This window comes from Pinus tabuliformis, chromosome 3_2, assembly GCF_031772625.1.
Source record: "Pinus tabuliformis cultivar Carrire ecotype Pingquan chromosome 3_2, CPIR1, whole genome shotgun sequence".
NCBI lineage: Eukaryota > Viridiplantae > Streptophyta > Pinopsida > Pinales > Pinaceae > Pinus > Pinus tabuliformis.
In genome coordinates this window covers 605,020,140-605,092,228 of record NC_142302.1, presented here as the reverse complement: position 1 = coordinate 605,092,228, position 72,089 = coordinate 605,020,140, and positions in this window count along the sequence as shown.

Here is a 72,089-nt window from a genome sequence, read left to right as displayed (position 1 = left end):
TCGCTTGAAGGAACACAAAGGTGACCGAGGTGGCATAATAGGGCGTCCTGGAGGTGAAAATCTGCAACATGCTGACCCTCCAAGAGTGTCTAGTATGTGTGGCCGAATTCTAGGTTGCTTTTGTAGAGAAGTGGCCAATCAGAAGTCTCGTGCCCACAAGAGTTGAGCACGGTGGTTAGCGCCATGATCGGTGGTCGACTGAGGCAATCTGCAACATTATTGGTGCTGCCCTTTTTATACTTGATATTCAAGTGAAACTGTTGCAGGTATGTAGACCACTTCTGATGGTGATCATTCTGCAATTTCCCTTGGGTCTGTATGAACTGCAGAGGTCGGTGGTCTGTGTGGATGACCGTTTCCTTCCCCAAAATGTAATGCTTCCATTGTCGGCAGGCCTGTACAATGGAATACATCTCTTTATCATAAGTGGGGTACTTCCGGACTGTGTCTGAAAGTGTTTCACTGTGATATGCCACTGGATGTCCATGTTGAGTAAGGACTGCCCCAATAGCATAGTCAGAGGCATCTGTCTCGACCTCAAATGGTTGTTGTAAATCTGGTAACGCGAGCACTGGTGCCGTGCAGAGGCGATCCTTCAACTCCCTGAATGCCTTCTGTTGAGATTCAGACCAAAAGAATTTTGCTTTCGCCCCGCCCTTGGTGACTTGACTCAAGGGCCAAGAAATATGAGAAAACCCCAACACAAACCTGCGGTAGAAGTTGGCAAGACCTAGAAAGCTGCGGAGCTCTGTTAGAGTGGTTGGAGAGGGCCAATCCCAAATGACTTGGATCTTGGCTGGATCAACATGCACCCCCTGTTCATCAATGATGTATCCCAGATACTGAACCTGGGTCATGCCAAAAGTGCATTTCTCCAAATTGGCACATAGCTTGTGTTGCCGCAGTGTTTGGAGAACTTGTCGGATGTGGTGGAGGTGCTCTTCCCAACTCTGGCTGAAGATCAGAATGTCATCCAAGTATACTACTACAAAGGAGTTGGTGAATGGCCGCAAGATGTCATCCATTAGCCTCATAAAGGTTGTAGGAGCATTCGTCAATCCGAAAGGCATGACCAACCATTCGAAGAGGCCCTCCTTGGATTTGAAGGCAGTCTTCCACACATCGGAGGGTTCGATTGGTACCTGGTGATATCCTGACTTCATATCGATCTTGCTGAAATATTTCGCCCCCTTTAGTTGGTCTAGGAGGTCATCAATCCGCGGGATCGGGTACCTATTACGGACAGTGATCTTGTTCAGCGCCCGATAGTCAATACAGAGTCTCCACGTCCCATCCTTCTTCTGTACCAACACGATCGGGCTTCCACAGGGCGATGAACTCGGACGGATGTGACCTTTCTGCAGGAGCTCCTGAATCTGCCTCTTGATTTCATTGTTCTCCAGAACGGAGCACCGATAAATTGGTCCATTGGGTAGCGGCGCACCTGGGGTCAGATCGATGGAGTGCTTGACTTGATAGTGCAGAGGAACCCCTGCCGGGGAGGTGAAGATGTCCTCGTACTCCTCCACAACCTTGTCCATCTGTAGTTGTCGTGCAGAGGGACCCCGTTTGGAGGCCGCGGCCACTGTCTTCTTCTTTCCTTGAGGGCGTATCATCAAGAAAACAAATTTCCTGGTTTTGGAAATGATCTTACTGCATTGTTTTGCAGTAATCAAAGAGATGGTGGCAGGTGGTGCTACCTCTGGTATCCTGAACAACTTATTTCCCAATGTAACAATAACAGCACGAGGCCTTGATTCATACACAACATGTCGCTTCCACAAGTATGGTTGTCCTAGTAATACATCACAAACTTCAAGGGGAGCAATGTCACACAATACCTCATCCGTGAAGGGCTTGATGTTGTATGGAAGGCGACACTGCTGGCTCATGTGAAGATCTCGTCCTTGGTGAAGCCACCCAATGGTGTATGGTTGTGGATGTGCTGTGGTCGGTAAGCCCAACCGCTTCACGACCTCTGCCGAAATAAGGTTCTTTTGACTCCCGCTATCAACAATGCACTGTATCGGGGAGCCCTTTACCCACATCTGGGAGTGGAAGAGACGCTCCTCCTCCTATGGATCTTCGGGTTCATTTTTCTGGATCTTTGCGGTAGCAACAGTGGCGCTGGGATCCGCATCAATGATCTGCTTCCCTTTTTCATACCCCTTATCGGGTTCTGACTCAGAGTCGGAACATGCATCTGATTCTGAAACCTTTAGCTCAGCCACCAGTGACTGCTTGGCCCGACACTCACTTGTGTTGTGAGTGGAGCTCTTATGGAACTCGCACCATTTTCCAGTGTCCTTTCTCGGCTTCGCGGCGCTGTTCTTTGCTTGCAACTTCGGCTGGTTGTCTTGGGCTGTCCCGCCTTGGCTTTGTCCTTTGTTCTGTGGTTTAGGGGCACCTTTCCCCTGCTTTGGATTCGCAGACCCAAAGTCTCGCTTCTTTTGTTTAAACTTCTGCTCGACCTTGACGACATATCGATATGCTGCGCCGAGCGAGGGGATGTTTAGGAATTGTATTTCTTCCTGGATGTACTTGTGTAGGCAGCCATGGTATTTGAGTATCAAATGTTGCTCCGAATCCTTGATACCCAACTTTGTGCGAAGGGTATGGAAAAGATTGGTGAACTCCAGCACGTCTTGGTCCCTTCCCTGCCGCAGCGTGGTCCACTTTATGTATTCATCCTCATAGCTTCCGACAGGGTAGTACTGCTCCTTGATGGCATCCCGGAACGAATCCCAGGTGGGTGCGGCTGAAAATAGTGAGCCAGTACTTTCATCCTTCTGCTCGCAGTAGGTTTCCCACCAGTCCTTGACGTGGGGGGCTGCTTTGAGAAGAGCAAAAACAATCTTTTCCCGACTCGAAAATTCATGAACAGAAAAATAACCCTCTAGCAGATTTAACCATTTATCTACGGCATCTGCGTCTATCTGACCCTCGAATATGGGGATTTCAAAATTAACTTGTACCTTAAAGGGTGTGGCGTTTCCAGAGTAGCTGCTGGAAGCCGATGCGTTGCTTCTGGGTAGCCGCTGAAGGATCTGGGCAAAGCTGTCCATCATCGCGTTCCGTTGTCGCTCGAGGGCTTCTTCGAGCAAGATTTTGATGGGATCTCCTGCCCCCTCGTCTTTCTTCTCGTCCGCCGTGGGAGGCCGTCGGGATTTGCGAGGCTGGTCTTGCAAAGGTTCAACCAGTTCAAGCCCTAACTCCTTATATCCCGACCTTGTTGGGGACATGCAAAGAAAAACAGAGAAAAAGCAGACCGCTCTGATACCACTGATCTGGATTTAAACAGGAACGCAACAAATTACAGAGGTAACCATATACACAAGGATGCAGCGGAAATAATAATTCATTTCATTAATGGAAAATACTGAAATATGCTTACAACCAGAAATGGAAATAAACCAGCTAGGGCGATGGTAGCTTATCTCTGAGAAGAGATGTGATGGCTACATGCCTCTGAACTGTGTTACAATGAGGCTCGAAGGTCTATTTATTGTTGAGAAACAATGGAAAACCCTTAACATTCCAAAACCTAACCCTAGGAGATGAAACGCCAAACTGTGGGCCCCGTTTGGGGGTAAATTGGTATATCAACTTCCCGGGGTCGTAACTTTGGCATATGATCTCCATTTGACGCATACAATAGCTCGTTAGAAAGATCTATCCGAGTACTACCACTTTGGGAGGCAACATCGATCCATGGACCCATGTTGCCCTAGATTCCCAAAAAAACGTCGTTTAGGGCCTCAAAACGACTCCGGAAGTTCAGGACCCGAAAAACTGCTAAAAATAGTAAATTGTGCTACAATTAAGGAAACTGAAAATGCTGAGAAAGACAATGGTGGGGGTCCAGGTGGACTTGGCAGGTGGCCACCAATATCCACCTGGATCATTATATGATTTACCTGTATCTGCCTGCTAAGGGCATCTGTGACCCTGTTCTCCTTTCATTTGATGTATGTAATCTCAAAACCAAACTCACTTATCATGGCCAACCATCTAGCTTGCCTGGCATTTAGATTCAACTGGTCAAATAGATACCTCAATCCACTATGATCGCTCATCAATACAAAACTCCTGCCAAGAAGATAGTGCCTCCACATCTTCAATGCATGTATGATCACTACTAGCTCAAGATGATGCATCAGATAGTTATGCTTATGTTCATTTAGTTGTCGTGATTCATAGCATACCACCTGTCCTCCTTGCATAAGGACACCACCAAGTCCTCTTTTACAAGATCTTTACATACCACAAATTCTTTGTCTGGATCTATATCTTTAACACTAGAGCGTGTGTCAACTACTGCTTCAACTGCTAAAAATTGGTCGCACATTCCTCTGTCCATTCAAAATTCTTACCTTTCCTTTGGAATGATGTAATAGGATAAGAAATATATGAGGAGTTCCTAATGAAGCTCCTATAATATCCTGCCAACCCCATGAAGGACCTCACCTCATCCACATTTCTAGGATATTCCCACTCCATGATAACCCTTATCATTTCTAGATCCATTGCTACACCCTCCTTGGAGACAACATGTCCCAAGTAATGTACCTAAATCTGAAAGAAACTACACTTGTTGAGCTTAACATACAACTAGTGCTCTCTCGACAACCTCAACACTACTACCAAATGCTCGGCATGCTCTTCCTCATTATTAGAATATACCAATATGTCATCAATGAACACAATAAAAAGCTTTTCCAAATAGGGCCACAACACGCTATTCATAAAACACATAAGGGTAGTTGGAGCATTAGTCAAACTGAATGGAACTACAAAAAACTCATAATGCCCATACCTGGTCTAAAAATATATCTTGTAAATTTCCTACTCTTTAATGCGTACTTGATGATATCCAGATCATAGTTCAATCTTCAAGAACACCGCTGCTTCATTCAGTTTATCAAATACGTCATCAATCCTCAGCAATGGTTACCTGTTCTTGATGTTCACTTTGTTTAACTGCCTATAGTCAATGCACAATTTGAGAGTACCATCCTTCTTCTTTACGAACAATACCAGTGCACCCCAAGGTGATACACTTGGCCTAATGTATCCCTTGTCAAGCATTTCCTTTAACTATAAATTTAACTCTACCAATTATGGAGTGCTTATCCTATATGGTGCTTTTGATGCTGGTATTGCCCCTAGTACAAACTCAATAGAAAAGTCTACTTCCCTGTGATGTGGAAACTCTAAAAACTTTGTGGAAAACACATCTTGAAACTGCTATAGAACTAGGTAACTACTCAAAAAATCTGCATCTTGAACTTCCTTACCTTTGTCACTAGAACTATGAACTGTAAATAACTCACACCCTTTCCTGTGACTATGTTTGGCATGCATAACTACCACCATTCTAACTCATGTTGCTTTCTTCTCACCCTGTAAGATTTTCAACTCCCCATTGTCATCCAAGCACTCAATGGATTTATCATAACAATTCACCTTGGTCATATGTAGATATAACCAATCCATATCCATGACCATAATGTATGATCCCAACTGAAATACATTCAGATGTGCTAATGTAGACATGCCATTCAAATTAAATGCACAAGCTCTTACCCAATGATGAAATATTTTCTTTGTACCTATACCCAACCGCACTTACCAAGATTTTGCATGCACTTATTTATTCAAACCACACTTATCCACCAAGTCAGAACTAGCATAGCTATAATTAGATCTAGGTTCAATCAAAATAGAAACAACTCGATCACAAAGCTTACCGTCCATTTCAATGGTAGATGCTTGATGGTCTTCCTACCTATTATCTAGTGCTGCATAGATTTGAGGAACTCTTTGACCAACATCCCTAACAGTGTGCTGCACGATATATCTAAGGCCTACCACCCTGATTTTGTGAAAAGTCTCTATTGAGATGCTCCTTAATACATATCCCACACTCCAACTACCCAGTATCGTCACCTCTATTTTGTTGTTGTGACCCATGTCCTTGTCTAGCTGTATTGAACTTTTTTGTGGTGCCACGTTTTCTTTCTCTTCTGCATTCAGAGGCCTTATTCTTTTTGGCTGCCATTTACCTTTACCTTTATCTTTCCCTTTCCATCCTTGTTGAGATTCATTCTTACACTTTGAATACTCATAACAATGCTTCAATTTCCCAATAATTTCCTCAAGTGACCAAGGTTCATCATACTCAATCCAAACCCTAAATGCTAATTGAAAACCACTGACAAATCATTGAACTTTAGCCTTCTCATCTTTAAGATATGGTACATACCTCAATAGCTCCAAGAACTTAGTTGTGTACTCTTCATCTATCATTTATCCCATCTTTAGCTCACAAAATTCTTTGGGTCATAGTGCCTTTTTGACAAGTACTTCTTCCTGAAAATCCTCTTGAACTCATGCCACCTCAAATTGATGCAGGAGCATCAAGGACCTCCAAAAAAATTGCCATAAAAACATGAAACCCAATCCACAACTATACAAAGACGTGATTGTTGCATTGTGATAAGCATGAATCGAGATCTTCATGAGATCTTAGGGAGTCGTTGATAAGATTTAGGAGCGTATTGTGGATCTAAGATAATCCACAACGCTGTTGCATTCCTTATAAAATGTAGTCTTCGTGCATTTGTAAAGAGAGTAGGAGAACGCAATGTAAATCTAGCAAGGACATGGCCAAGGCCTGAGCACCTTTGTATGTAATTCGAGCTCGAATATAATGAAAAAAATGTGTGTTTTGTAGACTGTTGTTTTATGTTATAATCGTTGTGTGTGCATGAATTCGTGAATATATGTGAGAGTGAGGTCGAAGCTATAAACCAGGTTTGCAGATCGGAAGCATTGTAGGAACGTGCATTCCAACAAGAATAGGCCATAGAAAACACGACAAAAATCGTGGGAATATGGAGGAACCATCATAGCCGTCCAATGGAAGAAGATCCACGGTGATCGCACGGGAACTTGCAAGCAAGTTACCTCGGCTAGCGGACCCGATAAAATCATTAAAAAGAGTTTAAACTTTAGGATGATCAGACTGTTTATTCGGTGACGATCCGATGATAATCACATCACAACATGCGTATAGGTTAACATTTCTCGCGGATGCGAAATAAACATAAAGGAGATTAAATTTATTTGGGTTCCAGTCATAAACGTCAAAGAAATCATGTTCATTCTGGCTAAGATAAATAAATTAATCAAATATTGTGGGACCATAACCCGCAAGTCCATTTGTTTGAGAAAGGATGCATCTTTTCTCCATCAAAGTGGTATCAGAGCAGAAGAATATTCTGCGTGCAAAAGGAGGTATAGTTATGTCAAATATTGGCGAGCTTGTGGTCTTTATATTGTATTATAGGTAGTGGTAGAAGAAGGTGAGAAGATTGTAGCAACCTAGAGCCAGGAGTGCTGAAATGGTTCCAAAGAAGAGAGAACCAGAGAGATGCCAAAAGACTGAGCTCAGAGGAGAGAAGCTTGGTGAGATATCGGTTAGCAGGGAGGACTTGTTACTGCAGAGGCTGATTAAAGTTCACAAGTTAAAGTTGTTAGGAAGACCAGAAGCATATGACTAGTAGGTCATAAATTTTTGTGCCTTGGGAGTTTGATGTAGGAGCATCAAGGACCTCTAACAAACTCGCCATAAAAACATGAAACCTGATCTACAACTATACAAAGATGTGATCATTGCATTGTGATAAGCATGAATCGAGATCTTCACGAGATCTTCAGGAGTCGTTGATAAGATTTAGGAGCATATTGTGGATCTAAGATAATCCACAATGCTATTGCATTCCTTATAAAATGTAGTCTTTGTGCATTTGTGAAGAGGGTAGGAGAATGCAATGTAAATCTAGTGAGGACATGGCCAAGGCCTGAGTGCCTTTGTATGTAATTCGAGCTCGAATATAATGAAAAAAATGTGTGTTTTGTAGACTGTCGTTTTATGTTATAATTGCTATGTGTGCATGAATTCGTGAATATATGTGAGAGTGAGGTTGAAGCTATAAACTAGGTTTACAGATCAGAAGCATTGCAGGAACGTGCATTCCAACGAGAATAGGCTACAGAAAACATGAAAAAAATCGTGGGAATCCGGAGGAACCATCATAGACGTCCGATGGAAGAAGATCCATGGTGATTGCATGGGAACTTGCAAGAAAGTTACCTCGACTAGCGGACCCGATAAGATCATTTAAAAGAGTTTAAACTTCAGGATGATCAGACCGTTTATTCGGTGACGATCCAATAATAATTGTATCACAACATGCGTATATGTTAACATTTCTGGCGGATATGAAATGAACATAAAGGAGATTAAATTTATTTGGGTTCTAGTCATAAATGTCAAAGAAATCATGTTCATTCTGGCTGTAATAAATAAATTAATCAAATGTTGTGGGCCCATAACCCATAGGTCCACGTGTTTGAGAAAGGATGCAACTTTGCTGCATCACAAGTCCTCTGTCGTGATGTCTCTGACAAGCTCCAAATCTTCCCACCAAATATTTGTTTTACCTCTCAAGCTGAAGATAGCTACTCTGGCCTTCATATTATCAGTGTAATTATGCAACTCAAAGAACTTCTTCATCCCAAGTATCCAAGCCTCTACATCTTCCGGCTTCTTCAAATCTCCATCAAAAGTAGGTGGCCTTTCTTTCTTAAATTCATTTGGAAAGTATCCTCTGTCACTCCTTCTGTAAGGATCATAACAATGGTGATCATAATGCCTATCAGAACCAGAACTAGAGTAGTACTTGTGTCCATCACTTCTCCTATCCAGAGTATCCAACAAATTACCATCTTTCACTGTTTCCAAACTGAATTATTGATCTAATGAATGTATCTAATGGATAGATACACTATATTTTTAGTATATCTATCCATTAGATACTAGATTTTGTGCATGGTGGGTCGACGAATGGTTGTGATGGTATCACTCACATAGTTGTGACACATATTCTTTTGTAGACCTCTTCATCTTGGCACTGATATACAATAGTATATACCTCAAGCACATGGGCAAGTTGAATATGCATGGGCTAGGGCCTTTTCTAGTCATGGATATCTATGATTTGGGAGTGGTTTAGTTGGCTTGGCTCAATGGAGCACTCTAGGAGGGAATGGTTTGGGCACTCGACCATAGGTTTATGCTTTATTCTTTTCATGTCTATCCAATCTGTGACCACCATGAGACCTACTGCCATATGCCCCATTAGTTTTGTCCTCCTTCCCATGGCTGATTTAAAGTGGCCCTTGTCGCTGCAATTATGACAAACTCTGAAGGAGTATTGCATTAACCTCTGATTGTTTCTCTTGTGTCTGCATGATTTTGTATTTTTCCGCCTTAAAATTCCTTCTTTCAAGCTTCTCAATGTGTCTGCTAAAACAAAAGAGTGCCCAACACCATGATTCTCATTTGATTAACAGGAAGAATCATTGTACTTTATCATATTTATTGTCATTTTGATCTCTTTCCTACAAGGCATACAATGTCAGCTAAACCAAATCACAATAAACCAATGTACCTTAGCATATTTTAGGGATGATATCTCATTTGCAAGATCAAACAAATCAACGTAATATATGTAAAAACATAATCATAACAACATATAAACATATAACAAATAGGTGTATCAACACATAAACATCATTATAGCAAGAGTCCAGTCATCAATAAATGACTATATAAACCTCATACCATGAAATCATGCATGACAACAACAACTATACCAATGTACATTGATAATACGCAAGCATAAACAACATGTAACCAATCATACACTCATGATGACAAATTCCACAACAACACCCTCACTTTCACATGGAAACATCACTACAATCATGAATATCACCATACATATGTAAAAAGCATATAGACCATAAGGATTAGTAACACTTGTGCAACCCATATGAATGCATGACCAACACACACTGCCCATCTAGTCTAAGGGTGAACCAAGCTCTGATACCACTCTATAACACCCTCATCCCACATCTACCCAAGTAACCAACTAACCAGGGTAGATATGCGATGAGAGGCCACTATAATGGGATTTGACCTCCTAGGTAACCTTAAGGAAGTGGAATCAATGGAAGCCCACAACATAAGCCTTCTATACCTACTACAAGACTCCCATAAACCTTCCCAATCATCCCCATGACCAGTCCCTGGGTCCCACTAAGTTTTTAGACCATTAAACCAATGGACACTTGCTTGAGATAGACAAGGGTGCATCTAGGAGGCTCCATGCACTCCCACAGCAAGGAATGGGTGCATTTGGGGATTTTTCTCCTCAGTCCTATGCCTGCAACTTCAAGATTTGTGCCACTTTTTTAGGCCCAGAGACGAAGTCACTCCTCAGAACTCAATGACCAGTTTAGAAATGAAATTTCATAATGGAACAAAGATACATTTGCAAAAACCTCAACAAGCACTAAACTTAACCCCTACTAGCCATGACAAGAATTTTTTCAAACATGTCACAAAAATGTAATCTATGGGTTTAAACAACATATTTAAGCATATGGGTTTCATAATTATCTAAGAATCGCTAAGAAGCATTGATGCCTCAACACATTAGCTACAATTTCATCTATTAGGTCATAGATACATTGTTCATTCATTTACAAATAAAAACATGAGGAGAGTCATACATCATCACTGTTATAATACATGCTTATAACCAACATAATAACAACAAAAAAATATGAAGGATACATCATCCATAGAATCCACATATAAACTAGTACATGTTACACGTAAGATACCAAGGAAAGAACCTCTTATTAATGAATGCAAAAATCCAACCTGGTATGGGACTACCACATTCCGCCCTACCATAGACTAGTTGAGCTAAATCTCTCTTCAGCCAATCACCCCCATGCCATATTGCAAGTGTTATCACAAAATCTGACCCTGATAGGCTGTTGATCAAGTAGACTCTGAGTAACTCTTTCAAACCAATCTTTTGGTTGAGGCTTAGCCTCCTCAACCTGAGAGGGCTCTCTCAATAGGTTTAAGATTTTTTATAAATGATTAGATGGTTAACTCTAGAAACAAACATGGACAAATGTATAACTGATTAACTGGTTGAATCAAAGATTAGCAAACATCTATTGGGCTATGGAGTTAAGATAGTCTTCAACAAAACAACATGATCAGAAAAACATGGAAGTCAAGGCACTTAGAGTTTAGGTTTATAAGTAAAATAGTAACATAGTGAATCAACATAGTTTACAAGCATGTGAAGGAAGGTCTTTAATTTGTCTCTTCAATCTCTTGTTAGTAGCTCTCAGTTGAGCATTAATCCTCCTTACAAATTTGGCTTCTTTGATTATAGGAATAGTCTAGGTAAAGTACTGAGTTTCACTGCTGACTGTTTCTGGTTTGGAAACTTTTTCAACTTCCCAGAGAGCGTTTATCCTTTTGAAATCTATCTTCTCAGCAGCATGCCTTCTTGCTCCCACCCTTAGTCTAGCAATTTCATTATTAGCTGCTCTTAACCTTTCTTCCATTCCTTCGTAACTGGATTTTTCTATTTGAGTGAAAAAAACTCTGTTTTTGTCACCTTCAGGTCGTGGTGATGAAGAGTCTATCAACTCTTCCTGAACATCAAAGGCTTCTTCTATTTTCCTTAACTCAATATTGGATTCTTGCATCTTTTTGGATTGCCTAGTTAAGGGCTTTCTAGGCTTGAACACAAATTCTATAACATCATCCTCAAATTCCAGTTTCTTAGAGAATTTCATCTTCTTCGACTTTCCTTTATCAAACTCTATGACATCTGCCTATACCAAAGGGTATTCTGCAATATCAATGGCTTTTGACATATCATTTAAATTACCCTTCAAGCTTGGACTTTCTCCCAAGATCACTGATTTACCCTTCTCCTTAGCAATTTGACTTCTAGTCAATCTCCTTTGAACTGGTTTGGTAGCTAACTGTCCTTGTGTCCTTTCTTTAACTTCAGCTATATTTTCCTTTGTGGATTTAGGAGTCTCAGGAACAACCACTGATGTTTTCCTCACTTGCTCTTTCACCTGCTTTCTAGGTTTTAGCTTAACAAATCTCTTTGCCCTGGACATTACAGACTTGCTAGTTTTGCTGATGGAGTTTCTTTAACCTTAGGGCTAGTACTTGAATCTTGATTTTCCACTCCAAAATCACATAAAAACATAAATGAAGACCATTCTTTCTTGATCCTTTTGAGTTCATGTAAAACTATCAGTTTAATTAGACCATGATGAAAAAGGGATGTTTCATATCCTTGAGATTTCAACTGCACTTTATCTTCCATCTTAGCTACACTTCGATACAGGAAGTAAGGCATATCTAAAGAAATCATACCAGTAAAATGAAATAGGAGTTTAAAATGATATGAATAAACCTTTTGATATCTGCCTTCACAGGTAAAATAATGTTGAATGTTGAAGAGCAAGTTGGCATAGATGTCCTTGATGTAATTCCTGGGAACTGCCTTGGTTAAGTCTGTTTCTGCAAACTCTGGCTTTAGAAGAACTTTACATGGTTCCATGTCGAATCTGAAGTTTTTGAACCATATATCTTATCCCCTAGGAATCTCTGTCACCAACACTATGATCTTTGGAGAAATTTGCAAGTTTAGGATTCCAACCTTTGTGCTTGAGCTAGTGAAATGTAGTGCAAACTCCTTTGTCACCTGAGTATGTCCTCCCTGCAATTTTTTACAAAACTTCCAACATCCTGCTTTCTTGAAGGCTTCCACAACTGATTTATCTCTGGCTAAGACCTTGGTGCTTTCAGGCTCAGTTCTTAAACAATGACTAGACTTGTGACTTTTCCTTTCTTCTGTCATCCTTGCCTCTGAATTCCTGTAACGAAAAAGCCTCACTTGCCTATGGTGGTTAGCCTTGCTTGAATTATGGATGAAAGAAACATTGGTAAGAAATTACCAAAAGCTTACCGTTTGAAAAACGATTCTGTTTGAGGGTTTGCATGCAAACTACAATGAGAGACTAGCCAGCCCTTTTTGAATATGAAATTACCTATCATGATGAGCCCTAAATTCGAAATGATGAGTTTTGGATGGCGGCATGCTTAAGAACTAGCTCCTAGCTGACACCTAATAATGAAAATTTAACGGAATGTTAACAGATTGATGTGTTGACAAGACCGTTCTACAAATCTACGCTTTCGTAGCACACAGGGAAAAGTGCTACGAAAAGAGCAGCGTTTTCATAGTGCAAAACAGGCATTTTACACTATCTGCACTACGAAAGCATGGTTTTGGGGCTAATTCCAAAAATTTTCAAAATGGTTTAAGCTATGAGTTTCTAAAAAGAATACAAGACTCATGAAACATGGAATAAGGTTGTTAGACTTTATTTGGATATGAAAAATGAGACCTTTGAGACTCCTAACCTATCACCTACCCATTAAAACATAGGGTGACTTGACACTTATCTAAGACCATGACTAGGAACAATGTAAACTCCTATTTTTGTGATAACACCAAGCATGAATGTGGGACTAAAACCAAAAGAACCAACCAAGGCATCTTGAGGCTAAACCACCTCACCCTTATTAATAGAAACTACACTTTACCACAATCCTCACCGGATCACTAGGCCAAAACAATAAAAATCTAATAACATGCTTTACCATGATCTCCACCAAATCACTAGGCCAAAACAATAAAAATGTAATAACATGCTTTACCATGATCTTCACCAGATCACTAGGCCAAAACAAACATGTATGCCATTGGATTTCTCCACCTACACCGTGAGTAATTTTCCTGTCTCCTAGTCTCTAGGATTTACCGTAATCCATATCGAATCACTAGGGCCTAACCAAGACTCCACTCTGCAGGCTTTACCGTATATCCCATCCCAGGATTACTAGGCTTGATGGAGAGCACCCACCTCTAGGCTTTACTGTATATCACACCATTAACCGATTGAGGATCCCTAGGCCCATCGAGGCAAAAAAAATATGGCTTTACTGCAAGACAGAATTTGGTTCGGGCATTTCTAGGGAATGTGTTATTTTATTCAGAGATCCACCTCACTCAACTTCGAATTCATCCAACAATCTAGATCAACCAAAAAACGAGAATTCCATCGCACCATGGCTATCCGAAAATGGAAAGTCTAGGCTAAAAAACATTGTCACGCCTAAAAAGACCCATGCCAATGACGGAAAGAGAACCAAGAACACACATGCAACACCATGCATGAAAAATATAGCAAGGGAACCACACATGCAAACCGATACCTGAAAGAATCTTGTTGTAGCTACTTGATCTCGCTCTTCCTTGTTGGATCTCTACTTCCTCTTTGACTCTTTTTCATTTCTTGATCCAATGCTAAAATGCTCCAAGAAAACTCTAGGTGTGCAACAGTCTGAGAGAGAGAATAGAGAGAGAGCTCCAAAACTGAGCTGAAAAAGGTAACACTTACAAGAAGGTATCAACTGATCCTCATAAGCCTTTTTATCAATTGGGCTTCTATTTTCTTCATTTTCGATTATTTTCCTTCATTTTCCTCCTCACATGCAACCTGTGACCTTTCACCTTCCTTTTCTCCTAATTTCCATTATTTTCATAAATAAAATGCCAATTAATGCCTCTTTTCCTTTCCAAATGCCTCTTCCATTTCCTTTTCCAATTTCCTTTGCCATAATAAACCAAATGAACACCAAAACTAGGATTTTTTACCCAACATTCTCGTTGGAATAAGTGTTCCATAATCAATGGTTATTATTTTTCCTTTATTATCTTTTATTACATGGAATTTTCACCAGGGTTGTTACAATTCAATTTAGGAATAAGAGTAATGAAGGTGAAATTGAGGATGAGGCTTACCTTTGTCATCATTCTCGACTCCTCCACCATGTTCAGGATGTATTGGCTGATGAATTTCCGTGCTTCTTGGAAAAAAACAACAGTGAATCCATCCAATCCTAGAGCCTTATTTCTAGCCATACCCTTGATAATCTCTTCCACCTCTTCTAAGGAAATCACCCTCATGAAATCCAAGTTATGCTCTGTATTTACTAGCTAAGGAATGTGTCCAGTGATTCTTTGTATTACTTCTAATCTAATGGGGACAAGTTTTGAGAGAAGGGATTGAAAATGGTATACTAGAAGGTCCTCTATCTTCTCATGCTGAGTAATACAATTCCTTACTCCATCCTTTAGGTAGAAAATTCAATTTTTGTTTTTATTTTTTGTGCTTAATCATTTATTTGTGGAACTAGTGTTCTTTTAACCTTCCCATAACCACTGGACCCTTACCTTCTTCTTCCATAATATTTCCTCTTGTTTCCTTCTTTCCTTTGATTGGTTCAAAACCTATCCCTCTTCAATTGTTAGCTCCTCTGACATGCCCAACATTATCATATGTTGTTGGATTTCCTGCATTCAACCTTGCAACTACCATTTTGTAGCCATGATATGCCCAAATTTATATTTGTTCCATCATTTTATTTTTTGTTTGAGGTTTTTCAATTTTTTGAAAATTAAGCATATAATTTCTTCCCTGTATTATGCATGCTTTCCACCAAGTTTTTATTTTCACAACAAAGCTAGGATCTCGAAGCCAAAATTATTCAAATCAAAATGGTCTATTACTAGGGGCTAATTTGAGGTCTATTTCCAGTCTGATTGACCAATGGTATGATCCAGAACAAGGGAGGATAGAGGCTTAAAAACATGTCTCTACTTACCAATTGCTCTGACACAAGGAATTTGTCTAGTCTTGACACCACTTGATGCTTACCTCCACAGTGTTTGTTCCTTGTGAATGTCCCATTGTTTTTGGTATGTCCACCAATTTCGAATTTAAAATTGGGTCCATGAATGTTTCCATCTCTGGATCTGGGTGAATGATGCCTCCCTTATTCTCCTCCATGGAAGTAATGAGGTTAAAATCACCTCCTATAATCCATAAATCTTTTGCTTGATATCTTCTAACCTTTCCTATATTTTGTAGGAAAGATGCTTTTTCTCCTCGAATATGGGGGTCATAAAAAGCTAACAGGATGGCCCAATCATGGGTTCTGAGGTGTTTGAATCTCCTTTTAAGAATTCTTGCTATGATAACCCATTTGTAAAAAATATTTCCATTTGGTTCCGGAGGATTTCTAAGCTGTCAAAACTTCCTCTTGCATCTAGTTCCATAACTTCATACTGAATTTTGGGTCTTCTTATGATTTCTTTCAAGCATGTTTCTGATACCTTGGTTTCTAGGATCATTGTGATACCCATTTCCTCTTGCTTGATTCTTTCCTTGAGATATCATTGTTTACCTCGGTTTTTGAAGCCCCTCACATTCTAGTATACTATTTTCATTCGGAAGATTTATTAATTTAGTGGAATACTAGTGAAAATGGTATCACTCTCCCTGAGTTCAATAACAGATCTCCTACCATCTTAATTTATTCATGCAACTTCTTTAATTCCCTTTTCTTTCCAAATTTACCTTGTAAACTCATATCTGGACCATTGCTTGATTGGGGTCCATCCTCTCCTGAAGGATTCGAAAGGTCCTATACTTTGTTGGTTTGGAACTTCTGAAATGTGTCCCACTATAGCCATTTTTATTATTATTATGGTAGGAATCTTTCATCTAGGTTCCTCTCTTCATTCAATAGTGTTTTTAACACTACTTCCTTAGCACTTAGCTCATCCCCTCCCCATCAATTTCCATAATATATTGATCCTATTTTTTCTCCTCCTCTTCTTTATCTTTCAGGTCTTCCTGTACTTTCCACTTTGGTTTATTGTTCTATTTGTGAGGAAACATTATCAACCTTTGTTGTTCCCAATTTCTCTAGCTATCTTTGGGTTTCACCAACCATTGCAAGTGTCCCATACCTATTCCCATTGGCTCGCGACTTGGCTTGCGATTTTTAGGAGTTTTCTAGTGTGGATTTGTTAGCTTTCCTTTTGTTTTTCACTGGTTGAAAACCGTCTTTTTCCTCTTCTGACCTAGAAACTTCCTTTTCAGTTTCTTGCTCCACATTGTCTTACTGATTTAGTGGGAAATCCTTGAATAAATGGCCATATTTGCGGCTTTTTCGGTAGCATAAGGGTACATTCTTGTAATCTAGAGGTTGCTTCCAGAATTCATCTTGATATAATTTCCAATTCGATGAATTCCGGGAGGGTTTAAGTGATGTTCATGTAAACACATATCCTAACATACGATGTATATCAACCTCTTCACATGGAGTCAACCACTTTTACAAAGCTCTTGATATTATTTCTAATCCCCTATGGGATTTCAAGATCCCATAAATCTACCAGGAAGAAAGAAGAAACAAACCCAGATAGGAGAAGCCATAATTTTTTCTTGATTTGGGTTGTAGCATTCCTCCTGGTATCACATGAATAAGCCCACATTGTAGAGGAAGTACAATCCATTTTCAAACACCCTCGCCTTATCCTCTAGATTAGTGAAGACAAGTAAAAAATCCCCTCTCTCAAACCTTTAAATTTATATGGACTTTGGGTTTCCATTTCAAATGGATCCATTTTATGAGATCTCACTCAAATGGCCAGATCCTTATAAATTTACAGATCAATGCATGATCCTTTATATACTTGTGGTAAGTTTCCAGTTTATTATTTGGGATAAAAAACTTGCATTTTTTGGTTTCCCTTGTAGCCATTGGACTCTAATTTGAGCATGTCACTGCACCCCCAATTCTAGATTTGCATTAGCTCCTCCATCATTTTCCCCTTCCCCTGGTGATTTCCCTTTGTCGCTTGAATCACCGGTTACAATATTACAATAGGAGGTGATTTTCACCCCCTGCCTCTAGCTGGTGCATTGATATCTTCTCCCAAGCACTGAGGATGATGAATATTCTTTGCTAATCATTGACCTGACACGTTGCTAAAATATTCTGGTAGGAGGTGATTTTCACCCCCTGCCTCTAGCTGGTGCACTGATATGTTCTCCCAAACACTGAGGATGATGAATATTCTTTGCTAAACATTGACCTGACACGCTGTAGTGATTTTCAGGGTTTGCAAGATGAAACCCTAATAGAGCTCATTCTGGGTCTTCCCATTCAACTCATAATATTAAAATCTATGTAGGCTTACTCTTTTATTTGATTTTTATTTTTACTTTTATTTGATTTTAATTTTTAAAAATTTCAAATTTGAAGTGTATACATTATATATTATATGCCTACACATATACCCCCAACTATACCTTAGCTTTTACATTAATACAAACAATGTTGGACCTATAAAATTACATAAACACAGATGCCTTCTTCTCACATATGCATGTGGGATCTTTATTTTTAACTTTACTTGTTTGAAAAAACATTCAAACTATTCAACAAATTATGCATAAGCTATTACAAGACTTCAACTTCTAGAATAAATATCTCGAGCTACATGGAACACAATCAGGCCTAAAGTAGCTTGTTCGGAAAAGGAAATCAAGGAAAAAAAATTGGAAACATTTATTTCAACAAATTTGTAATCTCAACCTCCTAGAAATTCAATAGAAAAATGGCTACATTTTTTAATTAAATCTACATTTATGGGTCTTTTTTTGAAATAAAACTTGATGATAAAGCATTTTTTTGATTTGATCTCATAAGTATGCTATCTATCAATCACAATTGTAGCAAGAGAAAATGATTTAGCTGATATTTTGAAATTTGTTGCTAATTTTCACGGGTCAAGTTTTCTTTTAGTGATTAGTTTCAATCATTTTAGATTGGAGTTTTTCTTTAAAGTTTTAAATGGATTTTTAAATGATAATTTTGTGAACATTTTTTGCAGAATTTGTACAAAGTTGTTATCACTTAGAGCTTTAGGATTTATGGATGGGAAAAAAATATTATTAAGATCCCAATAAATCATAAAACTTTTTTTCCCTGTAGCTACCACAAAACAAAATTTCTATTTTTAAATTGAACTCTGTAATTTTAAATAGAGTGTCTATAGAATACTTTAGAAGAGGTTGAACCCAAGCAAGAAGGAGCTTATATTATTGTGGGATCTTTCTTCTCAAATCACAGTCCCAAAAGGGTTGGAAATAGATGCCATTTAAGACTTTGGTTTTGTAATAAACCCATTTTACAATCAATTTTTGAAGACTAATCAGGCTTCGAGATTTATTGAATCTTGTGATTGGAATACTATATCATCTTTTAATTTTTTGAAATTCATTCATGGCATTTTCCTCTATCGTTTTTCCTTTATATTGATACCTGTTAATGATGGAATGTAATTCTATCCTTTCTTTTAAAATGATAAAGTATATGCAATGTTGAGTTATTTTATTAACACAAATTTATTATTTGTTTAAGATGAGTAAATCAACATTCATTCCTAGTATTTGAAAATATAGTTTACCAATATTTCTTTCATTATCGAGATAAATTTATTTTCTATCATTTAGATTAGTTTCATTACATGCAAATAAACATCAAAATGCATAAAAAATATAATCAATTTTTCATAAGCTCTTTAAAATAGAGCCCATGAATCGATTTAAGTGGTATACTTGACCCACATTCTAGTCAGGGTTATCACCAATTTAAACATCCATAGTGTTTTCTCAAAGTACCATGTTTGGCTGATTTTCCCATCCCCTATTGTTTAGATTGCTCAAGCGTGATACACTTATACACATAAATTTGTATATAATTACTCATAAATATTTAGGATGATTAGATTAGATTAGTATTAGGTAATACCTTTTCCTTTTTTTAGATTAGTTTTTATGTATATGTTTTTTAGTTAGATTAGTACAAGGAATTGGGCCTTCGTTCCAAAGAGTATATAGCTACAGTGAATGAATAAGGGTCTAAGTGGGACCCTGATCAGGCCAATATTCACTCATTGCAGGAGGAATTGTTCCTCCTATCAACAGAAGGTAATTTAGTTGCTCATTATCTAACCTATAAGAATAATTTTTTAGTTATTGTGATTCTCTTTGAAATTTTTTTATTTCTTTATCGCTCATCGATGGAATCCATTTCGATTAAAAATTTCTTGTAGAAGTAAAATCCTCCATGTCCCTTTCTTTTTCGATGGATTTCTACAAGGTAGGTGGATTGAGGGCCTTAATCCAACCTATTAAGTCATCCATGAACAACACCATGAGTCTTCTTTCTAAAATATTAGCGACTAGCATTATAGGCCTATGAAAATCTACAATATATATAAGTGACAATTGAATCCCACTTCTTAATTTGTGCCAACTTATTGGAATGCATCTCTAGATCCTTATTATCAAATCACTTGATCAACCTCTTTGTAAAATCTATATATGAAGTGATCTTGTCATGTCCCATGGTGATCAGCCCATGATGCCACAGCTTGGGTTCTATGCCATAAAGGTGTATAGATGCATATTTGATGGCCTCTTATTTTATATTTTGGTTAATTTGGGAATAGATATCAACCTTCTAAATCCAAGGCCATGTTGAATTCTTCCTTTAACTATCATAATATGGGAGAGTCAATTTTCCCACTTTCATAAAATAGTAGTTTTATGTTTTATTCACCATGTAGGTTCTATGTTTCATCCTAACAACATTCTAATCTCTAAGTCCTATAAGAACCTACAAAATGCGGCCACTATTTGTCCAATCCTGTAAGAATTGACTCCATAAATTAGTGACTTATGGCTCTTCCTCAAATAGTGTTGGTGATATAGGTGGGAAGGCATGCTTAAGAGGCCTCAAAATAATGGTTCTCCTTGGTTGATTTTAACTGTCACCATGGAAAAAATCCTTTCCTCCATTGTTCTCTCCATTATCAACATCATGACCACCAATATTAACTTCCAATTATCTAGCCATCTACTGTGTCAAAAGGTCCAATCTTTGATTATATTTTTGAGCTCTCTACTATGTAGCTTGTTTCCCTCTAAATAAGGCATCCAATTAGAATGTTCTTCTAGGTTCTAATTTCTAGGGTTTCTATCACCCCATTACTTTTTTTTTTTTTTTTCAGTCTATTTTTTAATAGCCAAATTTGTAGTAGACATATTTCTACAAGTATTGCACTAATGTGTATGAGTTTGCTCATCAAATCTTGAAATATCACTGTAGTATCATATTGAATGCTTCAAGATGATAAGATGCACTACTTTGATACCACTATAGAATACATCGTTGTTTTCTATTTGAATGTGTTTATAGAAGAGAGATATATGAAAAATATTTGTTTGACAATGATAGTGCTCACAATAATAATAAAAAATCAGAATATAACAATAGATACGAAAACACACAAAATAATATAGCTCATATTTATTTTTACAGTTGGAATTATAATGTATAATCAAAATTATCAATACTAAGATAATCAAAATTCTTTAAAAACACAACTCAAGCATACACAATAAATCTAGAAACACGTGCCTAATTTCGAATTGAAATCTACAAAATCACTGTAGCAAGCTATGAAATCCTTCTTGCTGCCACAAATACCCTCAAATTCACTATAAGATATAGATATAAAACAAACAATGAAGCCCATTTGTGATATTTGTGTGAAATCACCAATATATTCTCCAGATTATATCTCTTAGTAACATGGAAAATGTATCCTACAAGGGGTTTCATCCTCATAGGCCAAGAAGAAGTAATCAACTCATCCATAAAATGGAAATATCAAAACTAAAGACAACACATGAAATGAAGTCCAAAAATTTGCTTTTATAAATCTCCCAAGCCATATGGGACTAAATAAAATCATTTTGTCTCCCAATTAAAGGATTTATTCTTTTTCTCTATTTTTAAATAAAACATCTTTCATTTTATAAGTAGCCCCTATAGTCTCTTCATTAAAAATGTTAAAATAACAATAAAGTAAAATATTTGATTCAACTTTATTCATTAATAAATTTCGTTATTTCATTTAAAATCACTGGACCATACAAAATGTTGAGATAGCCTTCAAAACTTAACCCACCAACAATACTAAAAACAACAACTCTGCTAGCTAATCTAATTGGTTCTTGAAACTAACTTACAAAAATTAGTAAGTGTTAGAAAACTATCCCAAAATCATTATAGAATAAGAAATAATTCTCATAATCCTGATGATATCTCAACTGATAATCAAACATTAAAAAACTACGAGATTAATGGCCTCCAACATTCCCTAACCCTAACACAATAGCCCATAGGAACCAAATGATAGGCTAGAGGTCCTTTGACTCCATTAGTTAGGAAGGGGACATTACACATTCATAACGATTTTTTGAAAAATATTTACACAACCTAGTATCTTAACTTAAATAATAGAATATATATTTTTTAATATATCTTCTTTTGTATTCGAGAGCAACCCAACGACCTACATGATACATAACTACTAGTAAACTTATGGGGGTCTACGTCCTGTCCTCATCTCTGTAAATTGGGTCACAACTTGGGGGATTTGAACCTTAGATCTCTAAGTTTTCACAATTTTCACATTATTTTGATCACCAATTGAGCTCCCCCCTTGAGTCATATTTTTAATATAATTAAAAAAAAACATTTTTTAATAATTTTATGAATAAAAAAAAATAAATTCCTCAAATCATTAATGTACATTTAAATATTTTGTATATTCAAGATTGTTTGTCAAGGACTATGCTACTTGCAACACTTTTTATTTCAAATAAAGTAACATTATAAATGAGGAACATGAAATCACTTCTTTGACATCATTCCTATAATATATCTATGTTCAATTTACAATAAACATTGTAAGTGATGTAAATGTATTGGACTTTGTTTAATATTAAAATATAAACAAAAATGTGAACAAACATTGTTCCATTGAATATAAATACTATAATGTTCTATACATTCCTAAAGATGATTTCCTAGGCTTATGGATGTTTGGGGAAATGTTTTTCCAGGTCTTCTTTTGGGAAACATCAAGAAATGCATGCGAAATGTTTCCAAGTGTGGGAGATAAGTTTACCAAAAAGTGGTACGTATGGATGCTTCCCATCCCTCAGAAATGGAATGGCTAGGCACCCCCAATACCCATATTCTTTTTTCCAACAACCTACAAAAATACAAAAATAATATGAAGAAAAGGAATTCCTAGTAACCCTCCAACCCCACATTTTTTTTGCAAACAACTTATGGAGATATTAAATAATAGGGATAGAACTTTGATGACCTGATGATTTTGGTAATGAATGGTAACATTAAATTCTTATTGTAAAACCGACATTTCATTTTTATTTTTTTTTATATTTCTTTTACTTAATATTTTAACATTAAAATATTAATTCTTTCATTATTCTTGAGAGTGGTTTCAACTTTGGCTAACTTCATATTGGTAAGTAGAGTTCCATATCCCATTTAGAATTTAGTTATAATGTTTCCATGTGATTTCATAATGATGAAGTTGCATGGAATGAATTGTTATTGTTGGAATTTTATTATTATCATTCTTATTACTAAAATTTTAAAAATATAGATTAGTAAGCTAGAAATATAGATACCCCAAATACTTTCCTAAATTTCTCCCAAATTTGAGATTAATGTGACACATATTCCTCATATATCTCTACATTATTATCTAATGAGGTCGTAAATTCTCCCGAACGACGAATTTCTCACCAGAATATGGAGATAAAATCTTCAAGAAATTCATCTTTGGGAGTGTTTTAATCATTTTTTTGATCGCGGAAGTGGATTCAAGACCATCAAGAATCCATAGGGAACTGAAAGCCCTGAAGCTTAATAGTTGTAATCTCGATTTTCAGAACTTTCAACCAAAGTTTCTCAAAATCATGCCATAATTTTTATTGTTGTCCTAGTGAAAATGTCACATATTTAGGCTTCATGTAACCCTACTCTACAATCTCATCCTAAAAGTAATAAAAACTTGATGGAACACTAAATAACCCATTATTAGCATTAATGAATAACCTATGAAGCGATGGTACCAAATGATTATGGACCTTGGCCTTTGGAGTGCTACTAAATATCTCTAGCCTCTGAACAAGACTCTCTCCTCTTTTTGGTTGTAACACTTGATTTTTATGGCATAAAACTTTAGCACATTACTTAAACTTCTTCTGTTCGATTTAAGATTTAATACCATTTTGTATAACATTCCATTCTATCTTGCTTTCTTTAAATTTGAAAATTTATTTTTCGTGTAATGTTTTGGATTATTGCACCAATATACATATCTTGGGTGTGGGAGTTTTATAGGCCCTCCCATGCAAAATTTTGTGCGACTGTTTCTTGTAAAGAAAGTGTTAAGGTTTAAAATTCTTAATTTGCATTTTATCTGATTATGAAACCAACTTTGCATATTTTTATATCTTCTACTACTAGTCCATTTATGTAGGGTCAAATAGTATCAATTGATGAAATTGCCAAGTGGTTGTTAAGCAAATGCAAAGAGTCAACAAAATTAAAAAAATATAATATCCATGTGATATTGTTACATATGATTGATTAGAAGTTTTCAAATGATCAAACCAAATTATTTTACACCATTTCCCATCTCATTTATGTTACCAAATTAAGTTAACTATACAACATTGCAAACTTTCTATATTGAATCTCATAAAAAAAAGGGAAACCATTTCTTCACAAAAATATATTATTTACTAGTGACAATTATCTTATTTTTTTTTTATTTCTTTATCTATGGAAAATTGGAAACTTACTTTCAAGTGGATGTGATTCAATGACTACCCAAACTCAATAGTCTATAAATCAAAGAGAATCCAAAATACATTAATAGTATATTTCCATTTTGAAATTTAAATTTCTATCTTCGTAATCATAATAAAAGATAAAAGATAAGGTTTTTCATTTTTTAGTATTTTATTATAAATATTTTTTATTTTGTTGATATTTTATTATCTTTCAAAAAATGAAAGAAAAACAAAGATAATTCAAAAAAATTTCACAATTACAAACACCATAACTATATATAAAGGAAAGCAAATCCATCCACTAAAAATATGGGTTTGAATTTCACCTCCAAAAATTAAATCACACAAAAGGTTCTTTCTCTTGTATCCTCTAGGTCCAAGTTAAATAGAAGCATAATTAGGGTCATGCAGAAATCTCTCCCATTTTATTGACACAAGGGCTCTAGCATTCCCATGTGGGGCATCGTCACCACAACCTTTAGCTATTGAGAAGCCAATTCTCATAGATCCCTAAAAAATTTTTATGCTACCGCAATATTAAATCTCCTTCCTATTTAAATATTTCAATTTTAAGCCACCTAAATTTTCTAATGATAAACCAGTACGCATCCATTAGTTTTTACTTTGACTTGTTTTGTAGGTTCCTTTTACATGAATAATAGTTAAACAATATCTACCTTGCAAACAACTTTCAACCACGCAAACAATTGGCTCAGCAAGCATCAAGACCAACCTAACTCATTTTAAGATGATGAAGTAATGAATTGTTTTTTCCCATGCTACTATCATGGAAGTAATACTCCATTTTCTCACTCTCATAAAAATAGAAAACAAGATATTGTATTGATTAATATTGTTCGGCCACAACCATGGACCAAAAGTTCACTCACTACATGAACTAATGCAATTCATGGTACTTGCAAGCAGTCGTCTTTATAATGGTGAAGATAACTTCAATTTTATCTGTAGTCCATTTTGGTCGTGAGCCCAATGACTCGATTACTAAAGAAACATGAGAACAAAACAATAATAATGGCATTTTTAAGGGAATTATTACTCTACAACCTTTTAGCGTTTATACGAACATGTGAAGGGCAACCATATATCCTCCACATGGTATATCTAAGGATTCCAAGAATCAATGCCATGATTTGGTTAATGAGATTTTAAAGTATCATGCAACTTCTCCATGGACATAAAACTATAGTTTATTTAGCAAGGTTGCCTCCTTATGCAAGATAAAACTCCACACTAAAATGACATAGTATGAAAAAGAAATAGGGAATATTAGAATATTAAGAGTATTAGGGTCGGATAAATGAGTATGAGTATAAAGAGTTGTATGGCTTAAGGCATCGTATATTTGTGTATGAACATGATTTTATTTATGCATATTGGTCAAATTTATATATGAAACAATATTAACAAGTTTAATATGTAATATTGTTGTATTTGTCTTTTATTCAAAAAGCAAAAAGTGCCCTCATGCCTATGCATAAAGATCTTAAATTTTTTTAATTATTAAAACTTATGATTTGTAAAGTTCCATTTTGTAACTCACATTATAATAGTTTAGATTTTCTTCAACTTTTGAATTTAGGTTTTTATTTTAAAATATTAAAACAACTTTTGCAAAATATTAAAATAAATAAATTTGTTAAATTTTTTAAGTGGAAAGATTTTTATAGTTGAATGCACAAAGATAAGATTTAGTAAGTGTTTAGTTAAAACAAAGAAATTTATATTTTGCATTAAAATCATTTATAACAAAAATTTACATAACAAATGGCATCAATTGGCTTTTGTTTGTTGTATATATTCTTAAATAAATAATACATTTGCAAATTATTATAAGTCTTTACCTTGCATTATTTGACAACTTGATATTTCAATGTCTTATATGACTCCTACACAAGTTGCCCATAGAATCAAACTAGCTATTAAAGGTAGGTAAAAATGTTTGAAAGAAAATTATTTAACATCGTAGAATCAAGCTAGCTATTAAAGGTAGGTAAAAATGTCTGGAAGAAAAATATTATGTAATATTAAAGTAACACATAATTAATTATGAAAAGATATGTTGACTTAGTGACATACCAAAGAGCTTTAAAAATTTATAATGGAGGGGACATTGTTTTTTCTTATCAATACATTATATTATTTTGAAATATGTTGTTAGTAAAGGAATAATTATGTTCTAGGAATTTTATATTTTTACGAAAAAAACAGGAGAAAAATATTTACAAGTATTGCGAGACTTTAAGTTATTAATATATTAGATGGACAATTGATGCAGGAGCATCCTACTCAGAATATTATTGTACATTTGGTTGATTTGGGGGGTGATGTTTTTAATTATTTTTAGGAATATTGTATAGATTGAGTGAGAAATCAATGTGTGAGGTTATCAGTTGTGAAATATTCTCAACTATGTGAGAATATCATGGATAATTAATATGTGTAGATCTCGTAGAGAAATTAGGGATACGAGATCCTCGAATAGGAATTAGTTGAGTGAATTATGGAGAAAATCATGGATTTAGGATAATCCACAATTATGTAATTATGCTATAAATGTAAGCCTGCGGGGAGAGTGAAACACAGAATGTAAGAAAATGTAGAGAGTGTTACAGAGTGTTAGAGATAGCTAAGTGGTAGTGAGAATAAATCCGAGCACGAGGTGTTCTGTATATTTATGTAAATACTGTTATGATTGAAAGAAGTTTGTGTTCAAAACGTGTTTCTGTGTGATCTTTTATCATGTGATTTGTTTTCGTTGATCCTTTAAATTGTAGGCTGAACTTTGGTTAAATACAGGAAATTGTGTGTGGAGTTTGTTGTTTAATGATTGCCTGAACAAAGGTGTTAAGTTGTTGATCGCCGATTGAAAGTGAGAAAGACTAAATAACTTGGCGGAAGTGATAACTCTGGCGGAAACCTGATGAATTCACGAGAAACCTAGAAAGAGATCAGAATCGTTCGATCAACAGATCCGTTAGATCTAATGGATATCACGTGCCCACAAGTGTGGAGGTTAATTCCAAAATCGGATGCAATAGTTTATATAATTGAGTTAATAGCTTAGTTAATCCGAACCATCTATTTGAAGAGACCAGATCAGACAGTAATCGTGTCGAAAAGTGCACAGGATTTAATTTTAAAAAGGGACATGATATTTTATGGAATGTGGTTTAATCTGGTTGGATTCCGGATTGATCGTAGCCATTCATTGTGAACGTATGAGATCTAACGGATATCGCTCCGGAAAATGACCACGATTTAATTTAATTTTTGGACAGGACAAGGATTGAACTGGGATTTAATTTGTTTTGAGTTCCGATAAAGAGGTCGAGGTCCAATAGTTTGGTAAACATGTAATTTAATTAATTAAATTACGAATTTGTGTATCGGTGTGGTCAACAAAGGTTTTAATTGAACATGAATTTATTTAAAAATTCCATAAATATTAGAATTGTGCAGCTTCACTTCATCATTTTGGTATCAGAGTAGAAGAAGATTCTTCATGAAGTATGATTATTTGTCGTTGTTAGTGTTTATAATTTTTGTGCAAAGTAACAACAGAGAAAGATGAGAAGATTTTCAATGGCCTAGAGCAAGGAGTGCTCAATTGGTTCCAAAGGAGAGAACCAGAGAGATGCTGAAATACTAAGTTGAGATGAGGAAAGCTTAGTGACGCATGTCTAGCAAGAAGGATACTTGTTACTGCAGAGGCAGATTGCAGCTCACAAGTTAAAGCTGTTAGAAAGATAAGAAAGCATATGACAATGAAATTCAGAGGTGCAGTGAAAGCAAAGGGAAAAACGGAGGAGTCAGTTTTAGAATTTCATTGAGGTAAATATTTTTTATTTGAGTTTGAAGAATAATGAAAATGAACAAAGAGAAACTTAGTAAAGGTTCAAATAAAGGTCAGATGAGTCATGAAGAGCATAGGATAAGTATTGTAGAGATGAGACTAGAGTTGGATATACTACAAGAATGATTTCAAGAGAAAGTGAATGAAGACCGAAGACATGGTTGGAAAATAAGGAAACGGGTTAAGTGGAATCTATTGCAACATAAATGGAACGCTATGATGAAAAACAAACTTGAACAAATACATATTTCTTTGTCGGAGAAGGAGAGACTCATAGGAATTGAGTCACAACAAAGAGGATTTGCTGAAACCCAGAAATTCCATGGTGGGAATTTGGTGCTTGAAGCATCAAAAGAGACTGAAAGGTCTGATATTTTAAAAACTGATAGGTTGTTTGTGAATGTAGGTACGGTACTAAATAAGGAATTTGTTGCTATAGAGATAGATAATGACCATTATTATGATCAAGAAGTCTTTTGTGAACGTGAAGGAAATTGGGATGATTGTTTTTCATTCCATGAAGTTGAGTTTGTAGCTCAATTGGAGAAAGAAACAATAGCTAAAGAGACAAATGCCAAAGAAGTTGAAACAAGAGAAACTGTAACAAAATAAGGAAAGGACACCATAGAGAACATCAACTGTGCTAATGTGATTAACAAAGAGGAATTGCTCCTAGAGCATGATGGAGAAAATCGCTTTACAGATATACATAATTTGGTTGATAGTTCGAGTGATGATGATGGAGAACTTTCAGATTTTGTCCTTACTAATTTAAGCATGACAAAGTTACCTAGCAAAGCTATAGGTGGAGATGGTAAAATAGTTCAAGACTCATTCAACATTTGGAAACCAGGCAAATGGATATTCAAGTTTCCACATTCAGTTCACAAGTATGTATTTCCAGAAATAAAGATGGTGTGGTATGGAAAATCGAGAGTTACATCCAATAGTGTTTTGAAAATACTATTCCCAGAATTCTATGCAAAATTACAGAATGGAGTTGATACTTTGAAGGACCATCAACAAAACAGAGTTTGGAATCCTGGAGGTAGCAATTCATTCAGATTTGTAGCTGTCACATTACTACAGAAAAGTGATAGACCTCATAGATAGGAATTTATGGATTTTTTCTACATCGGGATTCTGATGCAGGAGCATCCTGCTTAGAATATTATTGTACATTTCATTGATTTAGGGGGTGATGTTTTTAATTATTTTTAGGAATATTGTATAGATTGAGTGAGAAATCTACGTGTGAGGTTTTCAGTTGTGAAATATTCTCAACTATGTGAAAATATAATGGATAATTAATATGTGTAGATCTCGTAGAGATCTTAGGGATACGAGATCCTGGAATAGGAAATAGTTGAGTGAATTATGGAGAAAATCATGCATTTAGGATAATCCACAATTATGTAATTATGCTATAAATGTAAGCCTGCGAGGAGAGTGAAAAAAAAAGTGTTAGACAATGTAGAGAATGTTATAGAGTGTTAGAGATAGCCAAGTGGTAGTGAGAATAAATCAGAGCATGAGGTATTCTGTATATGTATTTAAATATTGTTATGATTGAAAGAAGTTTGTGTTCAAAACATGTTTCAGCATGATCTTTTATCATGTGATTTTCTTTCTTCGATCCTTTAAATCGTAGGCTGAACTTCAGTTAAACACAAGAAATTGTGTGTGGAGTTTGTTGTTTAATGGTCGCCTTAACAAAGACATTAAGTTGTTGGTCACCGATTGAAAGCACAAAAAGACCAAATAACTTGGTGGAAGTGCTAAGTCTGGTGGAAACTTGATGAATTCACGAGAAACCTAGAAAGAGATCAGAATCGTCCAATCAATAGATCCATTGGATATTTTATCACGTGCCCACAAGCACGGAGGTTAATTCCAAAATCAGACGTGATAGTTTATATAACTGAGTTAATATCTTAGTTAATCTGAACCGTCCATTTGAAGGGACTAGATCAGACAGTAATCACATCAAAAAGTGCACGAGATTTAATTAAAAAAACGAACACGTTATTTTATGGAATGTGGTTTAATCCAGTTGGATTCTGGATCGATTGTAGCCGTTCATTGTGAAAGTATGAGATCCGATGGGTATCGCTCTAGAAAATGATTGTGAGTTAATTGAATTTCGGAATGCGATAAGGATTGATATAGGATTTAATCTGTTTTAAGTTACGATAAAGAGGCTGGGGTCCAATAGTTTGGTAAACACGTAATTTAATTAAATAAATTATGAATTTTTGTATCGGTGTGGTCAACAGAGGTTTTAATTGCATGTGAATTTATTTAAAAATTCTGGAAATATTATATATATATCTAATTCATCTCAAATGTTGATAATTTATCTAAAGAAGTTGTATTAATGTAGGAAGAGACTCAAATACAACAAGAGTTTAGAGGAAGAACTTAGATTGTATTTTCAAAAATATATTTATATTGATATAGGAAGTGATAGAAAATCACAAATGTGTATAATAGATTTTTTTATAGTTGTTGCAATAGTATTAGAGTCATAGTAGTAAGGATTAAAAGATATTTTGTTAAATATTTCCCATTATAACTTAGGAATATTTTATTTAAATAGTGACATAATAATTTTAGATGTTTTTCTTATATTAAGTAGATTATATATAAAAATGAATCTAAATATAAAGTAATTTCACATTTAAAATTAGATATATATATTGTTAAAATTTAAAATTTTTGAGTAAACATTGTAAATTATTTTCGAAAGTTACACATTATTTAAAATTCAAACATGAGTTTGACACACTAACTGAGAAATAATTTTTTCATAAATAATGATCTTTTCATAAATGTTATGATTTGATGTGTGTACTATTATGAGACTTGGTGCCGCGCGCATATATATATATATATATATATATATATATATATATATATATATATATATATATATATATATATATATATATATATATATATATATATATATATGGTAGCATATAGATTTTATTTTTATTTTTATTTTTAAAATATTTTTTAGTTCTAACAAATTATGTTTATAACTACATGAAATTAGTAGCATATATATATATATATATATGGTAGCATATAGATTTTATTTTTATTTTTATTTTTAAAATATTTTTTAGTTCTAACAAATTCTGTTTATAACTACATGAAATTGGTAAATTTATCTATATGAATCAATATGAAAATTCAATTTTAAAAAAAAATTCATCTTTTCTCAAAATATTTAAATTAACAGTTATTTTTTTCAAAACTTTAATAAACTTTATAAAATCTTTTTAAAATTGTCAGAACTAATTGAAAGTAAAAACATTTTGACTATAAAATAATTACAATATAGACAAATATAAGGAAACATTTACAACAGTTAAAAACAATAAGACCATATTATTAGATTTTTATATCCAATAAAATGAATAAATAGCAAATACTAATAATACTAAAATCATAAACCAATAAAATTTTATATATATTCTAATTATATTTATTATCTTATTTTAATTAATTATATTTTTTTTGGCAACCATGTGCAAAATGAAACAATATTAATAAAAATAGTTACAACAGTAATTAAAAAAAACAACTATATTGATATATTTTTCTATCCAATAAGATGAGTAAACAGAAAATACTACTCGCTACGAGGGGTGGAATTTGATGGAAATATTGCCTATCATGGGGTGATTTTCCCATCAAATACAGTTTCAAAAATTACAAAACCGTCAAGATCCTAGCTTGAAACTATGAAAACAGGTCAGGAACTATGAAAAACGTCAAATTTGATGGGTAAGTCTCTTTTGAAATTCCAACCCTTCTCGCTACTCAGATAAGAAACAAATAAAACTTTATATGAATTTTAATTATATTTATTTTGTTATTTTAATTAATTATAGTTTTTTTTAGCAGCGCATGTATGTAGTCACTCATCATTATGACGAACCATGATTCAATCATGGTTGGTATTGTCATATTTCATCATATTACCTTGTCGTCCAAATAAAATGCTGCCTTTCAGTAAGCATGGCTTTCATCTTTCTCATTGTTAATATGTTTTCAAACCCTAGCGTTAATTACTCTAATATTTGAATTGTAACTAGGAAATTTGAAGTAGCTTCTTTAAATGTCTAATTGCAAGAAATAACATGGATTAAAAAAAGAATTCTGTTTGTTTGGAAGTTAAATAACTAGCACCAGATGTTGCAAAGGAAACGCCTTAAAGCATAAATTGAGGAACACTCATGACATGCAAATGGGCGAATCTAAATAAATTGCAGAGATGTAGGAGAAATGAAATTCTAAAGTTGTATAAACTGAAGTTTGTTCAGGGTGTCTAAGACCATATTTTTTATTAATTATTGAATTAATATTGCATATAAATTTCAGGCCAAATTCATACTGCAAGAATAAAGTCAAATCTAATTAAGATGTAGAGATGTAGAAGAAAGGAAATTCTAAAGTTGTATAAAATGAAGTTGATTTAGGGTGCCTGAGACTATATTTTTTTATTAATTATTGAATTAATATTGCATATAAATCTCATAAAATTCAACCAACTTATAATTCAGGGCTCTGATCTCTAAGTTTGACTTTGGGTCATTAACATGGTGATGCCTTGTCTCAACCACTAAACCATAAGCCAACAAACAAAAGACTGCAAAATGTTACGATCATTACCATAGTAAACCCAATGACTCTACACACAAGAATTTATTCTTTACTGGAAGAGCATATTGCTTACCCATATCCACAAAAAGAATGCAAGGTGGAAAGCATTTTGCAGAATAGAATCTTTGTTATTATAACTTGTAGCATTGTTCCAACCAACAAAACTATCTGCACATTTTGGAAGATCAAATGGAAATAAGTTTTGAAGAATTCAATCAGAAAATGTCCAAGATCATTGGCTCACATGATTAATGGTACCCTGTCCTATGAATCTAATATTTTTATGCACTTACAATTAAGGGAGAAAACAAGATCCAAAGAATGTATACCACAAGGACCAATAAACAGTCTATTTGATAATCCTTGCTAGGCTCAGCAAAAACAACATTACTGCTCCTTAAATCCTTCACAGCCAATACAAATGTTGTACAACACAAGGTTCATGCTGTTGTCAATCAAACAATAGTTTTGATCAAAAATGCCATTAGATTCCTTCAATATCATACAATGATTAATGTACCCATTGGGGGACTTTAGCCTGTAACGAGAGTTCTTTAGCTCAAAACATAAAGCCACTAAAGTGGACTGTACTAGTTCTCCTGGGATCAACGTGATTGTTAATAATTGTTGGGCTGGACATTTCCTCATGACTGAGGACTGTAGTCAAAACATTACAAAACTTGCATACCGTGCATATGTCAAGTTGTCACTATATATGAAAAAGGTAGTTCTACAATATATATTGAAGGGGGAGTGGATAAAATCTAAAAAGTAACACACCCAGAAAAAAATAGATAACTCCTAATTAACATCAAGGCCCCCACAACCCATCAAGAATTGTGAGTACAGGACCATTGTGTAAGGTTATAATCATTACACCATACCCATACTTATCTTGAAGCATGTGGAGGAACTGTAAGGCATGCTTGCAAAGTAAAAATTCTAAAATATTATGCTCATGCAATTATAATGTTGGCAGTATCCCATTACTGATCATTCAAACAATCAATCAACCAAAAGAGTAGTGGTCAGACAATTATAGAGAATTTGACTATCTACTTATGCACAACCTGCAATTTCAAAAAAAATTCTAGAAGATGGTACTTTTCGTTACAGGTTATTTTGGCACTGCAAAATATGAAAAATACATCACACCACATTAGCAGGAATTCAGATATCCATTCCAAGTTTTCATATATTAGAAATAAGCTAGCACATTGGATTCCAACCGAAATATGCATAATGATCAATAGCCACTGTAGAAACAACTTGCCTATAAGCTACAAAGGTGAAATAATTCAATCCAGAGCAACACAACAATCATATTCATGACTGCATAGCAGACTTGAACTTCCAACTGACCTATATGTGGTTAGAAAGAGACTAGCCAGCTAGCCATTCTTTCATCTACTGGTCTTGAATTTTTATTTATTTATTTATTTATTTTTATTTTTATTTATTTATTTATTTATTTTTTCTGAGAAAGTTCTTCCATCATAGCAGCCAATAATAACTTGAAAGAATCAATTCAAATAAAAATATGAGATTTGAAAATATTAAGTTTGTACTTAATTTAATTGAAGTAAATAATAATAACGATTCCTTGAAGTCAATGGTTGTATGGGGTGCCAAAGAGATCCCTGAAGTCAATGGTTGTGTGGGATGCCAAAGGTCTGTTAGGAGGTGTTTTGGTTTTTTGTTTTTAATTATTAAATATAGAACTGGTACAAATTTCTTAAATGGGAAAAAAATCTTCATTTATTGAATTATTCTTGCTTCCCTGGCCAACTGTGGCCAGTCACTGCCCATCTCACCATCCCCACAAGCTCTGATTGTACCAGAACGTCCAGAATGTGTTGGTGTTAGATAGGCAACCCATTGTCCATTTTCCTTGGTGGCATGATCCACTTTTAAAAGGAGAAATAAAAAATTGTTCCAATTAAATGGTGGAACCCAGAGGATGTTTCAAGACCAAAATTGAGAAACCCTGAGGATGTTTCCAATCCAAACTGGTATCCCATTCAGATATTGTATCCACTAAATGCTTATAAATTGAGAGCCTGGCCTGTAAACACTCACCCATATGTGTGTTTTCCATTTTCTGGTTCTAGAATTATAATTAGCAATGGCTCCTGATATCTCCTGTGCCCGTGTTGTTGCAGAATCCATAGAATCAGAGTCTAAGGAGCCCTGTTTTAGCTTATCAGATGGAAAGTTGTGTTTGTAGGGAGCTCCAATCCTTATTGAAGTTCTTGATAGTGTATTCTGACTAGTTTGTCATCAATCATATGTAAAAACTGTGATACAATTGCTGCATTTCCTTCTGTTGCAGTCAATGCTCATAAGGGCTCCTTTATTAGATCTGATGCAAAAAATCCATCCAGCAGAGTGTTGAATTCTCTGGGCAAGCTCAAGGATATCAAGTTTATGAGTATATTTCGTTTTAAAATATGGTGGGCTACCATGTTGTTAGGTCAAAATGGCTGGGACCTGCAAATAGAGAGATAGTTGATTCTTCTGCACATTGAAGACATAAGTTCATATGTGTTGATCCTGCATATTATGGAAGGAAAATTCAGAGCAGCCTTGCATCCTGGAGCAGATGAAAACATAGTTGTCGGGGTTGAGAGTGGGTCAGACCTCATCCAGGGCTCCAACTTCAAGGCCTGTGTTTATGTTCATACGAATGATAATCCTTTTGACTTGATGAGAGAAGCATACACCACCATGAGAGTCCATCTTGGCACCTTCAGATTGTTGGAAGAGAAGAGGGTCCCTGATATAGTTGATAGATTTGGATGGTGCAAGGAATCATATATATATATATATATATATATATATATATATATATATATATATATATATATATATATGGGGTTTTGGAAACCGTTCCTTCAAGTGGAATTCAATCCCTCTCAGCTGTCACATACTTCATCCGCATATTGCCAAAGGAAAATTAAATCTTTTCGTTTTCTTGAAGTTTCGACAAAAGTGGTATAATAATAAATCTGATGATTGATTAATGTTTCTTGATGTCGTATCAAATACAAGGGTTGAGATGGATCTCGGAGAAGATTATGTTACAAATTAAAGGAGGGGAGAGAAATAGGTATTGGTATCTTTCCTGCCTTTAAGGAAATTATTTTGTCTTCTCTTTTCTCATTAAGGAAGCTATACTGCCTTCGCGTTTGGGATGGAAGCTTTTGAAGTTTTATTATTTATAATTGCCTTTCATCTATATGACCTCCACAAATGTATTGGTGGGATGATTTATGTCGAAATTTGTTGTATGCTCAATTTCTTCATCTCATTCCTTTCACATGAAAACAATTACAGTGAGGGTAAGCATAATTACATCGATTATCTGTCAATTCCATGGTTAGTATTTTATCATTAACTTTATATTAAAAGTTATGATAAGGATTTAAGTCTCCAAAGCTTTCTGTTGTTAATAATAATGTATCATTAAGTGTTGATGGTTCCAAGTCCTTATTCGTTGATCCAGGTCAGAGTACAGAATCAACTCAAAATGGAGATGGGGAAGCTTTCATTACTAGTGTTGATAATTCCTCTATTACAAAGATGGGTCTCAAGGAATTTATTGATGCTGTTTATTTCTGGCATGCCCTATGTGGTGGATGGGGTGGTGTTAGGCCAAGAGCTACACACCTCAAGGTAAAGTACATACCCTTCAATATTTCCCTAGTTGTAAATTGTATGATGCAGGATTTAGCTATAGGTAAGGTTGTCAGAGCTAGGATTGACCTTGTGGATCCTCATCAGGATGCTGATTTTTATAATTCTATGCATTAATATATGGCCAGAGTGGGCACCACATTAGTGAAAGTGGATGTCATTCATGTAAGTCATTCAAATCTATTTAACCCAGTCTTGCACTCTCTTTAGCATGAGTGGATGTATCTATTTTGTACAAAGTCCTTGGAGTGTCCATACTCTATGGATTCTCCCAATAGTTATGGTCTGCAATTGGATCTCCCACCTAAAAACAAAACCAATACACAGTAAAACCCATGCTAAGGATGCCAATTTTTAAGGCGTCCATAGAGTTTGTGTTAGATTAAAAATTGAAAGTTTATTTAACGATTTTTCCTCTTCAAATTTTTATGATACTCATGTAATTGAATATGTATTTTATTATAGCTCTTTCATTTTTCTCACCAATACCACAACAAAATCATATGAAAATTTACAAAAAATTGGAGTTTCAATGTTATACTCTTTCAGTAAACCATTGAATGTAATCCAGCATGATTTCTCTCCATCATTAAACCATTGAATGTCATTTAGCATCCTTTATCTCCTTGGATTTTTATATTTTCTATTATTATATGTAAATGTCCATCTTAAATAATATTAACCTTCAAAAGTGTCTCAAGATTGATTACAATCAGCAGTTCCATTTAGAGTGCATGGCAAAAAAATAACATAACAGAGTAATTTATGGGTGATATGATGATGCAATAAAAAAAAGACTTATTTTTGGACAAACGACTATCAAAATAACATACTACCAACTCAAAGTTCCAAGAATTTTGTTCAAGACATAGGCAGTAAGGATAATTTTCTTTCTCAAAACATTAAAGCCATATTAACAAAATGTAATTGAAATTTTCAATAAGTTTGGAAGTTCAAATTTACTGCTGTGTTTACAAGTAAGCCATATAAAACTCCATCTGAAATAATCATTACTCTTGAGACTATAACAAGATTGATTACAATCCCAATGTTTGAGTGAAAAATACTGCTTATGCTGCTGGGCAACACAGTGATTGGAAAAAAACAAATTCCAACACTCTAAAATCAATCAAATTATGGGAAATCTCTATGTTCAACAGGCAGCAAGGTAAATTGTTTTAATTATAATCTCGATAATGTAAAGGACAATAGTTTTAGCACAGTCCTTCAGGTGATAAGCCTGCTTGGCAGCTGCCCCAGTGAGAAAAAGCAAAATATAAAACAAATTAAGTGCATGTATATAGGTTCATTTAACCCTCCCTTTTTCTGCTTCTTTGTTTCTTCTTTCTTCTTCTTTTTGAATTTGAGACTGGAGTGTTTAACAATAAACTCTATTACCAACTATTTTATGCCTAAGTAATGACTTGATAGTACAATTTATCACCAATTTCTCCCCATTTTAACCTTAAATATATAAACTATCAGATTAAAATCTATAAAATAAAAATTATTTGGCAATAATTTTTTCTCTTTATATTTAAAAATTCAAGATTAAAATGAATTAAAAAACAAATAAGAAAACTGAACCCTGGAACTGTCCTTACACGGCCAAGAATAGCCTTGTCAGCATTTGACTTTTAAGTGTAACTTAAAATGAACATACATATTTTGTCCTATAATCCAATCAGAATGTAAACATAGACGCAAGAACATAAAATACAACAGAGAAGGCTAAGATCTCTTCCATAGATTATGGGGAAGGCTAAATATCAATAATAATGTTGCTAAAACCATCATTTTAAGTTTTTCAAAGGCCTCCGGTGCCTATTATCTATGTAACTATAAATGTGTTTGTAAGAGAGTGTTGCATAAATTATGTGCTAGTAGAAACACTTTGCTGGTGAGGTTATTATTTTGTTCTATCAGGTTAAATCTTAGTAAATTCTATTGAAAGACTCAACTGATCTCTTTTAAATCACATCAGAAAATCACAATCTACACCACTGATCGTTCAGAGACAATCTTGGAGGAAAAATTATGATGTCCCTATACCAAAGTTGCAGCTTGAAAACAATATACAAATATGATATAAGCATCATAAATATTGGTATGTAACAGCTATACATAGGGGAGTGATTTAGCAAACTCAACAATTTAATATGGATGTTGTTACAAATGATTTAGAATTTTAATCAAGTTGCTAGCCCTTTTGGGCTCTTGCCTATTTTTCTACATAATGTTTTAACATTCTTCATTTTCTTTACTAATTAATCCTTATTTGCATTCTCATTTTCACTAAGCCATTCCCCTGCCTCCTTGAGAATAGCTTGGATGCTTTTAACATCTTTCTTCTCCATCACTTCCCTTACAATCTATAGGTCCATTTAGAGTGCATGGAAAAAAAAATAGCAGAACAGAGTAATTCAAGGCTGATATGATGATGCAATAAAAATAAGACTTCTGTTTGGTTAATCGGCTATCAAAATAACATACTTCCAACTCAAAGTTCCAAGAATTTTGTTCAAGACATAGACAGTAATTATAATTTTCTTTCTCAAAACATGAAAGCCATATTAACAAAATCCAACTAAAATTTTCCATAAGTTTGGAGGTTCGAAGTTACTACTATGTTTATCTATAAGCCATATAAAATTCCATCTGAAATAATCATTACTCTTGAGACAATAACAAGATTGATTACAGTCCGAATGTTTAAGTGAAAAACACTGCTTGTGCTCCTAGGCAATGCAGTCATTGGAAAACAAAAAATTCCAACACTCTGAAATCAATCAAATTATGGGAAACCTTTATCTCACCAGGAAGCAATGTAATCTATTTTAATTATAATCATGATAATGTATAGGACAAAAATTTTAGCATAGTCCTTCAGGTGTTAATCTTGCTTGGCAGCTGCCCCAGCGAGAAAGATTAAAATATGAAACAAATTAAGTGCATGAGTATATATTCATTTAAATATTTTCTTCTTTTTGAGTTTGAGACTGGAGTGTTTAAAAGTACACTCTATTACCAATTTTTCTATGCCTAAGGAATGACTTAACACTACAATTTATCACCAATTGCACCCCATTTTAACCTTAAATATATAAACTATCAGATTAAAATCTACCGAATAAAAATTGTTTGGACATATTTTTTTCTCTCTATATTTAAAAATTCAAGATTAAAATGAATAACAAAACAAATAAGATAATTCGACCCTGCAACTATCAACACATTGCTAAGAACAACCGTGTCAGCATTCAACTTCTAAGTGTAACTTAAAATGCACATACATATTTTGTCCTATAATCCAATCAGAATGTAAGAATAGAAGCAATCTCATTAAATACAACACAGAAGGTTAAGATCTCTTCCCTAGATTGTCGGGAAGGGTAAATATCAATAATAATGTTATCAAAAACATCATTTTAAGTTTTTCAAAGACCTTCGGTGCCTATTATGGTTGTAACCATAAATGTGTATGTAAGAGGGTTGCATAAGTTATGTACTAGTAGAAACACTTTGCTGGTGAGGTTGTTATTTTGTTCTATCATGTTAAATTTTAGTAAATTCAATTGAAAGACTCAATTGATCTCCTTTAAAATCACATCAGAAAATCACAATCCACACCACTAATCGTTCAGAGATAATCTTGGAGGAAAATTTATGATGTCCCTATACCAAAGTTGCAACTTGAACACAATATACAAATATGATATAAGCATCATAAATATTGGTATGTAACAACTCTACGTAGGGGAGTGATTTAGCAAACTCAAAAATGTAATATGGACACTGTTATAGATGATTTAGAATTTCAATCAAGTTGCCAGCCCTTTTGGGTCTTGTCTATTTTTATACATAATATTTTAACATTCTCCATTTTCTTTACTAATTCATCCTTATTTGTATTCTTGTTTTCACTAAGCCATTCCCCTACCTCCTTGAGAACAACTTGGATGTTTTTAGCATCTTTCTTCTCCATCAATACCCTAGTTTTTACTTATTTAATCTTTTGCTAATGTTATATATGTATTGATCTAGTGCACTCCTCAATTCCACTATTTCCTTCCACACTTCTTGAAGATCTACACCAAATAATCAATTGCTAATTTATATGGACAAAGAATGTTGATAGAATTCAAGTTGTTGCAAACTCATAATATTGGAGGCAAAATTCACATTGTGGGTGGGTTGTGGGGCATGGGACATCCCTATGTTAATTATATATTTCCAAAATATCCTGAAATTTGATGGTCTCGAGAGATCCAAGAGATCAATTTGAAGAAATCAATTGTTTGATCTAAATAATTTCAAGAGTTAAGTTTTTGGTGGACTATCTCCTTTACCAAAATAGATACCCTTGTTATTTTCTCATTGATAAGATCAGGCTTGTTATTTTCCAATTTTGGGTGATTAACAATGCTTCTCGAACATTCAGGAAATTTTTTTTCTGAAACATTCAGGAACATATGGAAATACCAAAATGAGAAAATATTGTTATTACATTTTGGATTTGTCCATCTGTGAGAGCAGAATCTCCTCTCCACCTTATCATCTTGCTACCGCTGGACAATTTTCCTAAACATTGAGCCTCCAGAAATAGAATATATTTATGTAGAGCATCTTTGTAGTTCCAGAAACATAATAGATTTATGCAGGGAATATTTGCATTCAAACTCACCCAACACAACCTGATGATCAACAGATAGCACAATAGCAAGAGTTATACACACAAACCTTTCAACAGTAAGCATGTAAACAATTTCTGCTGATCAATAAATGGCTACAAAAGTAAAAATTTGATCTGTAAAAATTGACGCGTATATATATGTGTCTCTCACACAAGCAACGTGTAATGACAAAATTTCAAAGGCCTAACAAGGCTGTGAAATTGTCAATATATTTTCAGCTAAATTTGGTGAGCTCAGATGTGTGTTGGCATCTCAAAACCAATTATTCACCCTCTAGAATCTAAATTGGGAAAAATTTACTGAAAATAGAAAACATCAAAAAATGTTATTTTCAGTCACATTTATTCTCTAAAAGACAAATTGTTGGGTTGGGAGATTTGTTTGTCTTTGGAATATGCCTTAGACAATGCAATTTTACCTGTAATGAATGAATTGAATTCCAATTAGAAAACAAAATTTGTAGGTCCTCCAAAAACTGAGATTCTGATGCCAATAAATCCAACCATAGCAAGTTTTGAAGTAAGGCGATGAGTTTTGATGTATTTTCCTTCAGTGCATTTGGTGTCCAGAGGCCACATTCACTGTTTAAAATTAGTTTCATGTGTGAGGATCTCAGTAACATCAATTACCTAGATTAAAAACCATATAGCATAAAAGGCATTCCCACAAAGACAATTTTGATTCATGTGAAGCAGCGCTCTAACTGAGCACCAAACATCTTTTGCACATATTTTTACATCCACTGAAATGAGTTTGGGAATTCCAGAAGAGGTTTTCTAGATGTTTTTGAAGTGTGTAAACTCAATGCAAATAACAAAATTCAATTCAAGGCTCATAGGTACATAAATGCACATTAAAAAAACCCCAGCAAATTTCGACTTTCCACCTTACGAAACTTTTCAATTTGAACACAGAATGTGTTTTCCAACCACACATTTGAAAGATCTTTGTCTCCTCTACATTGTGCAACAAACAATTTGTAAATCTGAGTTCATGAGACAACTACCCAAGTTCAAAGGCCTAACTAGGCTTTAAAACTCACAATATATTTTTAGCTAAATTTGGAGATAAGAGGTGTGTTTGCCCTCTGAAACCCAATTATTCACCCTCTAAAATTTGAATTAGGGAAAATTTACTGAAAAAGGATTGAGAAAGCATAAAAAACATTATTTTTTGCTAATTGGAATTCAATTCACTCATTACATTGTCTAAGGCATATGCCAAAGACAAACAAAATCTCCCAACCCAATGGTTTTCTTTATCATGTTAGGGGGCTTCGACAGTGGAAGCGACAATGGCACTAGCTTAGAAAATTTGTCTTCATAAGATGGGACTGGCAGCTTCAAACCCACCCTCACTTTTTTTCTCCCTTTAACACATCTTCCCACTAAAACAGAAAGCTTTCCTTTGCCTCTATATACCCTCTTTCTCTCCACAACACTATTTCACACAAGTGAACTGATACAAATTTAAGGAATCTCCCTAAGAATTTCCTCACAACAAAAGAACCCTAATACTAAACCCTTCCAAAAGTTAAGATAAACCCCACTAGATAATATCTTCCGTCAATATTCCATCTTCCCAACTATTTTGAAACCCCATTAATTAATACCAATTTGTGTCGTCTACCTTCATTCTACAACGCAAGCCCATTGCAAGCCATGGCCGTCTACCTTCAGGTTCACAACCCTTCCAAAAGTTAACATAAACCCCCCTAGCTAATCTCTTCCGTCAATATTCCATCTTCCCAACTATTCTGAAACCCCATTTATTAATACCAATTTGTGTTGTCTACCTTCATTTTGCAACTTCATTCTGCAACACAAGCCCGTTGCAAGCCATGGCGGTCTACCTTCACTCTGCAACGCAAGCCCATTGTAATCCATGACAGTCTACCTTTCACTCTACAATGCAAGCCATGGTTGTCTACCTTCAGGTTCGTTGGTCGAAGAAAAACATGAAGTTTAGATGGTTATTGTTTTAGTTATAAGCACATTTTTTATTAACGGTGCCAAACATTTTAATTGTCTAACATCTGATTAGACGATTCATAATTTGACAGGTAAGATAAGAGGAGAGTTGATTTCAGACGGGAATGCCTTACGATGTAATATATTTACATTTATGGAATATATGGCAGGTTAGTAATAAAATTTATTTATAGAAATATAATTATATTTATATGCGTATTTATTTTGAAAAATGGTTTTCAAAAATTTAATTTACTTAGTAATAACTATAAAATAAAGGGTAAGAATTTAATTTCTATAAAATGTTTTATAATATTTTTAATAGCATTTACGAATTAAAGGTTGAGATTTATCTCCAAAGTAATTATCCCTCTCTCTCTCCTTTAATTAAATTGATTAATTAAAAAAAATGTTACATGAACAAAATGTCATATAAAAGGAGTTATGGTTTATAAAAGGAGTTATGGTTTCTAGGAATATGACCACAATATGGCATCCAAAATTTTAATTTAGATTTCAATAATTAGAAGATGAATGATGGAGATTTAAGCTCCATTGAATATTTTAGAATATGCTTAATAGTATTCATAAAATAAAGATTGAGATTTATCTCCAAAGTATTTATGACCATTTTTTCTTTTTAATTAAATGAATTAACTAAAAAAAATATCATATAGACAAGTGTCATATGAAATGAGTTATGGTTTAGAATAAAACTTCCAACATTTTAATTTAATTATCAATATTTATTAAATAAATAATAGGAATTTAATCTCAATAAAATATTCTAAAATTATTTTAGTATTATTTAAAATAAAAAATTCTACAAAATAATTATGCCTTTTCTTTTTTTTTAATTAAATTGATTAATTAAAAAAATATATGATATAAACTAGTAACATAGAATAAATTGCATTTTAGTGAACATATAATATTGATAATCTTTAATATTTTAAAGAAAACTAACTACAACTTAAAAGTTTACATCCTTACAAATATATATATATATATATTAATATACAAAACCTGCATATTAATTCTTTTCTCACATAAATTTTATATATAAACATATATTTTAGGAAATCCCATGTATGCACATAGGCTTTTAAGTCATGCTGTGCGCCATTATCGATTATGTCTTCGATATCGTGGTCGCGCAGAGCTAGATTAGGCGCTGATGAGATGAAGAGAAGTAAAGCTTCATATTTGTTGACTAAAATTTTTTGGTTGATGCCGTGAATTGTTTGTCAGATTCTTAACTTAGCGCGCCCCCACATGCTGGTTGGTCTACCTTAACTCCGAAAGTTGATTTGAGTTCATTTTTCTTCTCGCCGACATAAATAATTGATTTGAGTTCATTTTTCTTCTCGCAGACATAAATGGTTGTGTTTTTTGTCTGTTCACATGGCAGCACGCGGAACATCAAATCACTTTTTGCGTGAACTTCGTGAAGAAGGATTGATCAAGGTGAACGAACTGAGTGTATGAACATAGAGACTGCAATCACGGAATGTTTGAGTGAGTGGATCTAACTTTGCAGAATCGCTGGAATGTTTGAGTAATGAAGCCCAAGTCGATCCAACATTTCAAAGTCTTTTGATGCGCAAACAGCGCCATGACTTCTGTCTCACTTTGGTACTCCTAGTTATGACATGTTAAGGCTTGTCGGCAGCGGTCAATGATTTGAGTCCACGTAGATATCATTCTTTTTCGTAATGACAGAAGTAAACTCTGCTACGCGCTGCGGAGTTATCGGGGTCTTGCGGGTCTTGGGTCGAAGCATAAGTGCGATTCACGGCGGAGTTTCGGTTCGATTGTGCTTGCGTAGTTGCCGGAATCTGCGGGTCTTGGGTCTAAGCATAAGTGAAATGACGGCTATTAATTTTAGAAATTTATCGAGCAATGATATTAAATTTTATTATAATAATCTTGTCAATATACAAGGTCTTCACGTTTGGTACATTAATTATAAATTTTCATTATTTTATTTGAAACTACCTAACTATATAAAATAATAACCTTATTAGCTAACCTAGTAGATGCACGAAACTAACTTGGTGAAAGAGTAACTATTGGAAACTATCTCAAAATCATTCTAGAAAAATGCATCCTACTCATAATCTCGATGAGATCGTAACTAACCCTCAAACATTGTCTATATCCTCGATTAATTGCCTCCAAGGTTCCCTAATGTTAACCCAATAACCTATGAGAACCAACTAATAGGCTAGAAGTCCACATAATCCACTGGTTAGGAAGGGGACATTATATTCCACCCTTCCCAAAATTTATTTTCCTCAAGCAATGCTAGATTTGGATGATGCAATATTTATTCATTTTCCCATGTGGAATCCTCTATTACAATTTTTTTTCCAATTGACCATAAACTCTTTAATATCCCTCTTATGAAGAGTCCTCTCTCTAGTATCAATGATGACATTTGGAATAAATATCAACTTCCTCTCCTCATCCATTAGTGGAAACTTAAATGAGGGAACCGTGTTGTGATGAAGCGCCTTCTTGAGCTTGGATAAATGAAATACATTATGAACCCTATTGCTAGCCGATGTCTCAAGTTCATAGGAAACCTCTTCAACCCTCCAAGATACTCTGAATTGTCCACAAAAACTATGATTGAGTTTCTCTACTCCACTCTTATTGAGAGCAGACTGTCTATATCAAATAAACCATCTCTCAAACCTCAAAATTGTGCTCTATCTAATGTTAATCAACATACAACTTTTGTTGATTATGTTCCTCTTGTAAAATTTCCTACAGCGACTTCATGATGTCTTGACTCTCTTGTGGATGGTCCTTTTTCGTAGGCACTCTATTATCCCCAAATAGTTGATCCATGAAGTTGGGAGCCTCATAATCATATAAAACCATGAATGGTGACATCATGATAGAAATGTGATAAGAAGTGTTATAACAATACTAACCAATTTGTTTCCATTTGATCCAAGATCTTCGCTATCTAGAAGCACAGTTCATAAGATACCCCTCCACCCATTTGTTCACTATCTCCATTTTACCATCTACATGTGGGTCATAGCTAGTGCTATAAGTGAGCTTAGTTTCGCTCAATTTGAATATCTCCCACTCAATCGTACTTAGAAACTTGTTGTCCCTATCATTAACAACATTCTTAAGCATCCCATGCAAAATAATAATCTCTCTAGAAAATAAATCAACTACTTGTGTTGTTATATAAGAAGATGAGATGGAAAAGAAGTTTGCAAAATTAGCAATCTTCTCAATGACCACATAGATGAAATCTTAACCCAGTACCTTAGGAAGCCCCGTGACAAAATCCATAGAGATAGATTCCCATTTTTTAGTCTGAATGGGTAGGGGATGAAGTAAATCAATTAGATAAGTATGTTGTAATAAATTTTCCAAATTCATCCCATTCATTTTGATTTAGAGATCGACATTTCAAACCTACAACTAAGGTTCATCATCAGGATACAAAAGCGTATCCTGATGATGAACCTTAGTTGTGGGTTTGAAACGTTGATCTCTAAATGAAAATGAATGGGATGAATCCGGAAAATCTATTACAAGAAGATAGCAATCCCATAAATCTCAAATGGATAAGTATGCTCATTACTTTTTTTAGCAAGTAGGATACTCCCTAACATACTTAAGGGCTTCATTCATAAGTCCTTTCCATGTGAATCTCTCCCTAATTAGCCTCTAGGTTTAAAGAAACCTAGGTGGCCACCCATAGGCACTTCATGAAATGTGCTCAATATATTTATCTTAAGGTGAGAATAAGGCACCAAATAAATTATGCCCTTACACATGATCAAATCATTTACCACTATATTTTTCATCGTCAATTGTGTCTTCCATAACTCATGTTTCTAATGAATATTTAGCATACTCTGTTGCAATTAATTCTTGCTAATCAGTAGAAATCTCCACATACGAACATAAGCGAGGCCTCATAAAAGAGTATTAGCAACCACATTCTTCTTCCACTTGACACATACAATGTAAAAATCATATTCCTAAAATATACTGACCCACTCCTAGTGCGTGTCATTTATATACTTCTAGTTCATGAAATATTTTATGTTGTTATGATCTATTTTGATGATAAAATTACCCCCAATTAGGTATTGTATTAATATGGCTAAGACATGCATAATGGCCAACATATCTCTATCATAAATTGAGTAACTCCTCTCTACACCTTCTAATTTTTTGCTCTCAAAAGCAATGGGGTGCTAATCGTGGATAGAAACAACTATTGTTCCCTCTCCCAAAGCATCACACTCCAACTCAAAGTGTTGAATAAATTTGGTATTTCCAACACAAGGCATGTGGACATCATTTGCTTGAAGTTCGAAAAACACTTTCATGCTAAATGAAACCACTTAAAGCTCCCCTTCTTAGTAAAATTTGTAATAGGTACTATATTATGTGAAAATCCCTTACTAAATCTCTTATAGAAACAAAAATACCAAAGTATCCCTTAATTTGGGTGAGATTGGTAGGTGTAGGCCTTTCTATAGTATCCTTGATCTTCTTAGGATCTACCCTTACTCCATATGCACTAATTATTTATCCGAGATAAAGAAGCTATATCATCCCAAAGTCACATTTAGAATACTTAGCATAAAGTGACTCACCGTTAAATTACTTAATACATCCTTAAAATGCTACATATGCTCCTGCCAAGTCTTATTGAAAATCATAATTTCATTAAAGAATATCAAAACAAGTTTCCTCAATTTCTCCTAAAAACATATTCATACAACTCCAAAAAGTTGTTGGAGCATTCATGAATCCAAAGGGTAATACCAAAAACTCAGAATGCCCAAAATGAAATCTAAAAGAAGTCTTCTCAAAATCCTCTTCTCTCATCCAAATATAATTATATCCTGACCTCACATCTATCTTAGAAAAGTATCATGTCCCATGCAACTCATCGATCAATTTATTTATCATGGGAATTTGATACTTGTTCTTGATTGACTTCTTCTTTAGGGCCATATAATTAATTCACATGTGCATCATTCCATCCTTCTTTTTCACCTACACTACTACTGATACAAAAGGAATTTTGTTGGGCCTGATGTACCCCATCTTGAGTAACTTCTTAATTTCCATTTATATTTCATCCTTGTGCCTCTTAGGATGTTTGTAAGGAGTAGTGATAACTATTTTGGATCCTTCCTCCAACTCAATGACATGCTCGATTCCCATATCAAGAGGAGTTCCCCGAGGAATACTCTCAAACACCTTTCTATGGTTGGAGAGCAACCCATGAATATCAATATGGTAAATGTTATCTTGTTATATTAGCATTATAGGAATTGTTGGAGTGATGGTACACTCTACTACACACTCTACTTGATCATGTCTAATTAGTTTCTCCATCCTCTTAAGTGATACCACTATAGGCCCTCCATTTGAAAGTCCTCGAAGTACTACTTTCCTTCCTTGATGTTCAAAGTTCTTTTCCAACTTCTTTAGGTTGAAACATAATATTAGATGGTACATCATCCATTCCATACCAAGAAGGAAATCATTCTCCCCCATGTCTACAACACAAAATCTGTCTTGTAGCTAATAATCATCGAAATGTATACTTAGATTTAAAATCTTATGAGTACAAGTAATCTTATTTACTAAACCAAAAAAATGGTCAACAATTTCTATTGGATTAAACATACTGAAACAGTTAGTGATTGGAATCGAAACACCCATGCATCTACTCCCTTACCAACTTAAAAGGAATTGATTTCATTTTAATTAACCACACACAGGAAATATTCCATATATCCAGCATAGAGAATGATTCTCATATACAAATGGAAGCATAAAGTCCAAATTCTATTAGTAAAAACAAAATTGTATACATTTAAGTAATCCTCCTTTCACCTTTCCCTGACTACGTAGTGAGGGAATTCCCTTCTTCCCTCACCATCCTCATCCTATGAGCTATCCTTTCTCCATCGCCATTTTATAATGGAAAGTAAACACTTTTATCTATAATACAAAAATCACCCTTTTTGGGTAGTTGTTTCAAAAAAATCTAAAGATAACTTGAGTGACACTATTTGTCATCCTGCTATGCTAATTACATGCACAAAATAAATGATAATTGATAATTAAATTTTGGAAAATATAAAAAAAAAATCTATAAAAGACACTAAAATCCTAATTTGAAGCCTCATATGAATGAATATCAATTGCGCAAAAGTGCCAATATGCTAGTTACATGCATCATTCTAATCTAATTGAAAAGAATGTAGCTCCTACAAGATTTTGTCCTCAAACTACCACCACTTATTTTATAGGCACCAAAAGGTATAATAGCATAAAAAATGCCAAAAAAATTAGCCCAAACTATTTTTACACCTATTGCATGAGTAAGTGTGTTCATCGTCTCTAAATTATTTGTAAACACCTTGCTCCCATGCCATAACTAGTAGCATTCACTCGTTTTATTACTTTGTCTAAAGTTTTGAGTTTTATAATTGATTTTATTGGGCCAAATATTTTATCATTAGCTATGGCCGTTTCATCCCGAGGAATATGAAAATTATGATGGATACAAAGGTGGTACCTCGGGCCTGAATTAGAGAAAAGTGATCCCAAATCTAGTGATATTAACAAAGCTGCATCCCAAGACAATCCATGTGTTTGAACATATCACTCATGCCATGAATCTTCCATGTATACATCATGAAATCATAACTTGCAATGTAAAATGGCCCTAATGCATAATCCCTTCTCATTACCATGGCACTCTGAACTTTATACCAAAGAAGTATGCATAACAATCTAGATTCATCAACATAACCCTATCACATATAAATAATGTTTGAACAGATATTTGAATGGATTACATTATTTTGAACCTATAGATTGCTAAATATTTTATTATTTGCTGCATTCCTAAATATAAAAATATTTTTGAACATGAAAATAACCTGTAATACTAGCTTCCTAGTTCCAACCTTAGATGTAGGCCAATACATGTTCCATCACTAAGCAACCTCCATTGGCCACATAAGAGGGTACCACTCAAATATTTTCAAACCAGTGCAAAATCAAAAGTTGTCGAGGCCTTGGGATCTTGTAGGATTGGATGAGGCATAAAGGCGTTGGGTCCTTAGGAAAAGACTTCACTTGTCCATCCATGAAGTGAGTGATGTGATTTCTTGGTCCCAAAAATGAGCAGTCTAGTAGATGACAAGATTTGCACCACTCTCTCTTCCATCCTTGATCTAATGCATAACCTTGTTAAACTAATCATGTTAAATATGACTATCTTGCTCAACACCTTTTCTAAAATGATCATCGACAACACGACTTAAAAACTATGCTTTTTAATTTTTTGAAAATTCATCATGGTTACTCTCATGTATAAAGGCTCCTAACTTGGCACAATAATGTTGATATTGATTAAAAAATAATGTGAAGTGAGAAAGCTCCATGACCTTATCAACATTAACATCTTTGCATACCATAAAAGGGGAATTACCTCCAAGTTACAATGTCATCGGCTTAAGGATTCTCTTGGAAGATAACTCTAATACTGCTTTAGCAATATTAGTTTATCCTATGAAAGAAACCCTATAAATATACATGTGTCCTACAACCGTAGCTCCTGTAGTAGGACCATATCCCAAAATAACATTTAGGATTCCTAGAATTAGATCAGTCTTATGTAGAATATCATTCTCTGTTGGAAGACCATCAGGTAACTCAATTGGTATACCATCAACATATTATTCTACAACCTTTTTCCACTTCAATATGTATTTTTATGTCTCCTCCTTCTCCTCTCTGCACCATTAGTACATAGTAGAATCTGATTACCTTCATTTCCTTAACAATTTATCTTTTAGATAACATATTCTCATCTTTCCATTCATCCATAAGGGGAAGTAATATGAATTTAGATCCATCCTTCCAAAATGTATATGTACTTTTCTCCTTTTTCATATTTACATGGACTCTCCAACAACATGTGGCATGCATCCATTGGGATGACATCACACTATATTTAATCTTTGTAAGTCTTTCCTATAGAAGACGTGACCAAAAACCTTTTGTTAATAGTGACTTCATTACCCATGTTAAACCATGCAATTTGATAAGCATGAGGATGGTTATCATAGTGTAGGTTTAGTTTATCTACCATTTCTCTAGAAACCATATTCTCATAAATACAACAATCAACAATAATTTGACATACCTTTCCCCTCCAAGTGCATCTAGTTCAAAATACATCCGTTTTAATCCAAGAATATTCATTGTTTCCACTATGCCTTTGCTACTTTTCTAGCATCACCATTGCTATCCTCGTCATGAGATTCTCCCCCACATGTGGTGGAACTTTATATTCAACTCCTTATTCTTTATTATGAGCTTGGTCTAAGTTCCATCTAGATGACTCTCCTTGTTTCTACTCTTGCATGCTATAATTTGGGAATTCAAATATTTTTTTCCCCTCTCCACCACACCTAAAACAAGCAAAGGGTATTCATTGGTTTCCCAATCCTCTGCCACAATCGTAACCTCCACCACTCTAAAATCCTCTTCCTCTTTGTTGATTTGGCTTATTTTCTTGTGAATATTCTAATTTATCTACTCCTTGGGATGGTTCTCCTCTAATATAGTTTGAAGTACCTCGCAATATAGATGATGTACCCCTCCTTGCTCCACTAGTCCTTTGAAACTATTGCCGATTTTATTTTTCCTTGCCTTTTGAGGCTAACTTGTATGCCTCTTCCATGTTTCTAACTCTATGCATTCTCAATTCATCTTGGATAGAAAATTTTCGGTGGATCACATACCTTGTAGTTAGTTTCTCATTAGTTTCTTGGTGAGTAACATGAATGGAAAATTCATAAAAATCCTTCGTAGATCTTCCACAATAGACAAGTTTTACTTCAAATAATGTAATCTATGAAAAGGGTTTGCATATAGTATAAAAGATTAAATTTCTCTTTAAACTTCTTCTTCATCTTATTTTAGGTCCTAATTTTGTCTCTTCCCTTTTTTGTTCTTTGTTTAAGCAAATGATCCTACCAGATCATTGCACGACCCTTCAACTTGGTGCATGCAAACTATACCTTCTTTTCCTTTATCATAGGATTCCATTCAAAAAATTTCCCCATGTTTCTAAAACAATCTATTATTTCCTATGGTTTAAGACTACCTTCATACTTTGAAACTTTCATTTTGATCCCATCATTTTTTTCTTCTAAAACCCTACATAATCTCTCTTCAAAAGGCATGTGCTCTCATTATTCTTGTTCAAGTTCTGCATGATCTACATCTCTATGGTTTTTCTCTTCATTAAATGTATCACACTTTTTTTATAATTATTTGATTTGACAACATGTTTTCATGATCTACCACTTTCCATTAGATATTGTACCTATCTCTACACATCTGAGAAATACCTCCTCTTCCTATTCCTATCCCAGCCATCTTCCTTATTTCATACTAGATGATGTAACCAAAAAATTTGACTAAAATCTATATTGGATTGAATGTACTAGAAACGATAGTGATTGGAATAAAAGTGTCTAGGAATACACTCCCTCAAAAACTTCAAAAGCATTGATTTTAGTTTAGTTAGCCATAAATAGGATATAATCCATACAACAAGCATAAATAATGATTCTCATATACAAAAGGAAGCACAAAATTCCAAATTCTATTAATCAAAATTTATGTGTATACATTTTAGTAATCCTCCTTTCTCGTTGTCCTAATTACATAATGATCGCCTTGCTTTCTTCCCTCGTCATCCACATCCTCTAACCTCTCCTTTCTCCATCCTCCCTTTATAATTAAAGATAAACACTTTTATCTACGATACAAAAATCACCTTTTTTGGAAATCGTTTCCAAAAAATATAAAGCTACATTGAGTGACACTATTTTCCATCTCTCTATGCTAATTACATGCATAAAATAACATATATTTTCTAATTACAAATTTTGGAAAATTCTTGAAAAAATAAAAATCTTAAAAAAATATTAAAAGCCCAATACGAGGCCTTATATGAAGAAATTTTGGCCCCAGAAAATTTTTAATATGCTAATTACATGCATCACTTATACTTTTTAGCTACAATCACCTTGAACCCACTATGTTATTTTATTTGCAAGCCACTCTTATTCACAAGTCTTTCATCAATGAAACTATGAGTTTCCCCTATATGAATGAAAGAAACAACTAGTTGCCCCTATAAGACACCTCTTACCTTGGATGTGATTTCCTTTTCCGACGTAGATATTTGTGCTATGGACCTATCATACTACGACTTCCTCTAAACTATCCTCCTCATCCTTATTCTCCTTATTAGATTTTTGATCTGATTTTATTGATGCATTTTTTCAGCAGATAGGTACTCTAATTGCTTGGCTTTTGGTCTCAAAGTGTATTTATATGTGGGGTCCCATGGCTATCTACAATGGAAAAATAAATTCCTCGTTCTAAGTTAACTCACTATCTAACTTGTTAGAATCATTCTATGGCTATTGTGATTCTCTTTGAAATTGTTTATTGTCTTTCCCTATTTTGTGGGAACCCTTTGGATTGTAGATTTCTTGTATAAGTAAAAGCGTACATGTCCCTTTCTTTTTTTATGTCTTCCTGCAAGGTAGGTGGATTGAGGGTCTTAACCCAACCTCTCAAAGGTTCTCTTAAACCATCAATGGATATCACCAAGATTCATTTTTCTAAAACATTAGTGACTAGCACTTCAAGCATCTAAAAACCTACAATATAAGGATCAACTGAACCCCACTTTGTATGTTGTGCCAAGACTTTGGAATTCAACCCCGTATCCTTATTATCAAATATCTTGATCATCCTATTTGTAAAATCTGTGTATGAAGTGATCTTTTCATGTCCCATGATGATCATTTCATGGTGTCACCATTTTTGTGCTATGCCATCAATGTGTATAGCCACATATTTTATGGCCTCTTCTTCTAGAATTATGAGTTGGGAATGGGTATCAACCTTCTAAATACAATACCATGATGAATTCTTCCCCAAACCATCATAATTTGGGAGTGTCAATTTTACCACTTTGATCTTAAAATCATAATTCTATGCTTTATTTATTTGTGTGGGTTCTATGTTTCATCCTGACATCAATATAATCTCCAAGTGATATAAAAGCCTAAAAAAATGAGCCACTATTTGTCCTTTCTTTCATAAATTGATTCCACAAATTAGCGACTTGTGTCTTATTTTTAACTGGTGTTGGTGCTCTAGGTGTGAATATAGGCACAAGAGGCCTCAAGCTAATGGTTCCAATTGGCTGATTTTGACTTCCCCTGTGAATGAAATTCATTCCCTGGCAATTGTTGCCTCCATTTTTATCTCCATTTTCAGGGTTGTGATCTCTAATATTAACTTCCAATTGTCTATTTTCTACTATGTCAAAAGGTCCAATCATTGATTTTGTCCTTAAGCTCTTTGTTTTGTAGCTTGTTTCCTTCTAAACAAGGCATCCAATCAAAAATGTTCTTCTAGGTTCTAATTTCTAGGGCCTCTATCACCCGTATTACCTATATCTTTTCCCTTAAACACCCTTTATTTTTCAATAGCCAAATTTGTAGTAGACCTATTTCTACAAGTATTGTAATGGTGTGTATTAGGCTTCTCATCAAATATTTGCATATGATTGTACTATGATATTGAACACTTCAGGATGATAAGATACACTACTTTGATATTGTCATTATAACACACACCCTTGTTTTCTATTTAAATGTGTTTATAGAGGAGAGAGATATGTAGAATATTTTTTTGACAATGATAGTACTCGTAACAATAAAATAACCTAGAAAATAAAAACAATTAGGAAAACCCACAAACTAATATAGCTCATATTTATTTTTAGAGTTGGATTGAATGTATGATCAAAATGAACAATAACCAAGTAATCAAAATTCTTTAAAAGCACAATTCAAGCATACAGATTAAAATTTGGAAATGCATGTTTGATTTGAATTGAAATTTGCAAAATTACTATAGCAAGCTAGAAAATCCTTTTAACTAACACAAATACCCTCAAATTTTCTCAAAACTATAGATAAAAAACTAACAATGAAGACTAGTTGTGATATTTATACGAAAGAACCAAGATTTTCTCCAGTTTATATCTCTCAATAACATGTAAAATGTCACTGATAAGGTATTTCATCCTCACATACCAAGAGGAAGTAATCTCCTCAAGAAAATGACAATATCAAAATTAAAACCAACATATGAACTAAACTCCACAAATTTTCTTTTTTGACTCTCCCAGGCCATGTGGGACTAAATAAAATCAATTTTAGTCTCTGAATTAAAGGGCTTCATTTTTTTAAAATAAGACATGCTTCATTTTATAACTAGCCCTTATAGTCCTTTGAATAAAAATATTAAAATAACAATAATACTAAATCCTTTATTCAACTTTATTATTTAATAATTAAAAATTACTTCATTTAAAACCACTAGACTATATAAAATATTGAGATAGTCATCAAAATTGAACCCACCAACAATACTAAAAATATTAACTCTACCACCTAACCTATTCATTGCTCAAAACAAACTTAGTAAAAATAGTAAGTATTAGAAAACTATCTCGAAATCATTGTAGAGAAAAACATCATTTTCATAATGATGAGATCTCAATTGACCACCAAACATTACAAAGCTATTGGATTAATTTCTTCCAAGATTCCTTAACCCTAACAAAATAGCCCACAAAAACCAATTGATAGACTAGAGGTACACCAAGTCCACTAGTTAGGAAGGGGACATTACACATTCATAAAAATTTGCTGATAAATATTTATGCAACTTAGTCTCTTAACTTTGAAAATAGAATATATATATTTTTAATATAATATTTTTTATAATAATTTAATTGAATATTAAACATAAATTTCTTTAAATCATGAAAGTAAATTTAAATATTTGTATATTCAAGATTTTTTTTTTGGTAAGGACTGTACTACATGTAACACTTGTTTATTTCAAGTAGTTAAACATTGTAAATAAGTAACATAAAAGCACTTCTTTGGTATCATTATTACAATAAATTTATGTTATATTTACACTAACCACTGTAAGTAATGTAAATGCATTGCGACTTTGTTTAATAATAAAATATAAACAAAAAAGTAAACAAATTGTGTTCCATTGTAGATACATAATTAGTGTTTTATACATTCTTCAGGATGGTTTACTAGGCTTATGGATGTTTGGGGAAATGTTTCTCCACATTTATTTTTTTGGGAAAACTTGAAAAAATGCATGGGAAATGTTTCCAAGCGTGGGGGATAAGATTACCCAAAAATGTTATGTGAGGATGCCTCCCCTCCCTTAGGAAGGGAATGCCTAGGAACCCCATTCCTATATTTTTTTTCCCAACAACCTATGAAGATAGAAAAAGAATACAGAGAAAGTGAATGCCTAGGAAGCCCCTAACCCCATATATTTTGTGCAAACAAGTTGTGGAGATAGAAAAAAATAGGGACAAAACTTTTATGACTATGATTTTTGAAATGAATGATAATATTAAATTCTTAAATTAAAAATCACATTTTATTTTATTATTATGTTTTATCTTTCTTTTACTTAAATTTTAACATTAAAACATTAATGCTTTCATGATTTTTTAGAGTGGTCATTGTTGAAGGAAGTATTTATTGTTGCTCTTCACAATCCTTGATGTATTTACAATACTATGTAAACACAAAAAATAAAAATAAAATATAAATAAGAAGAATGAAAAATTAAAAGATAGGAAATCAACAAAACGTCTAAAATTAAGATCCTTGAAAATACTTCATACTCATTTAAATAACACATTTACCCATTGTGGTGCAAATCTCTTTTAAGGTGAAAAGAGATGGATCTAGGGTGGTTTACGTTAATGGAAGGGGGAGTGATGGCGAAGATATGAAGGTTTTGTGACGCTAGTGCTCTGTGGTGATGAAGGGAAAAAGACAATGACAAGGGGTTGTGAAGGAGGATCTCCAAAGGAATCGAGGGACAAAAACCCACTCCTCTAATACAATGCGAATCAAACCTCTGTTTGTATACAAATGATGAAGAAAGATAGGGTTTTGCAGCTTTCTGTGGCTGAAACAATTGATGACATTGGGTCTACGAGCGTAGCCCAGATCGTTGACAAACAAATCCGGAACTCCTTTTATGTGCCAGATGGATTTTACACCATGGGATCTCCCCCCAAATTGTTATGGATATCATATACGCTAACTTCAGAGTTAGTGAAGGTTCTTTCTTTACTATCTGCGAAAGAGAGGGGAATTTTTATTTTCTAATCAATCTATTGTTCCGGGTTAGATATTCGCACGCAGAGCCATGTCAATGCACTTTGGGATCTCCCCTTCATATTGCATCGTTTTGGATTTTTTCACCCGTGACCACATTAGCGGAGAGATCTCATCCAATTTGGGTTTATCTCTCTGATGTAGTCATTTTCCATTTCGCCCAGGCACCACTAGAAAACCAGACAAGTTGCATAAAGAAAAGGTGGTCTATGATAGATCTACCCTTACTAAGCATGGTTGGATTGGATCTAAAGAGTTTCTCCCTCAGGAAACTCAAAATGAATTCAAATCTATGGCTAATGGATCCCCTCTTTGTGGCTCAACCCTCTTCGTCAGGACCACAAAACAGACTTCGTTGTAGGCTTCATAGATGCCATCTTATGCTCCCCTAGATTAGGAAGGACTAGAAGAACAAAACACTATACAAATTTTCATAAAACCCCCAATTGGTAAATCAACAACAGTTTGGGTACAAACATTTGACAAGGTTTCTCAATTGAAGCAAAACATCATGATCAAGCTCATCTACTCATCACATCTACAAAACTTGATCTATGAAGGTAGACCTCTGCAGAATGATCAGAGTCTTCAAGAATACAACATTCATTCAACAGTCACCATCATCCTTAATCTGTGTCTGAGGGATGGTGCAATAGGATCAAGTAAGTCAAAGACAAGAGGTGGTATTGTCGGATCTAGTTTATCCAAGGGTATAAAACCAAGCAAAGAACATACCAAGGTTGGTCTCTCCTAAAAAAACATTCTAAAAGGGGAAGCAACAACTACGGAAAAGAAAAAACAAACACTCAACACCCCAAGTCCCTACATAGTAGAGCAAGTGAATTATGTCCCAGAACTGGTTATAGAAATACCAAAAACAAATGGCATTTGCACAACATATGTAGCCCAAGCCCTCATCTGCATATTTAACAAATTTTGTCCAAAACTGATGGACCTTTTCCATTGGAATTTCACAAATTGGACAACAAACTGTGAAATTCATCTTTACTCCAACGGATTCTTCATAGTCAAGTTTACATCATCGTAGGATCAATAAATTATAATTTAGTAAGGCCCATGGTTCTGAGGATCAGTGAGACTTTTCATTACCCCATGGTTCCCATAATTTGATGCAAACACCATGATGGTATAAAAATGCTAGTGTGGGTTAGGCTTCATAACCTTCTCCCTACACTTTTGGCATTGACAAGTGCTAGAAGGCATTGGGAATATTTTAGGATGATACATAAAGAGAAAAACACAAAGGCTGGAGGAACGAATCTATAATTTTTATCGAATATGCATAGAAGTGGACCTCAGTAAAGGCCTCCCATATTGCATACAATTTACACACAACAAGTAGAATTGGACTCAGCTCCTAGATTTTGAGAACATAACCTTTAGATGCAGAACATGATGTCACACATGACATCTACAAACCACGTGCCTTGATTCCAAGAAAGGATGATGAAGAAATAAAAAGTCGGGAAAGCAGCCCAAAGGATGGAGATTTTCCCCAAATGGGTCAAATGAGGAAGAGGATGATGAAAAGGCTCCCATTCCCACTCACAATACACAAAAAAAGTTAGGAAAGGAGGAAGCAATACAAGAACAATCTGATTTCCAGGTCACTACAAAAATCACAAGGATACTTGAAACAAAGGATAATAATGGATTCTAACATCCTCATACATCTGAAAATTATTATTCAGATAAGGAAACTTCAATAATAGAACAAGGAAATCAGCTCGCCATAGTATCCTCCTTGCCATCTCAAGGAGAATGGAAGAAGGTTGAAAAAACGAAATGGAGGAAATTTTAACCTTTTTTCTTCACATTGATTATTTTGTATGAACTTATGATCATTAGTATTTGACTAGATGATGAAATTCTTTCAAGCATCTGCAACATGTAATTTTGTTTTGATTAATAAAATTACGATTTTTCCTTGGGAAAAATAAACATAGTTACCAGTAGTTACTAACAACCAAAATTTAATCATGTATTCGCACAAAATATGCAATAGGAACAAGATGTAAATAAATACGCTTACCAAGAATTATTGCCCACCGTTCTTTTTGTAATCTTCTACACTTGAACAAATATGTTTAAAAATGTAAATGTGCATACTTGGTACAATTTATCTTACAAAGAGAAGTGATTTAATTTAAGAGATATGTCTCTTGGGTATCTTGCATATAAAATTCACTTGTCTATGTGTGTGTATATATATATATATATATATATATAAAATCCAGAAATAATGTACTTTTATCAATTGTACAAAAAAATAAATTTCCTCTTGGGGAAGTCAGAGAGCCTTGTACTAGCTTTAGAGAGACTATATATTTGAGTTCGAAATTATGGAATGTCATTGACATTGTCAAGCTAGATAGTTGATATGATAAAAGGCTATAGTGACATAGAGACCAACTAGAATTACCATAGTGAGATATTTCTTAGTGTGAGAGGGAGCACCTAGTTAGGATGATAGGGAAGAAATTAGGGTGATAGAGTCAAAGGGTTGGTGTACAAACAATGTACAATTGGTTATGGAAAAATCAATTATTTTTTGAGATTTTTCTAAAATAGTAAAGTACAACTGTAGATCCATATTAGGTAGAGAGAGTTGAAAACAAAAAAATTCATGAAGATATTGTTTTAGTTTCTAGGCTCCATTATGTCTATAAGCATGAAGTAGACATCTGTCACACTTTGTATTATAGTGGCAAACTATATTTCAACTATATGGCAAGTTGTGAAGCAATAGATATTTAGAAACTACTTTCACTGAATTATTTGATCAGGTGCAAGTTACAATATGATGACATGTTAAGGAACCTTGAGATGTAGTACCAACAAATGGTATGGAAGAGAGAAGTATGGCTCTAGTTCTAGAGTCAAGTCGATTGATCCCAAGATGAAGTTTGTATACTTTGAGGAAAATCTTGAAATGATTGCGTAGATCACTGTTAGCAAGAGTGAGTGATGAGATAATAACATGCAAGACAAACATTCTATCTAGATCATGTTGACCATGAGAATGGTCCAAAACATTGATATGATAACATCATGGGATAAAAATTCTACATTAGGAGGATGCTCAAGCAGGGGACATACATTATACCTTAAGGATATTGATCTAGCAGACAACAAACATTTTTCTTGAGTCAAAGATATTTACCAAAATGAGGTAGAATGGTCCTAGAGGCCCATAGACTCAGTTGAGTGGGTGCCTTTCATCATCAAGCTCAAACTCTCTAGATAAGATGAGGAGCACACTTAGCATCAAGCTGGAAATCACTCATGAAGAGTGAGGCCCTTGGAAACTCACCATGACTCAGAGATATCGACCAAGATTATGGTGACTAGTCAGTAAACCTTGTGTTAATGTGACAAGAATGTGGTTACTAGTTGATGCTAATATATGCCATGTGTCCAGTACCAACCAAGATATGCCACAACTCATTTACCATGTGTCAAATATGTTTTGAACAGATTATGAATTATGGAAAATTTGGAAGTATTTGTGAGCACACTACAACAATGGTAAAAGCTTGAAGTTTGAATAGCTACTATAGATATCAAACTGAGTCATTGGAGTGATTATTCAGTCCACGGTATAAATAATACTTTTTTTAAGGATGAGGGTATTGAATGTAAAGAGACCATGAGAAGAACATAACATGGAAGAATATTAACGTCATTAAAGTTGTCTATAAAGGTCTTCAAGATGCCTAGATACTTTCTTATAATCAAAATCCTAGATGAATTCGAAGTCAATTCAAAAGTCATAAAGGTTTCCATGCATATAATACTATAGTAGGAGACCTATTAATTATCAATGACTTATTGAATCATTTGAATGAGTGTTATGCAACATCACTACAACCTTGTTTGAAGTATTATGATATGACCACTTATCATCATAAGAGAAGCTCAGTCAGAAGTTTAAAGACTTGCATCATAACATTATGATATACCAAAGTTCTACGAAAAATACTTGTGTCTAAAATTTCCTAGGAGTTGACATTCTCCTCAAAAGATAATGAGGATTGTAGGTACATGGCTTTCAAAACAAAGGGAGAAAAAGTGGAAGAATGAAGCAAAGACTATGTAAAAATAATTTGTCCAAAATTGAGATTTGAAGATCTTAGCTTAAGAGAGAGTAGGAATATAAGCAAATTTGAAATGTGGATGTATGTGAATAGAGATGAGAGAATAGAATATTATCCGAGTAAGAGGGAGATAAGGGTTTTATGCGGTTTCTACAACTTTGAAGATGTTTGATAATTTAAGAAGGCCTTAAGGATGCAGGCATACCAACTATGATATTTTGTACTAAAGAAGGGGAAAAAAGAAAATCTTTTGTTAGCTTCAGAAGGAGCTCAAATTGATCACAATATATTATGTGTAATATTTAGAGGGATTTTCCATTGAATGTGATCTTGAATTAACGAAGCCTGATGAAATATTCTTTGCAAAAATTTGATGATGATAGGAAACTGATTGGTTCTTTAATGAACTTGATAATGAGCTTAGGGTACTGGAATACTCTAAGTTTGATTATGTTGAAAGTGTTGTTGATGGAAAGAGTACATTTGGAAAAAAAATATTGGGCTCAACAATGGATTCTTGGATGCGAAGGAAACAATATTCCATGGAACTTAGTACTGTTGAAGCTAAATATATGGTAGCCTGTACAATTTTTTTGTGGCGGTTTGGCTTCAAAAATTGCTTGTTGGAATATTTAAGTAGGTGCTAGAATCGACCATGATATTTTATGATAGTGAAAGCTACATGGAAAACTGAAGAAAATTAGTATTAAGTACCACTACATTTTTGATATGGTATAGAAGGGAGTAGTGAGGCTCTAATATATCTCCACTAATGAGAAAACGGCTGGCATTCTGACAAGACCTCTGTCTCAGGCAAATTTTGTATACTTCAGAAACAAGCTTGGACTAGTGGAGAAGTCCCTTATCAAGTGAGAAGGAGAATTAATCTGAAATCAATAGGGGTATGGCTTGGACTTATGGTAACAACAAGAGCATGACCAGGAATATTGATGGATGAATAACAAGGGTATGTCTCATACTGTTAGTGACAATAGGAGTAAGAGCCAGATTGTTGATGGATGGGCAACAGGGGTATGACTCAGAATGTTGGTGAAAATGGGAGCATGACTCAAACTATTGATGGACTGACAACAGGGGTATGGCTCAAACTATTGGTGACAATAGGAGCATATCACAATTTTTTTATGGATGGGAAATAGGGATAGGTTGAAACTATTGGTGACAACAGCAACATGACCTAGGTTGTTAATGGATGGACAACAGGGCTATGTTTCAGACTGTTGGTGACCATAGGAGCGTGGATCATACTGTTGATGGATGGATGATAGGGGTATTTCCCAGAAATTTGATGAATATAGGAGCATGACCCAGGATATTGATGGATGAACAATAGGGGTATGGCTTGGACTATTGGTGACAATAGGAGCATGACCCAGATTATTGGTGAGATAGCATGAGGTATAAACATTCTTGAAAGAATGGTCTCTGAGGCTTGGACACTCATGGAGTGGGTGTCTCTTCAGCATGATCGCATAGAGACAATAATTTTAGATTTGGGTCATGGGTTTCCCTAGGGTTGACCATAGGGGATGACAACCCTGAACAATCCAGATTTCCATGAGGTGAGGCGCCCATCAGATCATGGTAACTAGTTGAGTAAGTATCGTCGATTAGGAGAGATAACATGGTTGTGGTACATATTGATGATGATGTTGATGTAGGTTAAAGTTATTGGCCTAGATATAGATGTTATCGATCAGATTTACTTTTTTTTTAGAAAGATCATGTATAAATAATTAGGGATATTATCTCCATGTCAATTTATCTAGAATTAGGAAGAGCGATTTCATAGAAAGAGATTCCTAAAGTGTCATGTGTTGTTACCAGAATTAGGGATTTTATCACTGTGTCAAGTATATTGACTAGAATTAGGAAGAATGGTTTGATGAATAGACATTTTCTTATATCATGTACTTTGACCAGAATTAGGGATTTTGTTTGTGTGCCAAGTACATTTACTAGAATTAGGAAAATGTTTCTAGAGGATGAGTTGTAGCCTCCTAGAATCCTTCGTAGATATATGAGAGAGTTGATTTGATATTTAAGAGAGTTTCTTGGATCTATGTTTAGAGAGAGTTTCTCATATCTTTATTTAGAGAGAGTTGCTCAGATCTCTGAGAGAGATGCTCAAACCTTTGAGAGAGTTGCTTGGATCTCTGAGAGCAACTTGGATCTCTATTTAGGGAGAGATACTCAGATCTCTGAGAGAGTTGCTTGAATATATATTTAGAGAGAGCATGTTTTGGCATCTAGGTTTGGGTTGAGGTCGTTTGGAGTTTCACCTAAACTATGTGCACTACTCAAGTCATGATGAACAACGACTAGTCTCGATACCATGAGGTTGAGACATCGATCGAATCATGGTGAATAATTGATATTAATGCTTTAAAATGTATAATGGGTGGATTCCATGAATATTAGAGGTCAAGACAGTTGACCTAGTTGATTGTGATGCTCTTAATGTTGATATTGATTTAACAATGATGCTATTCTAGTATTTCCTTATAAAAGTTTTCAATTAGTTGACATCTTGTTAGACATTATGAATGCCTCCCTAGATAATAGAGAGTGTTGAATAAAGTAGCTATGTTCAGTCTTCATAATCATTAATCTATTTTTAATACTATGTAAAAACACAAGAGAAAATTAAATTGTAAATTAGAAGAGAGAAAAGTTAAAAGAAAAGAAATCAACCTAAAATTAAGATTCTTAAAAATAGCTCATACTCACATTAATAAAATATTTACCATCAATTACTACACACCATAATTTCAACAAATATTTGCATAAAAGAGACAACAAGAACAAAATGTAAAAAATATACTTATCAAGAGTATTGCCCACCATTATTTACTTAACCTTAACCACTTTAACCAATACGAGTAAAAATATAAATATGTAGATTAACTAGAATTTGATTTAGAAAAAAAACGTGATTTAATGCAAGAGAAGTGTCTCTTGGGTATAAAATACACTTAAATTTTCATTTTATACACACATATCTCCCTCCCACATGCATGTGACATTTACTTTATTTTTTGATAGGCACATGTTTCCCTCTCACATACATGCGATATTTACTTTATTTTCATGATTATTAGTTGAATTTCTAAAGTGTGATTGCTTGATAAAGATAAAATAAGCATAATATATATGTTCCCAAATAATCACCATATTTCATAAATAAAGTACTTGTACCAATTTTACTAAAAATTGTACCAATTTTACTAAAAATTCAATAGTTTCAACTTCGACCAACTTCTACTAAAAAATCAATAGCTTCAACTTCGACCAACTTCATATAGAAAAGTAGATTCCCATATCCCATTTAGAATTTAGTAATAATGTTTCCACTTGATTTCACAATAATAAAGTTTTATGAAATGCATTTTTATTGTTGGGATTTTATTACTCTTACTCTTGTTACTAAAATTTTATAAATAAATATCCCAAATCTCCTTCTACAAAATTTGAAATTACAAATTACATATCTTCCTCATATGTCTACTGCTATACTCCCATCCTAAAAATCCTAAAAAATTTAAAGGAACATAATAAACCAGTCTACATGGAAAATGGAATACATGCCCTATATAATGGATTGGTTGGCCACTTCGCAACTTTCTTGCATTTGCTTCGCTTCTTCCAAAATTCTTTTTAATATTTTTAATCTTGAATATGCGAAAACAAATATTCTTCTCATACTTCCTCCAAAATGATTTATACTATTTATAGACTTGAATATGTGAAAACAAATATTCTTCTCGTACAAAACTTGATCTCGAGGAACTACGCAAGGTTGTCTTGTATTATAAACAACTTGAATTTTTCAATTTATATTACATAACATTTAAATCTTTAAATTGACGGTATCATTTAGATATATAATTTAATATGATGTGATGTTGGATATGTGATTGTCTTGTAATCACTTTTTCTTATGAAATCTCTTGCATATCATGTGCAAAGACGCCTGCAAGGCAGAAATAGGCATTAACCAAAATTATTTTAAAAAATGAATGTTATCTAGTGGATTGATGTTAGAACAAATACAATATCATTCAATTCTTTATATGGGTCAAATTCAAGTTTTCAAGTTGGAATTGAAGCATGAAAATTAGCTTAACGAGACTTGATGGGCTTTCTTTTCCTATATTTCCAGGCAGTCTATGTTCGACTAGCTGCTCATGATCTCAAGTAAGGCGACTAATATCTAAAATTTAGAACAAGGAATAAATTAAGCAACTACTTACCAAATCACTAATGTAAAATGTGTAACTATCAGTTATAATGAAATTCCATATATACCAATGGAATCTCGTTCTGATTCATTCTATAAATATCATTAGTAGGAATTAACAATTAAATATTATTATTGAAAAACTATCACTTTTCACAACTTCATTGCATTAAGTAGTAGTTACAACATGAAGACATTGAAATTTTTGCATTGTTTTCTATCTCCTTTTTCAAAAGGCATTCAAATACCTTATTGCTATTTGAACTTTTGGATTCCTCGTATAATGTCTAAAATGGGTGAAGATATATTCTAGATCTCTAGATTCGAGAGAGCACGCTTCAACATTGGTTAGGCATCTCACCATTCTACTTTAAATTGTCATTTGACTTGTCCTAACACCAGTTTGTAGTCTAACAAAGGATCAATAGATATATCAACTTATATCCTCCTACCTATATAAATTAGGTAGGCAACAAAGAGTAAATAGACATTTTGTTTGGATATATGGCATTCCCATGTGCTCTAAAATCACTTTTGCTTCGAATTAGTGAATCAGCTTGTAGCATGTAAGTTGAATAAAAACAAAATCCAGTTACCCTATTGGAAATCTCTTTCAAAGTGTTATTTTTTAGCTTGTTAATCCTTGAATATTGTGCATTTGTCTATTATCTGGTTAATCCTTCAATAATGTGTATTTGTTTGTTAGCTTGTTAATCCTTCAATATTGTGTATTTGCCATAGTTTAAAATAGTTTGCACAGTGAAATTAGTAACACTTCATTATGAAATGAGTGAATTTTTCTTCTACTACAATCCATTATAAGAAGGAACCATCCTCCTTTGGTACAATATTTCCAAGCCTGGCTTAAGAACACCTTTTTTGTCAATTGCTTGGGTTGAACACTTTGAGACACGACTTTCACCACCAGGACTACAATGTTTGTTTTATGGTAATATGGGTGATGCTATAATTTGACATAGGTTAGCTCAAATTTTATATGCAACTATTTTCTATTGCATCGTATATTTTATCGCCAATTTTCAAAAGACTACATCTGCATTCTTACTGCTAAGCTATATTTAATAATCATCACAACTAATGTAAGTTGTAATTGTGTCCTAACTTTATGTCGTAGTCATCTTACCTACCTATGATAAATGCATTAACAATGTTTTAACTCACTTTGTCTTCACATGAAAGGAATTGGAGAGTTGATATGTGCTACAGTTCTTGATGTCAGATGAACTAGGTTAGTAGCATCTATTGTTTTGCTTGTGTTCATGATCACAGGAGGCTTTTACATTCAGGCACGTTTATGTTTAAGTTGGCACAACTTCTTCTTTCAATCTATGTTTATAATATCTTCATTGTTTCAACCTTAATAACAAACAATGCTATGGTCTTGTAATCAACAACAAAGAACATGTATCTAGAACACATATATTATGAGATGAATGTTTACTAGTCCTTTTATGAATGTTAAAGAAAACCCTTAAAAAAATACCCTTGGACATTTAGAACTAGGTCCACCTGTTATAACACGTCTACAATTTAAAAACTAAGAGAAAGCGACATTGCATACCAAAACATGTACAATTTGAAAACTGACTGAGAAAGCAACATTGCATAACAAAACATGTATCTCTTCTCGATTTCAAATCCCAAAAAAAAAAAAAAAAAAGTGGTGTATGTCTTTACTGCAATATTTTGTAAATATAAAGATAAATTTAACCACCAAAAGCATACAAAGTCATCCCTTGCCTCTTGAGGGAAGACACAACGTCCATAGTTGTAACAATGTTAAGCCCATTTTCTAAGAAGAACTTCAGGACTCCCTTGGTGTCTTCATAGATTAGCACTATGATTTGCTTCACACTAGCACATCTTACCAAATGCCTGACTACTATGTGAATATTGGTACATGCTCTGTGAATCTTGGTACATAAATGAAAGGTGAATCCACTCAACCAATTGAGCATTTAGCTTCACGCTTTTAGCTTTCACAATCTATCTCTTACAACTTGTAGAATGCAAACCCAACTCAACTAGCATGAGGTTTTTTTATCCATCATGTTTTTTAATTCGTCACATTCAACCTAGAAATGATGTCAGCATCCTTTGTAGCCTACTTATGGGAGTCAATGAAATATGAAAGAACAATAACCAGTGCATTCTTTATTGTGACACCAAGGTAAGCCTTTGAAATTTACCTCATATTCATCAACACTTGATAAGATCTCTTATGTTCTTGCCTTTGTAATTAACAACAATCGTGTCGGTGAACAACCACATGGGGCAGGGGGAGATGGCAACAATATGCCATCATGTTGCAAATGATAACAATGATATGCTCCAATTAATTCACATTTCACATAAAATGGTAAGAATTAATGTTATCCTTAAGGCTAGCATTAATCAGCCTCAACGGTCCTCCAATTTTGATCTATATCCTAAGTTTATATAAAAAAATGATGCTTACCTCAGTATTACTTGCAATATGACCCCAAAGTATATGGGCGGTGAGTTAAAATAGTTGTTAATATTTGATAAGTAGAGAAAATATTTAATAAGAAATGAATCCAAAAAAATTGTATTAAGTTCATTGTCTTAATAAAAATAAATGCTAGCGTGAGCAATATCGATCACTATATACCATATTGTGTGTAGGTATAAAAATCCAAAATTAGCATTAGTGAATAACCTATAAAGCAATAGTACCAAACGATGATGACCGTTAACCTTTATAATGCTACTAAACATCCCCAATCCCTAATCATGACCGTCTAAATTTTTATGACATACAACTTATAACACATTCTTCAAAGTTATTTAGTTCCATTTAAATTTTAATACCATTAAGTATAATATTCCATTTTATCATGGTTAAAATGGAACTATATTTTAAGTTGCAACATATCAAAGTAAAAGTTTATTAATAATATTAATGATAAAAATGGATTAAAATTAAAATTTTAATATAATTATTAAAGATAAGATATATAATATATAATTGTAATAATTAATAATATAAGAGTGCATAATTTGAAAAACAAACTTATAGTATTTAGTTGTTTTATAAAATTATTTTCTCACATTCAATGTTTTCATTTTGTACTTGATTTTTCTACCCATTTATTTTTAAATTTCTTCCAAAGTAATTTATAATATTTTGATTTCCTAGTAGGTATAAGTTTGTAAAAAGACTATATCTCCATATTTCCAAATTACTTGCCTTAAGAATTGGAGTTGGTTGCCCTTCACCTTTTATCATATGTCAAGACCTACTTGCTCTCATCTTGTTAACTTATTATAGTTTGTAAAACGTGATTTGAGGTTGAGCCTATTGTTTCACTAGCAAGAATTGCGTCACGTCTAAATCACAAAAGTCATAATTATTATGCAAAAACATTTTAATGCTTACTTGTATGAATGTAGAATTGCTCATATCTACTCGAATTTAAAACGCATTTTTTTTTCTGGATCTCTCGAAGTCATAAATGATTATAATATTTATCAACAATATTCAATTAGGGACAAAAGACCCAACACTAATAAATAATCTTCACTATCGAATAAAATATATTTGGATAGTAATAGTAGTGAATTTACACCTATGTTACCTCAACATAAAATACCTTACGGTGCAAGGCTAGATGGGCACTAGTTGGTACATAGATTCATCTTCTAGCATTAAAACATGAATGAAACCCTTATAGGTTATTAAAGTATAATTAAACTTAATATAAAATAAGTAGAAACAAGTTTTATAGCACTTTTCCTTTTTTTTATTAAAAAATGTTTTTTTTAGTAAAATTTTAAATTATTGTATTAATATACATATCTTAGTTGTCGGAATTATATAAGCCCTCTCATGCCAAATTTTGTGAAACTATTTTTTTATAAAGCAAGTGTTAAGGTCTATCTTTTTTCAATTTGCATTCTTCCTTATTATAAAATTGACTTTACATATTTTTAAATCTTTTGCTAACATTAAATTATTTGTAAAAAGCTCAAATAGTATGAGTGGACAACATTGCGAAAAAGTTATTAAGCAAAGAGAGTCAACAAAGTTAAAAAATAAAATATTCATTTAATATTGTTCTAAGTTATTTAGTAGAAGTTTTCAAATAATCAAACCCAATTATTTTGACAAATTAAATTTTTATACAACATTTCTTATTTTTCTTACCAAATTACAAACATTCTTTATTAATCTCATAGAAATATTAAATCATTTCTTTATAAAAATCTTATATGTATTTTGAAGAATATATTATTTACTAATTACATTTTTTTTATTTTCTATTTTATTTCTTTATCTAATGAAAATTGGAAACTTATTTTCAAGTGGATGTGAGTAAATAACCACCCAAATTCAAAATCTATAAAGTAAAAAAAACCCAAAATGTATTAATGTATTAATGGTATAATTTTGTTTTAAAATTTAAATTTTTATTTTCTTACTCACAATAAAAGATAAAGATTTTTATTTTATTCACATTTTATTATCTCTCAATAAATAGTAACAAGGAAAAAATAATTCAAAACTATTATTTCAGTACTATAAAACCATAACTATTAGTAAAGGAAAGAAAATTTGTCTATTGAACAAAAATGGGTTTAAATTTCACCTCCAACTATTAAATCACACCAAAAATTCAGTCTCTTATATCCTCTAGGACCAAGGTGTAGAGGCATATCTAGTACGATGCACAACGCCCTCCCATTTTATTGACACAAAAGATCTAGCATTCCCTTGTGGGCATGGACACCACATAGTCCACGGTATTGACAAGCCAATTATTATGCTACCGAAATATTAGATCTTCTCCCTATTTAAACATTTTCAAATATAAGCAACCTAAATTTTCTATTGGGAATCAAGTATTCATTTTTTTTTTCTTTCCCTTGTTTTGTAGCTTCTATTTACATCAATAATATACAAATGCTATATATCTTGCTTAAGGTTTCAACCACGCAAACAATTGGTCATCAAATATGTGTTTGAACATGGTTTTCTCTATTCACATTTGGTCAAATTTATATATGAAACCATACTAATCAAAATATCTACAAATGTAATACTAAACAATAAAACTATTTGTAATACTAAACAATAAAACTATATTGATAGGGTTTTATATTCAATAAGACAAGTAAATAATAAATACTAGAAGTGGAAACCATCATTACTAGGCACCATGCGTGACTCATGGTTGGTGTTTCCATCTTTCATCATGTTACCTTGGATGTCCCAATAAGATGTTATCCTTTTTTTTGTAAACATGGCTTTCATATTTCTCATGACTAATATGTTTTCAATACCTCACCATTAATTACACTGATATTTGAATTGTACTTAGGAAATTTGAAGTAGCTTGTTTAAATATTTTAATGCAATATACATATACATGTGTATGCGTTAGAAGTTAAATAATTATCTATATAAAAAAATCTATTAAGACAAAAATTTGTATCCTAAGAATATATTTTATCAAATATATTATTTATAAAAAAAAAATGTATTTATGGTAATTTAATTATATTTATAGGTGTATTTATTTTGAAAGATGGTTTCTAAAATTTTAATTTGATTATCAATAACTATGAGATGAATGGGAGAAATTTAATATCTATAAAATATTCTATAATACTCTTAGTAGTATTTACAAATAAAAAGTTGAGATCTATGTCCAAAGTATTTATGTCTTTTTCTTTCTTTTAACTAAATTGGTAAATTAAAAAAAATATGTGATGAACAAGTGTCATATGAAATGTGTTATGGTTTCTTTGAATAAGACTTTTAAAATTTTAATTC